This window comes from Culex pipiens, chromosome 2 (genome assembly GCF_016801865.2).
Source record: "Culex pipiens pallens isolate TS chromosome 2, TS_CPP_V2, whole genome shotgun sequence".
Lineage (NCBI taxonomy): Eukaryota > Metazoa > Arthropoda > Insecta > Diptera > Culicidae > Culex > Culex pipiens.
In genome coordinates this window covers 129,582,081-129,654,169 of record NC_068938.1, presented here as the reverse complement: position 1 = coordinate 129,654,169, position 72,089 = coordinate 129,582,081, and the positions used below count along the sequence as shown (strand labels likewise).

Below are 72,089 nucleotides of genomic sequence, written 5' to 3'. Positions count from 1 at the left end.
AACAAGTGAATCCGTGGTCACCAGGGTCAGTTAGCAGAAGGTATCAGGTACAGGTGCCTCCTGGCGATGGCCGTTAATCTGAGCTTAAAGTGCACGCGCGAATGCGGTGCATTCTGCCGAAAGGTAAACAAATTCAACAGCGGCATCCTGTCTTGTGCTATGGCCAGCCAAATTTTAATATGGTTCTTATCACCTGGGATTGAATGTTGTTATTCAATCGTATTACCCGTGGCAGGCAATTAATATTAATGGCGCCGGCATAACAATTTGATAATTTTAAATAAACATGAAACGAGATATGTACAGTCCAGCCTCGATTATCCGAGGTCCTCAGAAAAAAAATCACTGGTTGTTGTGGTGGTGATAAAATAATGAGAAAAGGCATTTGGCAATGTTACAGGCAAAAATAAAAAAAAATCAATTTAAATGACCCTCAGGTTTCTGCTCGAACCTACGAAGTCCAAAGGCTTGAATGGGTAGAGCACCCAAACCTTTTTTTACTCCAAGGAACCTTCCACTCCAGGGTTCGAACTGACGACCTCCGACTAGCAACTCCGTCGGAGCAGGCTTGGTTTGGTTTGATGTTCGTATTTATACAAGAGAGACGACTCCTACATTTGGAATGATTCAGCGGCCTAACAACAACTAAGGCCGGGACCAACGTATTACTTCCCCATCTGGAAGGCAGGAGCAGATTTGTATTAAACCTATGATTTTAGGATTTTTTTTGTCAGATCCAAACCTACCATGATAATTTTACATGGAATACTAAAATGTGACAAATAATCGATATTTTGAATATTTCGGTTACTTCTGAGGGAGTCAGATCCAGCGGGCAAAATAACATGGGAAAACATATAGTTGGACAATTTTCTTAATTCGTTAGGGTGGCCCCATACACTGTTCCCTTGAAAATAAAACATTTTCAAATGAAGATATGTCGAGTTTAAAGAAAAACACCTCTGAGATTTTTTCAGTGTTTGTAGTGCCAGATCTCCTCTTTTGAATGTGACCTAGCGCCTTTTTGAGATATTTGAGTTTGAAATTTGCATCTTTTTTATCTTAAAATGGCTCTAACTTTTAACCGTTAAGTCTAAATTGACTTGTCAAAAAATAAAAATGTGTAATTTTTAGAGCTCTAATAGTTTCCCGAACGTCACTTTTCTCTAAAAGTTAACCCTGAATTGCTACGTTCAACAAACTGATTTTTGAAGGTTTGCTTTGTCCGCTGCAAATATTTTTCAAAGTTTATTTCGGAACCCCAAAAAATAACGGGGTGAAAAAAATAAAAAAAAACTTCAAAATTTTAATGGAGATAAAAGTCTAATCAACTGAGAACAATCTAATACCGACAGTGGGGGTGACTATGGGTCAAAAAAACGATTCAAAAACAATTTGAATAACATCGAAAATCTTTCAACGTAGATTTGTTCTTAGATACTAACATTTTCCCAAAATATGGTGGATTTTGATGACCACTACCTTAAATCCACTTAAAAGATGATTTTCAATCACTCCTGAAACTTTCATGAAGATATTTATGATTAAAGTAAGTTACAGACGATTTAGGCAGAAAATGTTGCTATGCGCAAAGCGAACTGTCAAATTTTGCGAGCGTTTTGTTCTGAACATCGAGTTGATTTACGGGTGCCACGATATCTCGAGATGGGATAGACCAAATTGGCTGAAATTTTGGGTGAAGACTCGCAAGACATATCCCGTGTGCATGACGAAGCCCGATTTTGAAATTTTGCATTTTTTTTAAATACAAAAATCAAAAACTTTCGATTTTTTATATGAAAAACATAAAAATATTTTTATCTTTTTTTTAAATAAACTTTTTGAAAATCGGCCTTCGTCATGCACACAGGACCGGTTTAACGAGTCTTCACCAAAATTTTGAGCCGATTTGGTCAAGGCAGTGTTGAGATATCGTGGCACCCGTTTTTTGAAAACTTCATATACTGCCCATGTTCGTATAATTGTCCCATATGCAAAAACAGCTGAAAAAACGCATTTGAAGTTTGTCTCAAACATAAGACTACGTGTTAAGTTTTCACGAAAAAACTGGATTTCCACCTGATTTCTAGAACAAAGTACTGGATGTTATAGGCTCTTTTGAAAGAGCACACGATTTTGAACAAAACTGCATCAATAATTCAAAAGTGATGAAAATGCATATGGGACATTTATGCGATCATGGGCAGTATAGCTGTATCTCGACAATGATACAACCAAATGTCTTTAAATTTATTTTGTTAATAGTTGAAAATGTATATTTTAATGTCCTGAAAACAGATTTAGAAACAGTTTGAGTTTGTGCTCAAACCAACCTCTGACATTTTTGCCGATTTACATGTATGTAACCCCTTAAATGCCAATGGTTTGAAAATTGACCCAGTCTCACCCCTTAGAGGGGGTCACAATGAAACTAACATGATGCTCAAATCCAACGATATGTTAAAAATAAGTCATCCAACAGTGTTTCTTGTTCGAGGGAATCGTATTGACACGCTACAATGTTTGAAGTGGAGATTTTCAAACATTTGGGTAGTTTTCGAGCAATTCTAACAAAAAATATTAGAAAAATGATTTTTCGAGAGGTCATTTTTGGCCAAAAACGTACCCCAACTTTAGACAGCTGCCAAAATAACAGGATTTGTTCTAGGAACGAGATTTTTTCAGCGAAGTCATCTTAAGATGTCCCCTGCACAACCCTTTTAACAGAATTCAGTTTCATTGAGAAGAACCTGAGAAATGGTAAAATCCGTAAAAAATCAAATTGACCCAATCTCACCCCCAGACCCAATGTCACCCCCACTGACCTTTGTATGCCTTTTGATAATCATATTTAGTATGTTTGGACTCGTTTAAAAATATTTTGAATTTTTATGAAATTACAATGTACAGCACCGCAATTCTTTTTCTCCCAAAAATAAAATTTTCGTCAGTACTTAAAATTTTTGGAAATTAATTATTGAAAAACAACTGGACTGGTGTTTAATGCATTTTAAAACACTTTTTTTCTTTCAAATGTTGATACCGTGGCCTGTAATTTAATTTTTTTAACTTTTTATTTTTTTGCCCCCCCTCCCCCCTCGACTTTAGAGTCAAAGTCGTTGGACATAAACTTCAAAAAATATTTGCAACGGCCTTAGATGCTTTCTCTAAATTTGTTCGTAGATTGCGTGATAAAATTTTGGTGTCTTCGACAAAGTTGCTTGAATTGGCCCAACAAATTTCCAAAAAACAATAAAACAAAATCCAAAAATATTACTGAAAAGTTAGATTTTCAAAATCACCTTAATCCTGAACAACCCTAATATTCAATCAGCTACCTCATTCCATTTGCAACAACCAAAGCTTTCCACTTATTTTGGCGATCAGGACCACGGTGCATTGCTTTTAACTAAATTTCAGAATTTTTCAGAGTTCAGAATTTCATTAACAGTCATTAAAAATATTAATAGCTGATTTAAGGTTCTGTCTACTATTTCAAAAAAATTGCTTTTGAGGACCAAATCCTGCACTAATTTGATTGTAACAATTCTCTTACTTTGTCGTCGATTGTTCTCGGAGTTTTAATGCTATTAACATTTTTAAATTCAAATTTGCAAATTGCGAAACTGCGAAACTGCATCTGATTCTAGTTGATGTGCCTCGTAATATATAAAGTTTAAGATCATTGTTTTAAGGAAGCAACACAATGCATCCTTCCGCTTTGTTCGCGCCCACAGAAGTCAGCAGTTAAAGTCCAAAAAAGTGATTCGCTCTTTTAGCTGCTGCTGCTACCACGCTTCACTGACCTACTTAAGACCGACGCACATAAATAATATTAAACTGGGAGCCGATTTAAATTTTAATTCCTGTCCCCTCGCTCTCTCGGGGGACCAATCAGTATGCGTCGGTTTTTGTAGCCGCCAGTTTTGCTCCATGTGAGGTGCGTGTCGGCCACCAACTTGGGACCCCAAAAACTCAACTCTTGGATGACGACGACGGCTGACTGCTCATGAACCGGGTTTTGTGTGAAGTGGCCAAAACTGCATATATTTACATCTTGAACGTATACGAACGCGCTTCTGCGTACAACCCAGATGGTACGAGTACCTACTCACCGGGATGGATGAAGTTGCAGAGGCGAAACATGTCCCTCCTCGGACGCAGATGGGCTTGGCTGCCTGACGACTGTTGCCATGATGTCTCATCCGTGGCAATCGACGCCCCTACGTTTCATCTTATTTATTTACGGTGCTGTGTTTATTAATGTTCAAGAGATAATTGTTGAACAACATTTAGTTATGATAATTAGGACGTTTTTTTTGTAATTTCCATTGATAAACAATTAAATTGTCTAAAATTATATAAGACTTTTCATCATTTTAAGGCCACTATACTGCCCCTGATCGCATAAATGTCCCATATGCATTTTCATCGATTTCGAGTTATTGATGCAATTTAGTTCAAAATTGTGTGCTCTTTCGAAAGAACATATAACATCCAGTACTTTGTTCTAGATATCAGGAGGAAATCCAGTTTTTTCGCGAAAATTTAACACGTAGCCTTATGTATGGGACAAACTTCAAATGCGTTTTTCTCAGCTTGCTGTTTTTGCATATGGGACATTTATGCGAACATGGGCAGTATAGTGATATTGAGTTTTAGCATAATCTCATCAAAATCGAATAAACTCGAAAAGAATTGGTGAGGAAGTGCAAATGATAATAAAGATTTTTTTTGTATTAATCAACATCATCAAACATGCTGCAATATTTCCCTTTTCTAGAAGTCAAATTTTGCCCATCACTTCAAACTTATGAGAATGCATAATCCAGAGCGATCACTTCTCCAGCATACTCCCAGCATAACGCAGAACGTCTACTATGCCGCACACTAAAATAGGTCAACGCATTAACAGAGCACTAAGTCAAGTGGCTTGGCTACTTTAGCTAGTGGCAATCTAGAATGCGTTCCAAAAATCTGCGGGACTTGTATACAAGCATCGCTCCAGAGATTCTCATTTCTCAGCTAGCAGCAGAGCCAACAGCAACACTTCAGAAGATAAAGAGCATCGCGCATTAAGATCGTTCGCCAGCCGAGCATTAGCAACGAAAACAAGAGCGCCGAAATTGAGATTAACTAGGGCTAGTAGTGCTGACTAGCAGCAACCCAGTGCTCTAATTATTGCGTGCGTGTGTGAGATCACATGGTGGCCATGCTCTAAGCTATGCTTATGGTTTTTGGTTATGCTTATGTTTGTGATGCTGTTTTGGTGAGTTTGCTTGGCCTTAGTCACAGCATCAGTGCGTCTAAAATGTTGGCCCTTTCCCACTGCTGCCGGTCGTCGCCGTCATCGTTGCTCTGTAACTTCCTTCCAAGATATTTGGGTCTACTATCTTTCCATTCAGAAATTTAACATAAGTTTAATTTTCAGACATACGCTTAATTTTAAATTGGAAAATGGGCTGATTGACGCAAAGCTTTTTAAAAAATTTATAAAGTTGCAGCAAAAATATCAATATCGTGAAAATTTTCGAAAATTTTGCATTAGAAAAATCGACAAAATGGTAAAATTCCACCAAATAACGGTATTTTCATGTTTTCAGATATGTGATTTTGATGCTTTAGTGTGCCTTAATTATCATAAATTATTTGATAATTTTTGTGTACATAATAGAAACAAATACGAAAATAAAAAAAAAAAACAAATTATTCGCTCTACGATTGCGAGATTCCTACTCGAAACAATGTGTCCGAAGGCTTGATTGTTCAGGCAATTGCAAACCTCTTTTTACACCTTAGTTTCCATCCACCCCGGGATTCGAACTGACGACCTTTGGATTGTTAGTCCAACTGCCTACCAGCGACTCCACCGAGGCAGGACCCAGGGAGACGACTCCTACACCTGGACTGAGCTAACGACCTAACCTTTTTTTTAGGTTAGTCCGGGGCCAACATTTACCCGTCCGACGGAAGTCGTGATCAGACAAATCTCGTCTCGAAAAATGCCACCGGGACCGTCTGGGATCGAACCAGGGCCAACTGGATGAGAGGCAATCACGCTTACCCCTACACCACGGTCCCGGCATAGAACAAATACGCTGAATTTAAAATCACTCCCTCCTTTTTTTTAAGTAAAACAATACTTTATGCTCTTTTGTAAGGAAAAGTAATCCGATTTTTCATTCAGATGAGAAAATATCGTTGAAAAAAATCTGTTGTTTGAAAGCAGATCACCAGTTTTTAAAATATCAAAGACTTTAAAAAAAAATTATCATAGTTTTCAAAAAGGTTCAATAAACAACGGCCGCAAAAAATACTGATCTCTTCAAAAAAAAAAAAAAAAATGTCGTTGTCTTGATACTCCAAGATTGTTAAACTTTTGGATTCAATCGTACAACGATGTGATTGTAAAAATACACCCAAAGGAAATATATACACCCAACCGGCGGTCGCATGATTGTGATACATGGCGGCATGAAAGTATATCAGAATCTGCATGAAAACTGTCCTCATGCATTTTTTGCGATATAGGGGTATGACATTTTTGCCAGTTACCGACAATTATCGACACTACCGACGGCAGATTGATTGTATTGCAGAAAAAAAAATGTTAACAGAACGAGGATTGAACCATCAACTTATAGGTTGCTGATCCGACACGCTACCACCGCGCCATGGACACTTGATGAATGATGAGGGACAGAGCGCAAACATAATGTTCTCTCTGGAGTGTTGCTCGGGGACGCGCCATCATTATATGTGTTGGTGAGAACTGCAGATCGCTGACGTGTTTACACGCGGGCAAAAATGATCTATGGGCTTGCTGCAAAAAATGTAATAAAATATAACATTTTCTGCAGCAAATCCACTGTTGCAGATTTTGAGATATATTTTTCCTTTGGGTGTAGCCATATGGAGCCAACTCCAATTCAAAACATGGTTCCGAAATTTGTTCGCATCAGTATCACCACCTAGCGTGGATGCCTGAAGTTACTACACTGTTAACTTTGAATATTAGACAAGATAATGTTGTATAACACACGCTACAGGTCACGCGCACTAATCTGATTTTGAATAAGTGGCATAATTTTTGAATTGACCGTTGCTACTGGTTTATTTTTTTTTTTTCAACTTATTCCCTAGCGTAAACGAGTTGCATACATTGGGTAAATATGTAAACAGTCTCCTTAAATAGGGTTGGCGGTAATTGATATGAAAAATTACGTATGTTTATAAATTAAAATGTCTAAAATTCTTTGGGAGGGATAATGCGTGTTACAAGTTTTTCTTATCTTTCCGTAAAATAAGTGTTTCGGTGTTACTCAACAGATGGCCAGTTGGCCTGGCTTTAGCCCCAGACAGACCCGGTGACTTTTTTCGAGTCAAGATTTGTCTTATCCGTCGGATGGGGAAGTAAATGTTGGCCCCGGTCTAACCTAGGCGTTAGGTCGTTAGCTTAGTCCAGGTGTAGGAGTCGTCCATGGGTCCTTCCTCGTTGGAGTCGCTCGTAGGCAGTTGGACTCACAATCCAAAGGTCGTCAGTTCGAATCCTATCGAGAGGAATGCATCAACCACCATACGGTAGATTAAGTAACGTTTTACCATTCGTTAACATGTTGAAGTAGTTATTGATATACGGGTAATTCTCCGCCAACTCACACAGCAGTTGCCCCGACCCCTCTTCGATTTGCGTGAAACTTCGTCCTAAGGGGTATCTTTTGTCCCTGATCACGAATCCGAGGTCCGTTTTTTGATACGTCGTGACGGAGGGGCGGTACGACCCCTTCAATTTTTGAACATGCGAAAAAAGAGGTGTTTTTCAATAATTTGCAGCCTGAAACGGTGATAAGATATAAATTTGGACAAAAGATTAGGACAAAGTTTCACGCAAATCGAAGAGGGGTCGGGGCAACTTTTCCCGATTTCGTGTGAGTTGGTAGAGAATTACCCATACTGATTAAACATATTGACAACAAATCTGATGACCTAAATTTGTACACCTTTGTTTGACAGTTGACAGGCGAAAAACAATCACTTTGGGGACAGGAAACTTTGCCGTCCTCAAGCAAACTTTTAAAATAATATCCGGCAATTTTGGGAAAGGTCGGTTTCTCTTGACAACGTTGGCAAGCCGGATTTTTTTTTTAATTTGGCCACTGTTTGACGGATTTCTTGGCTGTATTTTGCAAGAGGAATCGGTCCACCGGTGAACAGATTTCTTTTCAGGAGGAAATGGGAACTTGGGACAAGTTTGTTAACAATGTCCAGCAAGAGGAATCCGTCCAACGGTGGACGGATTCCTCCTGCAAAACAATGCACAGAAAGCCGTCCACTGGGGAACCAGTTCTCTTGCCAACTTACAGCTATTCTTGAACGCCCAACTGTTGTAAGCCAACATCACGTGCATGATGAAATTACATGCTATTCCCCTTTACATTAATAATTAAATTATGCTGCAAAAGTATTCAAGAAAAAACGAACCGACTTACGGTAGTTGTACTGTATACTGTTTACAAACATTATACGAGGCTTTTTTGACGTTATACCACTGTGGCGTACACGGTCAGCAGCGAACGGGCAAAACAGGCAACAAATGGGAAATCAAAGTGAGACCAGGAAAAAATATCGCTTTTGTTCGAGCTTGCCTCTATATGGTGTAGCTCAAAATCTGCAGCAGTGGATTTGCTACAGAAAATGTTACATTTTATAACAGTTTTTGCAGCAAGCTCATAGCTCAATTTTGCCCGCGTGTGAACATTTCAGCGATCTGCAGTTCTCACTAACAAATAGAATGCTGGTGCGTCCCCGCGCAACACTCCAGAGAGAACAATATGTTCGCGCTCTGTTCCTCACAATTCATCAAGCGTCCATGGCGCGGTGGTAGCGTGTCGGATCAGCAACCTAGAAGTTGATGGTTCAATCCTCATTCTTATAAGTTTTTTTTTCTGCAATACAATCAATCAGCCGTCGGTATTGTCGATAATTGTTGGTTACGGGCAAAAATGTCATGCCCCTATATCGCAAAAAATGCATGAGGACAGATTTCATGCAGAATCTGATATACTTTCATGCCGCCATGCATCACAATTATGCGACCGCTGGTTGGCTGTAGTCAAACTTTATTGTCAATAATCTTTTATGTCAGAAAAAATGCGTAATTTTACCCCTGAAAATGTGTAATTTTCCCTTTTTTTGTGTATTGTCACTGAAAAGTCGAACTCGAGGTAAAATGAACTCATAAGTAACTAATGTTCAATCTTTCAAAATAATACCTTCCAAATTTACACATTTTTTAACTGTGTACATATCAATCAAATTGCGTTGATTAGTGTTTAAAATTAGTGATAGAAAAAATTATCATTTAATGATTCTTGCATCAAAACATCGGAGGGTATAGCGACCGTCACTAGAATTGTGAATGATTGTGAATGTGGAAATGAGAGAGAAAAAGAAAATGTCACCCACTGAGAAGCCCGCGATTTCTGGCTAGATTTCAAGATAGTTGTAGTCGCTGAAGACTGAAAGTATGATATTTTTACAACCGTGGCTTTCAATCACGTATTCTACCAATATTTATTTGACCTCCAGTAGAAAAATTCCGATTAAAATATTATTTAAATTTTATTTTTATCTGAATGGTCCTCTTTAATACTCTTTAATACTTTATGAGACTCAGATTTCAAATTTTTTCATAGCATTTTGTATGGAAAACCTCAATATTGTTATAGAGAAACCAATCATTCCTCAGCATGGCTTAATTGGACATTAGTACGATATCCAAAGTTTCGAAGAAATAAAAAAAAAAACAATCAAAAATCGATATGCGAAAACATAAAAAGTAACTCACTAATGACTGAATTACTCGTGTTCGTTTTACCTAATTGTAAAATTAGACAGTTTTGTGTTGTTTTTTTAAACCTTTTTTTTCGTCCGGGAAATTGTGCAAAACAGAAAAAAATCACATAATTATATCAATTTTGTGATAAATTAAAAAAAATTATCATCATTTGAAAAAAAACTTAGATTTTGGGGGCTATTTTTTAAATTACAATTTTAATTTTTTTTAAATGAGTTTTGATCGAGAGTTAGCTGATATAACTGATTGTTTTTAGTTTCCTTGTTGTTTTTTTTTGACAAATTGGAATTTTACTGTTTTTATATTGAAAATAATTCCTAATAAAAAATAATGTCTTCAAAAATTCATTTATCTTGTTAAGGTTCCTATTTAAATATATATTACATTTCATATTGTGTCTTTTATATTTTGACTTTATTTCTGAACACCATCTGCAAATTCTTTGGTTCTATCCCATTCCACAGAATTCCATTCCCCAGAATGACCCATTCCCCAGAAAAGTTTTATTTTTATTATGAATGTACTTTATTTCAAAAAGTCCCGTCATCTGGGGCGAAACAGGACACATGGGGCGAATTGGGACAGCTGTTCTGCCATTTTACTGCACATCATTGGATATTTTTGAGTAGTTTTGGATAGAACAGACACAGAACAACAAAAATAGTACAACGCTTTCAAAATTGCAAGCTTTTAAGTGCTCCAAAAACTGCTGTCCCTATTCAGACTGTAGTCCTGATTCACCCCAGTTGACGGTGATCAGTTTCAAAGTGTGAAGTGTTAGGATTTCGCCTTTATTGTGAGAACTGCTGACAAAAGTTAATGTTTCCTTCATTAAAGAAAGGAAAACTCTCTTGACTTGTGATAATTGCTGTCAAAAGTAGAATTTTGCCTTCTTTAAAGAAGGGACAACTTCCTTGACTTGTGATAACTGCAGCATGCTGACACAAGTTATCCCTAGTAAAGAGTGTTTTCCCTTCTTAAAGAATGGAAAAAAATCAATTAGTGTCAGCAGTTATCACAAATCACGATGTCTTCTTTAAAGCTATTCTTATATTGAATTAATGTTGAAAATTTAATATCATTATGCCAATTGACCATTATGCGTCATTATGCCAAATTATGTCATGCCAACCGGCGTTATGCTAAATGGCATTGTAACAAATGGGAAACATAACATGTTTTTCAAGGTCCTAAATATTTCTGGGGAATGGATCATTCTGGGGAATGGGCCATTCTGGGGAATGGGATAGAACCAATTCTTTTCGTTTGCTTTTAAAAATATGATTTTGATTGCTAATTACATATTTTGTCCGTATTTTGATTCCTATTTTTTTATTTTATTTATCTTCATGTAGTAATTTACTAGATATAAATTGACTTTTTTAAGATATAGTTTAATTTTTAGAGTCAATCCAATTTCTCGTTGATCACGAAATCAGAAAAAATACTAGAATCTTAAATTCAAGAACTTTACGCGTGAAAAAGGCGGTGGCGTTCTGGTGTGCTGCTCGCCGCATCTCAGCATCAGGGCCAAAAGAAAACAAACACGCATCCGACGAAATAAAAATTAGGTCAAAACTATTTAAAACCCTAAGGAAGAAGACCACGATGCTGCGCTGCGCCAAAATAAAAACAACACCACTATTCGGTGAAGGGGGTTCACCACTATCACATATCAAGAGCGAGCAGCAGGCCCTTCAAATCATATGTGTATCATGCTCCAGCGCGCCCCCAGTTGTGTGGTTGATTAAGGTGAGGTTTTTGGGAAGGAGAGGGGATGGATCTCTGCTGAAGGCATTCAAGAAGATAAAGTTAAAAGTCTTATAAATTTTATTATGTTTATCGCATTTTTTTCTATTCCCTTTGGCCAATAGGCCCTCCTCGAAAGCGAAAGTGAGCCCTTTTCACGCACATATTAGTGTGAAACGCACACATGTTTTCATTTGGTTTTTGTGCGTGCGTGTGCGTACGACACTATTTTCTTCGGCAGATATATCACCACACCACTAACTCTGAGGCGCATCTGCACGCACTGCACGCACTTTTTTCGATTAGCTGGTTGTTTCTTAGTCTGCGTGTCGTCATACGAGTGGCAAGGCATCATAATGTGCGCGATCATAAGTCAAATGATGTTATGAGTGCGATTAGCTGGATTTTCTGTTTTCTTTGCTGGCTTTCGTCTATGCGTTTTTGAAGCTAATGGAACTAATAAAGAGTTGGCAGGAATGGGAAAATAGTAGTTTATGCAACAAGTTGCAAAAAGAGGATTTTTTCAGCACGAGTCGTACATTTATCCAACGAGGTTCACCGAGTTGGATAAATACGAAGAGTGCTGAAAAAATCAAGTTTTGCAACGAGTTCCATACAACATTTTTTGCAATTTCGAAAAACACCCATTGAGTGAAATTTTAAGTCTAATTTTCATATATTTTGTCAATAAATCGTTTAAATCAAAAAAATGTTGAAAAGTGTTACTTTTCGAAACAAGTGCTGAAAAGTTCAACTTTTCAGCACCCATTTCAGTGCTGAAAAGTAGAACTTTTCAGCATTTATTTTGAAAAGTGTAGCTATTCGATTTTGATATTTTTGGTACAGAAAAGTAGGCTATTTCGTCGTTCAAGAATGACAGGAAAAGTGAGTAGTTTCACGACGGAATTGCAAAAATAAAATTTATGCGTGTCTTGTCACTTTTGACTAGCCAAAAAGCATAGCATGGTTGATAGTTATTTATGCAAAAGTAAACGTGAAATTAAAAAAATACACCTTTGCAATTACGTTTTAAAATATTTAATTTTTCTTTCATTTTTGTACAATGCAATGGCATACTTTTCTATAACAAAAATATCAAAATCGAAAAATAAAAATTTCCGATACAAGGGCTGAAATGGGTGCTGAAAATCGATGTTTTCAGCACTTGTATCGAAAAATTTACTTTACAATATTGTTTTGATTTGAACAGTGAATTTCCTAAACACATTGACATTAAAATTACAATTCCATTCAAAGGTTTCTTTCCGGAATTACAAAAATATGTGTGCAACTCGCTGCAAAACTTGATTTTTTTTTAGCACTCGTCGTATTTATCCAACTTGGGGAATCTCGATGAATAAACGTTCGTGGAACTTGTTTTGTAAACTACTTTTTCATAAAGTTATGATTTGTAAAACCGAATTTTATACATACTGTTCATACTGTTATTCATACTTCATACTCGTGTACTGATACGTTTGATGTTGAATGTCCAAAAAGGTGTTATGATAAAATCGTTTATTCAGAGCAACAATGTTGTACTTACCTTTTGGGTCCATTACAACTCCGCAATAATTGGGATAGATCGGTTAAGTCCACAATTTGACATAGTGATTCATGCAAATTTGTACAGGAAAATTCTAGTTTAAAGTGTTAAATTTTAAGTGTTAACGCCCAATTTTTTTGGAATATTTTTATTTCAGTTCATTTCATTTTGTTCATTTTGAGCAACTTTTGTTTTACGAAAAACTTTATTGACATTGTTTTATATTTTTCTTGTTTCATTTTGAGCATTTCAATTACCATTTATCTTGTTTAGTTCATGTTTGTTTCTGATAGTATTTGCCTATTCTACCACCTCCTTTTGCCCTTATATTTTTTCATGTTCTACTATAAAACGTGACCATTATCATTCAAATTGTAATAAAATGCTAAGAGGCATAGTCATATAACATATAGCTAATGTTAGTAAGATATACAGCCAAACCCTAGAAAAATTAATATTTTTAAAGACATTGGAAAAGTCACATAAAGCAAGTCACACTTCAAACCTTAAAATATTCTTAAATTTTAAAAGTTCTTCTTTCCAATGCTTTTTAAAGATCAAAATTGGTTTAAAAATGGATTTTCGGCGAATAAGTGTTAAGTGTTAAGTATTTAGTGTTAAGTATTTAATGTTAAGTGTTAAGTGTTAAATGTTAAGTGTTAAGTGTTGAGTGTTAAGTGTTAAGTGTTAAGTGTTAAGTGTTAAGTGTTAAGTTTGTAGTTTTTAGTTTTTAGTTTTTAGTTTTTAGTTTTTAGTTTTTAGTTTTTAGTTTTTAGTTTTTAGTTTTTAGTTTTTAGTTTTTAGTTTTTAGTTTTTAGTTTTTAGTTTTTAGTTTTTAGTTTTTAGTTTTTAGTTTTTAGTTTTTAGTTTTTAGTTTTTAGTTTTTAGTTTTTAGTTTTTAGTTTTAGTTTTTAGTTTTTTAGTTTTTAGTTTTTAGTTTTTAGTTTTTAGTTTTTAGTTTTTAGTTTTTAGTTTTTAGTTTTTAGTTTTTTAGTTTTTAGTTTTTAGTTTTTAGTTTTTAGTTTTTAGTTTTTAGTTTTTAGTTTTTAGTTTTTAGTTTTTAGTTTTTAGTTTTTAGTTTTTAGTTTTTAGTTTTTAGTTTTTAGTTTTTAGTTTTTAGTTTTTAGTTTTTAGTTTTTAGTTTTTAGTTTTTAGTTTTTAGTTTTTAGTTTTTAGTTTTTAGTTTTTAGTTTTTAGTTTTTAGTTTTTAGTTTTTAGTTTTTAGTTTTTTAGTTTTTAGTTTTTAGTTTTTAGTTTTTAGTTTTTAGTTTTTAGTTTTTAGTTTTTAGTTTTTAGTTTTTAGTTTTTAGTTTTTAGTTTTTAGTTTTTTAGTTTTTAGTTTTTAGTTTTTAGTTTTTAGTTTTTAGTTTTTAGTTTTTAGTTTTTTAGTTTTTAGTTTTTAGTTTTTAGTTTTTAGTTTTTAGTTTTTAGTTTTTAGTTTTTAGTTTTTAGTTTTTAGTTTTTAGTTTTAGTTTTTAGTTTTTAGTTTTTAGTTTTTAGTTTTTAGTTTTTAGTTTTTAGTTTTTAGTTTTTAGTTTTTAGTTTTTAGTTTTTAGTTTTTAGTTTTTAGTTTTTAGTTTTTAGTTTTTAGTTTTTAGTTTTTAGTTTTTAGTTTTTAGTTTTTAGTTTTAGTTTTTAGTTTTTAGTTTTTAGTTTTTAGTTTTTAGTTTTTAGTTTTTAGTTTTTAGTTTTTAGTTTTTAGTTTTTAGTTTTTAGTTTTTTAGTTTTTAGTTTTTAGTTTTTAGTTTTTAGTTTTTAGTTTTTAGTTTTTAGTTTTTAGTTTTTAGTTTTTAGTTTTTAGTTTTTAGTTTTTAGTTTTTAGTTTTTAGTTTTTTAGTTTTAAGTTTTTAGTTTTTAGTTTTTAGTTTTTAGTTTTTAGTTTTTAGTTTTTAGTTTTTAGTTTTAGTTTTTAGTTTTTAGTTTTTAGTTTTTAGTTTTTAGTTTTTAGTTTTTAGTTTTTAGTTTTTAGTTTTTAGTTTTTAGTTTTAGTTTTTAGTTTTTAGTTTTTTAGTTTTTAGTTTTTAGTTTTAGTTTTTAGTTTTTAGTTTTTAGTTTTTAGTTTTTAGTTTTTAGTTTTTAGTTTTTAGTTTTTAGTTTTTAGTTTTTAGTTTTTAGTTTTTAGTTTTTAGTTTTTAGTTTTTAGTTTTTAGTTTTTAGTTTTTAGTTTTTAGTTTTTAGTTTTTTAGTTTTTAGTTTTTAGTTTTTAGTTTTTAGTTTTTAGTTTTTAGTTTTTAGTTTTTAGTTTTTAGTTTTTAGTTTTTAGTTTTTAGTTTTTAGTTTTTAGTTTTTAGTTTTTAGTTTTTAGTTTTTAGTTTTTAGTTTTTAGTTTTTAGTTTTTAGTTTTTAGTTTTTAGTTTTAGTTTTTAGTTTTTAGTTTTTAGTTTTTAGTTTTTAGTTTTTAGTTTTTAGTTTTTAGTTTTTAGTTTTTAGTTTTTAGTTTTTAGTTTTTAGTTTTTAGTTTTTAGTTTTTAGTTTTTAGTTTTTAGTTTTTAGTTTTTAGTTTTAGTTTTAGTTTTTAGTTTTTAGTTTTTAGTTTTTAGTTTTTAGTTTTTAGTTTTTAGTTTTTAGTTTTTAGTTTTTAGTTTTTAGTTTTTAGTTTTTAGTTTTTAGTTTTTAGTTTTTAGTTTTTAGTTTTTAGTTTTTAGTTTTTAGTTTTTAGTTTTTAGTTTTTAGTTTTTAGTTTTTAGTTTTTAGTTTTTAGTTTTTAGTTTTTAGTTTTTAGTTTTTAGTTTTTAGTTTTTAGTTTTTAGTTTTTAGTTTTTAGTTTTTAGTTTTTAGTTTTTAGTTTTTAGTTTTTAGTTTTTAGTTTTTAGTTTTTAGTTTTTAGTTTTTAGTTTTTAGTTTTTAGTTTTTTAGTTTTTAGTTTTTAGTTTTTAGTTTTTAGTTTTTAGTTTTTAGTTTTTAGTTTTTAGTTTTTAGTTTTTAGTTTTTAGTTTTTAGTTTTTAGTTTTTAGTTTTTAGTTTTTAGTTTTTAGTTTTTAGTTTTTAGTTTTAGTTTTTAGTTTTTAGTTTTTAGTTTTTAGTTTTTAGTTTTTAGTTTTTGTTTAGTTTTTAGTTTTTAGTTTTAGTTTTTAGTTTTTAGTTTTTAGTTTTTAGTTTTTAGTTTTTAGTTTTTAGTTTTTAGTTTTTAGTTTTTAGTTTTTAGTTTTTAGTTTTTAGTTTTTAGTTTTTAGTTTTTAGTTTTTTAGTTTTTAGTTTTTAGTTTTTAGTTTTTAGTTTTTAGTTTTTAGTTTTAGTTTTTAGTTTTTAGTTTTTAGTTTTTAGTTTTTAGTTTTTAGTTTTTAGTTTTTAGTTTTTAGTTTTTAGTTTTTAGTTTTTAGTTTTTAGTTTTCAGTTTTTAGTTTTTAGTTTTAGTTTTTTAGTTTTTAGTTTTTAGTTTTTAGTTTTTAGTTTTTAGTTTTTAGTTTTTAGTTTTTAGTTTTTAGTTTTTAGTTTTTAGTTTTTAGTTTTTAGTTTTTAGTTTTTAGTTTTTAGTTTTTAGTTTTTAGTTTTTTAGTTTTTAGTTTTTAGTTTTTAGTTTTTAGTTTTTAGTTTTTAGTTTTTAGTTTTTAGTTTTTAGTTTTTAGTTTTTAGTTTTTAGTTTTTAGTTTTTAGTTTTAGTTTTTAGTTTTTAGTTTTTAGTTTTTAGTTTTTAGTTTTTAGTTTTTAGTTTTTAGTTTTTAGTTTTTAGTTTTTAGTTTTTAGTTTTTAGTTTTTAGTTTTTAGTTTTTAGTTTTTAGTTTTTAGTTTTTAGTTTTTAGTTTTTAGTTTTTAGTTTTTAGTTTTTAGTTTTTAGTTTTCAGTTTTTAGTTTTTAGTTTTTAGTTTTTAGTTTTTAGTTTTTAGTTTTTAGTTTTTAGTTTTTAGTTTTTAGTTTTTAGTTTTTAGTTAGTTTTTAGTTTTTAGTTTTTAGTTTTTAGTTTTTAGTTTTTAGTTTTTAGTTTTTAGTTTTTAGTTTTTAGTTTTTAGTTTTTAGTTTTTAGTTTTTAGTTTTTAGTTTTTAGTTTTTAGTTTTTAGTTTTTAGTTTTTAGTTTTTAGTTTTTAGTTTTTAGTTTTTAGTTTTTAGTTTTTAGTTTTTAGTTTTTAGTTTTTAGTTTTAGTTTTTAGTTTTTAGTTTTTTAGTTTTTAGTTTTTAGTTTTTAGTTTTTAGTTTTTAGTTTTAGTTTTTAGTTTTTAGTTTTTAGTTTTTAGTTTTAGTTTTTAGTTTTTAGTTTTTAGTTTTTAGTTTTTAGTTTTTAGTTTTTAGTTTTTAGTTTTTAGTTTTTAGTTTTTAGTTTTTAGTTTTTAGTTTTTAGTTTTAGTTTTTAGTTTTTAGTTTTTAGTTTTTAGTTTTTAGTTTTTAGTTTTTAGTTTTTAGTTTTTAGTTTTTAGTTTTTAGTTTTTAGTTTTTAGTTTTTAGTTTTTAGTTTTTAGTTTTAGTTTTTAGTTTTTAGTTTTTAGTTTTTAGTTTTTAGTTTTTAGTTTTTAGTTTTTAGTTTTTAGTTTTTAGTTTTTAGTTTTTAGTTTTAGTTTTTAGTTTTTAGTTTTTAGTTTTTAGTTTTTAGTTTTTAGTTTTAGTTTTTAGTTTTTAGTTTTTAGTTTTAGTTTTAGTTTTTAGTTTTTAGTTTTAGTTTTTAGTTTTTAGTTTTTAGTTTTTAGTTTTTAGTTTTTAGTTTTTAGTTTTTAGTTTTTAGTTTTTAGTTTTTAGTTTTTAGTTTTTAGTTTTTAGTTTTTAGTTTTTAGTTTTTAGTTTTTAGTTTTTAGTTTTAGTTTTTAGTTTTTAGTTTTTAGTTTTTAGTTTTTAGTTTTTAGTTTTTAGTTTTTAGTTTTTAGTTTTTAGTTTTTAGTTTTTAGTTTTTAGTTTTTAGTTTTTAGTTTTTAGTTTTAGTTTTTAGTTTTTAGTTTTTAGTTTTTAGTTTTTAGTTTTTAGTTTTTAGTTTTTAGTTTTTAGTTTTTAGTTTTTAGTTTTTAGTTTTTAGTTTTTAGTTTTTAGTTTTTAGTTTTTAGTTTTTAGTTTTTAGTTTTTAGTTTTTAGTTTTAGTTTTTAGTTTTTAGTTTTTAGTTTTTAGTTTTTAGTTTTTAGTTTTTAGTTTTTAGTTTTTAGTTTTTAGTTTTTAGTTTTTAGTTTTTAGTTTTTAGTTTTTAGTTTTTAGTTTTTAGTTTTTAGTTTTTAGTTTTTAGTTTTAGTTTTTAGTTTTTAGTTTTTAGTTTTTAGTTTTTAGTTTTTAGTTTTTAGTTTTTAGTTTTTAGTTTTTAGTTTTTAGTTTTTAGTTTTTAGTTTTAGTTTTAGTTTTTAGTTTTTAGTTTTTAGTTTTTAGTTTTTAGTTTTTAGTTTTTAGTTTTTAGTTTTAGTTTTTAGTTTTTAGTTTTTAGTTTTTAGTTTTTAGTTTTTAGTTTTTAGTTTTAGTTTTTAGTTTTTAGTTTTTAGTTTTTAGTTTTAGTTTTTAGTTTTAGTTTTTAGTTTTTAGTTTTTAGTTTTTAGTTTTGTTTTAGTTTTTAGTTTTAGTTTTTAGTTTTTAGTTTTTAGTTTTTAGTTTTTAGTTTTTAGTTTTAGTTTTAGTTTTTAGTTTTTAGTTTTTAGTTTTTAGTTTTTAGTTTTTAGTTTTTAGTTTTTAGTTTTTAGTTTTTAGTTTTTAGTTTTTAGTTTTTAGTTTTTAGTTTTTAGTTTTTAGTTTTTAGTTTTTAGTTTTTAGTTTTTAGTTTTTAGTTTTTAGTTTTTAGTTTTTAGTTTTTAGTTTTTAGTTTTTAGTTTTTAGTTTTTAGTTTTTAGTTTTTAGTTTTAGTTTTAGTTTTTAGTTTTTAGTTTTTAGTTTTTAGTTTTTAGTTTTTAGTTTTTAGTTTTTAGTTTTTAGTTTTAGTTTTTAGTTTTTAGTTTTTAGTTTTTAGTTTTTAGTTTTAGTTTTAGTTTTTAGTTTTTAGTTTTTAGTTTTTAGTTTTTAGTTTTTAGTTTTTAGTTTTTAGTTTTTAGTTTTTAGTTTTTAGTTTTTAGTTTTTAGTTTTTAGTTTTTAGTTTTTAGTTTTTATTTTTTAGTTTTTAGTTTTTAGTTTTTAGTTTTTAGTTTTTAGTTTTAGTTTTTAGTTTTTAGTTTTTAGTTTTTAGTTTTTAGTTTTTAGTTTTTAGTTTTTAGTTTTTAGTTTTTAGTTTTTAGTTTTTAGTTTTTAGTTTTTAGTTTTTAGTTTTTAGTTTTTAGTTTTTAGTTTTTAGTTTTAGTTTTTAGTTTTTAGTTTTTAGTTTTTAGTTTTTAGTTTTTAGTTTTTAGTTTTTAGTTTTTAGTTTTTAGTTTTTAGTTTTTAGTTTTTAGTTTTAGTTTTTAGTTTTTAGTTTTTAGTTTTTAGTTTTTAGTTTTTAGTTTTTAGTTTTTAGTTTTTAGTTTTTAGTTTTTAGTTTTTAGTTTTTAGTTTTTTAGTTTTAGTTTTTAGTTTTTAGTTTTTAGTTTTTAGTTTTTAGTTTTAGTTTTAGTTTTTAGTTTTTAGTTTTTAGTTTTTAGTTTTTAGTTTTTAGTTTTTAGTTTTTAGTTTTTAGTTTTTAGTTTTTAGTTTTTAGTTTTTAGTTTTTAGTTTTTAGTTTTTAGTTTTTAGTTTTTAGTTTTTAGTTTTTAGTTTTTAGTTTTTAGTTTTTAGTTTTTAGTTTTTAGTTTTTAGTTTTTAGTTTTTAGTTTTTAGTTTTAGTTTTTAGTTTTTAGTTTTTAGTTTTTAGTTTTTAGTTTTTAGTTTTTAGTTTTTAGTTTTTAGTTTTTAGTTTTTAGTTTTTAGTTTTTAGTTTTTAGTTTTTAGTTTTTAGTTTTTAGTTTTTTAGTTTTTAGTTTTTAGTTTTTAGTTTTTAGTTTTTAGTTTTTAGTTTTTAGTTTTTAGTTTTTAGTTTTTAGTTTTTAGTTTTTAGTTTTTAGTTTTTAGTTTTTAGTTTTTAGTTTTTAGTTTTTAGTTTTTAGTTTTTAGTTTTTAGTTTTTAGTTTTTAGTTTTTAGTTTTTAGTTTTTAGTTTTTAGTTTTTAGTTTTAGTTTTTAGTTTTTAGTTTTTAGTTTTTAGTTTTTAGTTTTTAGTTTTTAGTTTTTAGTTTTTAGTTTTTAGTTTTTAGTTTTTAGTTTTTAGTTTTTAGTTTTTAGTTTTTAGTTTTTAGTTTTTAGTTTTTAGTTTTTAGTTTTTAGTTTTTAGTTTTTAGTTTTTAGTTTTTAGTTTTAGTTTTTAGTTTTTAGTTTTTAGTTTTAGTTTTTAGTTTTTAGTTTTTAGTTTTTAGTTTTTAGTTTTTAGTTTTTAGTTTTTAGTTTTTAGTTTTTAGTTTTTAGTTTTAGTTTTTAGTTTTTAGTTTTTAGTTTTAGTTTTTAGTTTTTAGTTTTTAGTTTTTAGTTTTTAGTTTTTAGTTTTTAGTTTTTAGTTTTTAGTTTTTAGTTTTTAGTTTTTAGTTTTTAGTTTTTAGTTTTTAGTTTTTAGTTTTTAGTTTTTAGTTTTTAGTTTTTAGTTTTTAGTTTTTAGTTTTTAGTTTTTAGTTTTTAGTTTTTAGTTTTTAGTTTTTAGTTTTTAGTTTTTAGTTTTTAGTTTTTAGTTTTTAGTTTTTAGTTTTTAGTTTTTAGTTTTTAGTTTTTAGTTTTTAGTTTTAGTTTTTAGTTTTAGTTTTTAGTTTTTAGTTTTAGTTTTTAGTTTTTAGTTTTTTAGTTTTTAGTTTTTAGTTTTTAGTTTTTAGTTTTTAGTTTTTAGTTTTTAGTTTTTAGTTTTTAGTTTTTAGTTTTTAGTTTTTAGTTTTTAGTTTTTAGTTTTTAGTTTTTAGTTTTTAGTTTTTAGTTTTTAGTTTTAGTTTTTAGTTTTTAGTTTTTAGTTTTTAGTTTTTAGTTTTTAGTTTTTAGTTTTTAGTTTTTAGTTTTTAGTTTTTAGTTTTTAGTTTTAGTTTTTAGTTTTTAGTTTTTAGTTTTTAGTTTTTAGTTTTTAGTTTTAGTTTTTAGTTTTTAGTTTTTAGTTTTTAGTTTTTAGTTTTTAGTTTTAGTTTTTAGTTTTTAGTTTTTAGTTTTTAGTTTTTAGTTTTTAGTTTTAGTTTTTAGTTTTTAGTTTTTAGTTTTTAGTTTTTAGTTTTTAGTTTTTAGTTTTTAGTTTTTAGTTTTTAGTTTTTAGTTTTTAGTTTTAGTTTTTAGTTTTTAGTTTTTAGTTTTTTTTAGTTTTTAGTTTTTAGTTTTTAGTTTTTAGTTTTTAGTTTTTAGTTTTTAGTTTTTAGTTTTTAGTTTTTAGTTTTTAGTTTTTAGTTTTTAGTTTTTAGTTTTTAGTTTTTAGTTTTTAGTTTTTAGTTTTAGTTTTTAGTTTTTAGTTTTTAGTTTTTAGTTTTTAGTTTTTAGTTTTTAGTTTTTAGTTTTTAGTTTTTAGTTTTTAGTTTTTAGTTTTTAGTTTTTAGTTTTTAGTTTTTAGTTTTTAGTTTTTAGTTTTTAGTTTTTAGTTTTTAGTTTTTAGTTTTTAGTTTTTAGTTTTTAGTTTTTAGTTTTAGTTTTTAGTTTTTAGTTTTTAGTTTTTAGTTTTTAGTTTTTAGTTTTTAGTTTTTAGTTTTTAGTTTTTAGTTTTTAGTTTTTAGTTTTTAGTTTTTAGTTTTTAGTTTTTAGTTTTTAGTTTTTAGTTTTTAGTTTTTAGTTTTTAGTTTTCAATTTTCAATTTCAATTCAATTTAAAAACATTTTTAATTTTGTTTTTTTTAACAATTTTGAACGGTTAGAACTTCGTAACGCTTAACGGACATGCGTGGCGATAAAATTTCATCTGAAGCACCATGGCAGAATCAAAATATGCATGGTTGCCATAGGATTGACACAGTGAACCATTTTATAGAGTGTTTTTTTTATTTTTCATTTTATTTTTTATCAATATTCATAATCAATATATTACAAAACATTGGCAACGAACAAAAAAGAAAAAAATATTTCTCAAAACATAAAAGTACTTTAGGAAAGTCTCACTGTAACGCACTGCACTCGTTCATATTAAGGTACGATTCATCTCGAGGGATAGCATACGACGACGGCGACGTACGACGCTGTCAGCATCAGCATCTGAGCATCGCGGAGAAATAAAAATGTACGCGAAGAAAGCAAAACATAAATAGTATTTATATTTAGAATTTAGGTCCCTTTCCGTGATGCATCCGGCTGTCCGGCCGTTTTCTTCCCAGAGAGAGTGCGCGGGTCGTCCGGATCGGCAGTAGGTCAGTGGTACTACCAACTGAGCCAGAACGAATCTCGAACGATGGATGGCCTGTGGTCAACTGCACAGGAAGATGCCCGAAAATGTGCGTGAGAATCTGGGGAAGAAAAGAAAGAAAGAAGAAAAAAAAGAAAAGAAAAAGAAAAGAGAAAAAAAGAAAGAAAAAGAAAAAAAGAAAAGAAAAAAAAAGATAAAGAAAAAAAAAGAAAAGAAGAAGAAAAAAAAGAAAGAAGAAAAAAAGAAAAAAGAGAAAGAAGAAAAAAAAGAAAAAGAAAGAAAAAAGAAGAAAGAAAAAAAAAGAAAGAAAGAAAAAGAAGAAAAAGAAAGAAAAAAAAGAAAGAAAAGAGAAAAGAAAAAAAAAAAGAAAAGAAAAGAAAAGAAAAGATCAAAAAGAAAAAGAAAAAAGAGAAAAAAGAGAAAAAGAGAAAAAAGAGAAAAAAAGAAAAATGAGAAAAAAGAGAAAAAAAAGAAAAAGAAACAAAAATAAGAAAAAAAGAAAAGAAAAGAAAAAAAAAAGAAAGAAAAAAAAAAGAAAAAAGAAAAAATAAAAAAAAACAAAAATAAAAATAAGAAATAAAGAAAAATATGAAAAGAAAAAAAAAAAAGAAAAAAAGAAAAGAAAAAAAAAGATAAAGAAAAAAGAAAAGAGAAAAAAGAAAAAGAAAAAGAAAAAAGAAGAAAAAAGAGAAAGAGAAAAGAAAGAAAAAAGAAGAAAAAAAGGAGAAAAAAAATAAAGAAAAAAAAGAAAAGATAAAAAAGAAAAGAAAAAAAGAGAAAAAAGAGAAAAAAGAGAAAAAAAGAGAAAAAAAGAGAAAAAAGGAGAAAAAAGAGAAAAAAAGAGAAAAAAAGAGAAAAAAAAGAAAAAAGAGAAAAAAAGAGAAAAAAACGAAAAAAAGAGAAAAAAGAGAAAAAGAGAGAAACCAGAAAAAGAGAAAAAATAAAAAGAAAAAAGAAAAAAACGAAAAGAAGAAAGAAGAAAAAAAAGAGAAAGGAAGAAAGAAAAAAGAGAAGAAGAGAAAAGAAGAGAAAGAAAAGAAGAAAATAAAGAAAAAAGAAGAAGAAAGAAAGAAAAAGAAGAATGGAAAAGAAAAAGAAGAAGAAAGAAAAAGAAGAGAAGAAAGAAAAAGAAAGAAAGAAGAAGAGAAGAAAGAAAAGAAAGAAGAAAGAAAGAGAAAAGAGAAAAAAAAGGAAAAGAAAAGAAGAAAGAGGAAGAAAAAAGAGAAGAGAAAAAGAAGAGAAAAGAAGGAGAAAGAAAAAGAGAAAAAAGAAGAGAAAGAAGAAAAGAAGAAAAAGAAAAGAAGAAGAAAAAAGAAAGAAGAAAGAAAAGAAGAAAGAAAAGGAAAGAAAAAAGAAGAAGAAGGAAAGAAAAAAGAGAAGAAAAGAAAAGAAGAAGAAAGAAGAAAAAGAAGAAAGAAGAAGAGAGAAAGAAAGAAAAAAGAAGAAGAAAGAGAGAAAAGAAGGAGAAGAAGAAAGAAAGAGAAGAAGAGAAGAAACAAAATCCGGCTGAACCATTTGGAATTTGCTGCTGTGAAGGGCTAGAGAAGGTCATTTTTTAAGTTTGGTGAAAAACACATGTGCAAGCCCTGACATGACTGTTGGCATCAATAGTGATCATTCAAACCATAGTCCAGTCGACTAAACTTTTCCGTATTAACTAATGGTGACAATGATGTTGATTGTTGAAACGTAAATACACAGACGGGGCACTTTCTGGCGGTTTAAAAGTGAAAGTTTTCGGCTGTTTCCGTCGTCACGTGGTGGAAGAGACTCCAACGCGCCGCAGTTCGCGCCTCTATTCAAATTAGCTCTTCTCTAGTGATGATGGCCTCAGCCCATAGGCACAGGCAGTGTCAACCGGTTCAACGATGCGGCGGTGCGTAGGGCCCGTAGGAACGCATTACCTCTGGACGAGGAGGAGGGCTTTTGTCTGTGAAGTACTGCAATAAAAAAGGTTAAACATCTAGCAGCGACATTTTGATGAACGTTTGTTTTTACAACGCGTATGACTTATACGTCTGACTGTCGTCGAGGTCCGTCAAAACACGTTTTTTGTAAGGATGACCCGTGTCTTCAGTCGTTTTAATTCGAAAGCTGGTATTTAAAAAAAAATAGTGAAAGAGACTAAATAATACTATTTTTAAAATTTATATTTAACATAAAACAATTTTTTTCACTAAGTTAGACCTAATTTTCAGCCTAGATCACCTGTTGACATGATAGCTTTCGGAAACGTTCAGTGCGTATATGTTCAGCGCAATCCAAATGGAATATCTCGTAAAACTAAGCTTTGATCATTGTTTTTGATAGGCAAGCTGCCCCCGCTGGTGGTCTTCCCATTTTTTTTTATTTCAAACGAAAGTTGACATTTGCATGATTGTTGGATGCGTAGATCTGAATAGTTTGTGTGGTTTTGGTCAGCATTTTTGAAAATCAAAAAATACTCAACATAACTTAATTCACCCAGGAGCATAATACATTTAAAAAAAATCACGGTTTTTTTTAATCAACATGTTTCAAATTATCTTACACTTTAAATTTATCATGACACTAGTACGAACAGTTCAATTAGCTTCAGTACTGCTTGATTAAATCTCTTTATAAAAAAAGAGAATAAAAAAATGCAAACTGACAAACAAAAGAGAGGTGTGTGACTATGAATTAAATTTTGGGTGGTGTCCAATTTCATTTTGTTGATGAACGCTACAAAAATGCAACTTGTACTGCGATCATCAAGTTGTCGTGATCGTGCTATCTTCTCGCACGTCGACTTGGGGATAAATTGAGTTAAGACCACAATTTTGACAATTTTGTGCAGCTTCCAATACTAAATTCGATTTCATTATTGAGAAATACAACAAAAACCATGAAAACACTGCTGTTCAATGTTGAAACTATATTGCAATGTATTAGTTCCGATCAGATCGTGCTATCTTGACGCCTTTCCTTACAAGTGCGATGTGTTGTCAAGGGTAATTTTAGTCTAAAGCCGTTTTGTCATTCTTACATGCATGACTTCTGTTTCGACATACGACAAGATAGCACACGATCACGACGAAGTGCTGGACAAATTGTACTTTTGGTCATCATTTTGCAGAGACTACCCTATTTATCATTTTGGTGACATGCAAAATTCGTTTAGACTATGTGCGGTTTTGCCAAAATTTATTTGTGCTTGCTGCTTGTATAATAAGCACCTGAGAATCCCCAAACAAATAAATTTCAAACTTTACCAAAAGTTTTGAATGACTTTCATGCAGTAATATTTAAAGTTATTGAAAAACTCATTAGGTAATTTTAATGTTTTAAATATCGAAAATATGTTATTCCAGTACTCTTTTTGAAAAGGTCTAAATTGTATAGAAAACCCAATTTAAATAAGTCTTATTGAATTCAAATTTGAAAAAAAAAAACCACTGAAACACAAGCAGTAATCTTCAAACAAGAAAATCGTCTTCACATATTTGGCACCGAACAGACACATTCAGACGCCTATCATTAGCTACGTTCTACGCCATTTAATGTGATACTGGTCTGTGGCACGCGCTGGGTGTTTTTCTTTTGTGATAGTTGCATTTTTTGAAAATTTGTTGTTTTTAAGAGGTAAACGGAAAATTTTTTATGGCTTGATAATAGAATACAGGATAATAAGTTATAACATAGAATTTTAATAATAATAATAATAAGAAATTTAAAAATTCCATAAATTAAAATTATTAAAATTTTGATACATTTTCTTTGCTAAACAAAACAAAAATAAAAAATGCATTTAGGTGCTTTTCTGTTCAAATGAATCCAATAAATTGCCTTTTTAAACAAAATTAAACTATTTTTTTAAATTTTATAACGACTCTTATAAAAACTCGATAAAAAAAACTATACGTACGTACGCTATCCCCCTGCCTCAAATCCTTAGGTTTACTACCAGAACCTGTGAAAATTTTAAGCCAAATCGGTTAAAGGGTCCCGAATAGGGTGCCCAGAAAAAATGACCCCCTGCTCCACAAGCGGAAAACGGTTTATTGGGTTATTTTAAGCATCTGTGTAAATTTTCAGCGACATTGGTTGAGATTAACCCATTGATACCCGAGCCTGAAGTTGGCGAAACAAATAATTTGCATACAAAAATTACTTTTTTAAATCGCTAATAACATTTCAGGATCAATGTTTACAGCTTTGGTTTGTTCTACAAAGTTGTAGAGCATTAAATTTTCAATGAGAATCTCACTTTTGGGAATATTTGGATGGAAGTAGCGCGCCGTGTAGACTAAACCGTAAGAAAGTTGGGTTTTCCATACATTTTTTTCATTTTATCCCTTACAAACATCACCTTCGAGTATCAATGGGTAAATGTTGACCGATTTTGCCCATATTTGGCCCAGAGTCCTAAAATAGCTCAAGGAACAATATTCAGCTTGTGGAGCGAGGTTTTGAGAAAAAGTCCCATAATCTGGGCACCCTAGTCCCGATAGATCGTTAAAATTTGTACGATTTTTACGATTTCGTAAATTCACATTTTTTTTTATTTGGATGAATCTTTGTCCATGCATTCCCTATGTCAAAAGAAGTCAAAAGAAGAAATTGAGTGTATGTTTTAGGGTACCGTAAACTGGGGTGACTGGCAAATTAATATCTAAACATTTTTGAGAATTTAAGCGATTCTCAACGGGGGTACCGGGCCTACTTGATTTACATGGCAGGGGGTACCAGCCTAGAAGAAGGTTGAGAATCGCTGCATTAAGGGATAGCTTATTATCGAACATATATGCAAAAAATAGACTGTTACATTGGATGTATCAAAATTAGTGGCCAAATCAAATTTCTATCAATGTCACCCTGGGCTATCAAAGTCACCCCAGTTTACGGTACTAAAAATACATGTTTTAAACTGTAGTGCGTGAAGGTGCATTATCTGTTTTAAAAGATGTGATTATTATTGTTTTTTTTTATGAATGTAACGTTTTCAATTTATAGCTACTTTTAGGAAGATATTTTCGTTTTTTCTGCTTTTTGAGTTAAAAAAAAGTCAATAAGTTTCTGAAATACAGCCTCACATACAATTCAAATCTATGTAAATGAATGTCTCTAAGTGTCACCTAATCAGCCAGTAATTTTCAATATCTCGGAAACTTTTGTTCCGATTTTCAATGTTGAAAAAAAGAAATTTTGCGAAATTTTCCTATCTTTGCGGAGTTGAAAATTTATACCTATGTACTTATCAAAAGTAGCTATAACTTTTATTTCATTTATTTAAATATTTTATCAAAAAAAGTGCTTTATAAACCTACTTTTTGATTGCAAATTATTTTTTTAACAATGATTTTTTCGATATGTTTTGTCTAGATTTTCGATTATTCGATTATATATGACCAAAGGAGCCATTTTGTGTAATTGGTTCACCCATACCAGGCTCCATACTTGTTTAACAGCTGTGTATACAAAAATGGTACTTAAAAAATCAAAAATCTGTATCTTTTGATGGAATTTTCTGATCGATTTGGTATCTTCGGCAAACTTGTAGGTATTGATGAGGACTATTCAGAAAATACGTACACGGAAAAATGGCCGATTTTTTAAATTAACTCTTTCACAGAAAATCAATTTTTCAAAATCCAAATTCTATTTTTTTTAAATCTTTTTATATATTTAAGGGGACAAATACCACACATTTTTAGCCATATAGAAAAAAATTGGCAAAAATAATTTGATTTGATTTAAAAAAAAAAGTTTTGTTATGGTTTTGTTTTTCGAAAGTATCATCATAGTTTTAAATATAATAAATTTCTTTTTCGATTGCAAATTTGAATTATACTACTTTACAGATTTTATGATAAATTGCACCATTTTCAAGATATAGCCACTTAAAGTGCTTTGCTGCACAAAATCGAAGTAAATCCAGTTTTTTTTTGCGAAAACATAACAAGTAGCTTTTGTAGGCTTAAACGATTTTTTTGCGTTTTGAACCAATTTTGAGTATCTTCTGACAGAAGCAGGATAACACCATATTTTTTTCGGGAAAGTTATTTTTTTTTCATGTAGGATTTTGTTTGAGAAAATTTAGTTTTTCAGTTGTTGGAACAACTTAGCCCCATTTGCGATCCATGTCAACATTATAGGCATGTATGCCTTACTCTGACATTGAGTTTGGTTTTTTATGAAAATGATGTTTTGAGGTTTCTGGAACTGTGACGGAATATGTAACAAAAAAAACTTATTCCATTAGATGAATACATTAAAATTGGATTGCGAAATCCCAAAAGAACCTACCACTCTTCACCACCAAGCAAGAAGCCGAGAGAAAGCAGCATTTTGAACTTGAGAATTAAAAATACCTACCGTAGAAAACCCGTAGAACCAGAACCGACAACGTCTTAGTGCATCCAACAATAGTGACCACAGTACCAAGAGTGACTAGTGCCAACAAAGCAATGACGTCGCACATAATTGGGGTGGAATAATGTGCATCCTATAGAGATTTAGGTGAGGGAAGGTGGAGGGGAACAAATTAAAAAGCTGGCGTCGTTTTATTCACTTTTTAGATACATTCTTTATTTTTCACTTCTTATATTCAAAACAGACTTTTCAAGCTGAGAAAAATACAGTACTTGTGTGTTGGTTTCTTCTTTCAGTGTGTGTGTTTTTAATAATAGAAAAAATGTCCGAGTCTTCCTTGAAAGAAACTAGTTGTAACGCGAATCCCCGACTTGCCTAGTATACGACGACGATACTCTCACCTTCTCTCTCTCTCTGTATCGCTCAAAAGGTACAATAAAATAGTATAATAAAACATCCAAAAAACGATTACTTTGCCGTGGTTGCATTACTTGCTTCGGAGGAAACTTACACGCTACTAGTACGAGTTACTGTTAAACTACTACAAAATGGTAACAAATCCGTTCACTTTTTTCAGGTCAATTTACGTTGGTTTGCTGAATTTAAATAAAGTTCAATTTTACCTCATAAGACAAAATATATAGTTTTCTTCACTACGATTTAAATCAGTTCAGCTGACCGGATGTCGAGTCATGTGTGTTTGTTTGTCGGAGTAGGCGTTGCGTTTTCACTTTCGGTTTTTAAGTTTATTATTTTCTGTTTAGTATTCTTTGCTAATAGCGATTTACACTTTTACCCTTTCTTAAACTGTGTTGCTACATTTCTAGATCACTTTCTCTATATGCAAAAATTAGTCTAGTTTCATTTTTTCTTCAGCTCTCGTTACGGAAACAGAACCAGTGCTTTGGGTTTATGTCACAAGTTGCACTCTCCACAACACAAACTTGGCTGTTGTTCCAGTTTTTTTTTGTTAAAATTACTATTGCATCGATATCCGCGTGCTGCTTGAATATTATATTTCTTCGTTTTAATTTATACAGTGCCTGGTTTACATTTCTCACCTGTAAACTCAATGTCTTTTTGATTTCTCTACGATATACTGGTAAAGAGAATGAGATTTTTTTACACAATTTAGTAGGTACTTACACGCAAAAGTGGTACAGTAAAACCCGGGTGGTTTGACAATGATTGTTTCGACAAATTTGTCAAACCATCGGAGTTTCACCGTACCACAAGTAATCTTAATCGGACTGAGATTGGGGTAACTTCGTTTCAGGCAATCACGTATGGAACCGAACAAAAATAAATCAGGTGAGCAACTCTTAACTGCAAAACAAATCGAAAATGTCGATGAGAGAAGCGACTTTGAGGCAAGTTACGACTGACCTTGGGTTAACTATTCTGGTTGATTGAATACAAAAGAAAAAAAAAGCAGCAGAAAAACAAAAGAAAAAAAAAACTAGAAGAAAATATTTCTTTTTCGTCGATCAAACATAACACGTTCGCTTAGCTTTAAGCCGTTTTTCTTTAAACATTTATTCAACATTCACAAAACGAATAAAATATATTATATAAAAAATGTTGGTGGTGGTATATCGAAAATAATAAAAACAAGTCTTATCGAAGCTGTCCTAATTGTGTTTTTCTCTTCGGTGTGTGCGTGCGCGCTTTTTCTGTGTGTTTTAAGTATATTTACAAGAAGTTCAGTTTCGAATCACGATTCGATCGCAGTAACCTGGATTGGAGCCTCCTGAATCTGTCAAAATTCTGCTAAGTGACGTATTTCTAAACACTCAAACAAAACCATTTAAAATTCATAAAAAAACAACCTCAAAATTGCACCTTATGAAAATAAAAAAAAAGTTGGTTCTCTCAAAGTAGGCTGAAATTTGCCCCATTTTCAATAAACTTTCGAGAACTATTAACTCACATCTAAATTAAGTCTGGTTAGCAGTATTGACAAAAATATCGTCACCGAAACCTCATTAAAAAAGATTTTTTGACATAGGACTATGTCTCTACTTACTATATTGGGGGGCCAGTTCAGAAATTCGATCCAAAGCGTCACATTTAAGCGTTAAAAAAGGGGACATTTTGAACGCTTATATCTTTTTTCCCTGTGAATCAATCCAGACGGTTGGACCACCAATCGAAAGAGGAAGACTTCAGCTATTGTTTAACTACATAGATAGTCTGACTAAACATAGTTAAAGCACTTAAAACATGCAATCAAAATGAGTAATTTTTCAGTACAAATCGGACAGATGACCAATCAGAGCGAGCGTATGCATTCGAGGCCGCGCCCCTTTTGTACCGTTCTCCGGCTGTGCCGCTATTTAAGCAGAAAATTTCGCAAAAGCAAGTCACTTTGGAACGAGCACTCGAACTGTGCACGTCGGGCCGGCGCGGAGCAGCAGCAGCAGCGGCCAATAGAAGAAGAGGACCAGCAACCAGAAGGAAGAACCACCGGCAGCAGAAGGAGGAAATTCGAGCGAAGCGAACGGCGTGGAAGTCGCTATGATGCGGCGGTTCTCATGAAAAATGGCCAATTCGACAGTGGTGGCCAAAACCAGGAGTGGCCGATGCCCTCCAAGAAGGTTCCCCCGGGGCCTGGGGGGACATTTACAGAAACATACGAGTTGTGGCAATATGGGTATCAAAATTCATGGTTTTTGATACTGAACATAATAATGGCCATTTCGACAGTAGTGGCCACAACCTGGAGTGGCCGGTGCCCTCAAAGAAGGTTCCCCCGGGGCCTGGGGGGACATTTACAGAAACATACGAGTTGTGGCAATATGGGTATCAAAATTCATGGTTTTTGATACTGAACATAATAATGGCCATTTCGACAGTAGTGGCCACTACCTGGAGTGGCCGGTGCCCTCAAAGAAGGTTCCCTCGGGGCGTGGGGGGACATTTACAGAAACATACGAGTTGTGGCAATATGAGTATCAAAATTCGTGGTTTTTGATACTGAACATAATAATGGCCATTTCGACAGTAGTGGCCACAACCTGGAGTGGCCGGTGCCCTCAAAGAAGGTTCCCCCGGGGCCTGGGGGGACATTTACAGAAACATACGAGTTGTGGCAATATGGGTATCAAAATTCATGGTTTTTGATACTGAACATAATAATGGCCATTTCGACAATAGTGGCCACAACCTGAAGTGGCCGGTGCCCTCAAAGAAGGTTCCCTCGGGGCGTGGGGGGACATTTACAGAAACATACGAGTTGTGGCAATATGGGTATCAAAATTCATGGTTTTTGATACTGAACATAATAATGGCCATTTCGACAGTAGTGGCCACAACCTGAAGTGGCCGGTGCTCTCAAAGAAGGTTCCCCCGGGGCCTGGGGGGACATTTACAGAAACATACGAGTTGTGGCAATATGGGTATCAAAATTCATGGTTTTTGATACTGAACATAATAATGGCCATTTCGACAGTAGTGGCCACTACCTGGAGTGGCCGGTGCCCTCAAAGAAAGTTCCCTCGGGGAGTGGGGGGACATTTACAGAAACAAACGAGTTGTGGCAATATGAGTATCAAAATTCATGGTTTTTGATACTGAACATAATAATGGCCATTTCGACAGTAGTGGCCACAACCTGGAGTGGCCGGTGCCCTCAAAGAAGGTTCCCCCGGGGCCTGGGGGGACATTTACAGAAACATACGAGTTGTGGCAATATGAGTATCAAAATTCATGGTTTTTGATACTGAACATAATAATGGCCATTTCGACAGTAGTGGCCACGACCTGGAGTGGCCGGTGCCCTCAAAGAAGGTTCCCCCGGGGCCTGGGGGGACATTTACAGAAACATACGAGTTGTGGCAATATGGGTATCAAAATTCATGGTTTTTGATACTGAACATAATAATGGCCATTTCGACAGTAGTGGCCACAACCTGGAGTGGCCGGTGCCTTCAAAGAAGGTTCCCCCGGGGCCTGGGGGGACATTTACAGAAACATACGAGTTGTGGCAGTATGGGTATCAAAATTCATGGTTTTTGATACTGAACATAATAATGGCCATTTCGACAGTAGTCGCCACTACCTGGAGTGGCCGGTGCCCTCAAAGAAGGTTCCCTCGGGGCGTGGGGGGACATTTACAGAAACATACGAGTTGTGGCCATATGAGTATCAAAATTCATGGTTTTTGATACTGAACATAATAATGGCCATTTCGACAGTAGTGGCCACAACCTGGAGTGGCCGGTGCCCTCAAAGAAGGTTACCCCGGGGCCTGGGGGGACAATTACAGAAACATACGAGTTGTGGCAGTATGGGTATCAAAATTCATGGTTTTTGATACTGAACATAATAATGGCCATTTCGACAGTAGTGGCCACTACCTGGAGTGGCCGGTGCCCTCAAAGAAGGTTCCCTCGGGGCGTGGGGGGACATTTACAGAAACATACGAGTTGTGGCAATATGGGTATCAAAATTCATGGTTTTTGATACTGAACATAATAATGGCCATTTCGACAGTAGTGGCCACAACCTGGAGTGGCCGGTGCCCTCAAAGAAGGTTCCCCCGGGGCCTGGGGGGACATTTACAGAAACATACGAGTTGTGGCAATATGAGTATCAAAATTCATGGTTTTTGATACTGAACATAATAATGGCCATTTCGACAGTAGTGGCCACAACCTGGAGTGGCCGGTGCCCTCAAAGAAGGTTCCCCCGGGGCCTGGGGGGACATTTACAGAAACATACGAGTTGTGGCAATATGGGTATCAAAATTCATGGTTTTTGATACTGAACATAATAATGGCCATTTCGACAGTAGTGGCCACAACCTGGAGTGGCCGGTGCCCTCAAAGAAGGTTCCCCCGGGGCCTGGGGGGACATTTACAGAAACATACGAGTTGTGGCAATATGGGTATCAAAATTCATGGTTTTTGATACTGAACATAATAATGGCCATTTCGACAGTAGTGGCCACAACCTGGAGTGGCCGGTGCCCTCAAAGAAGGTTCCCCCGGGGCCTGGGGGGACATTTACAGAAACATACGAGTTGTGGCAATATGGGTATCAAAATTCATGGTTTTTGATACTGAACATAATAATGGCCATTTCGACAGTAGTGGCCACAACCTGGAGTGGCCGGTGCCCTCAAAGAAGGTTCCCCCGGGGCCTGGGGGGACATTTACAGAAACATACGAGTTGTGGCAATATGGGTATCAAAATTCATGGTTTTTGATACTGAACATAATAATGGCCATTTCGACAGTAGTGGCCACAACCTGGAGTGGCCGGTGCCCTCAAAGAAGGTTCCCCCGGGGCCTGGGGGGACATTTACAGAAACATACGAGTTGTGGCAATATGGGTATCAAAATTCATGGTTTTTGATACTGAACATAATAATGGCCATTTCGACAGTAGTGGCCACAACCTGGAGTGGCCGGTGCCCTCAAAGAAGGTTCCCCCGGGGCCTGGGGGGACATTTACAGAAACATACGAGTTTTGGCAATATGGGTATCAAAATTCATGGTTTTTGATACTGAACATAATAATGGCCATTTCGACAGTAGTGGCCACAACCTGGAGTGGCCGGTGCCCTCAAAGAAGGTTCCCTCGGGGCCCGGAGGTTTTTTTACAGAACCATACGAGTTGTGGCAATATTGGTATCAAAATTCATGGTTTTTGATACTGTACATGAAAATTGACATTCCGACAGTAGTGGCCACAACCTTGAGTGACCGGTGATCTCAAAGCAGGTTTCCCCGGGGCCCGGAGGGTCTTTAACAGAACCATACGAGTTGTGGCAATATGGGTATCAAAATTCATGGTTTTGATACTGAACATGAAAATTGACATTTCGACCGTAGTGGCCACAACCTGGAGTTGCCGGTGCCCTCATGGAAGGTTCACCTTGGGAGAACATTTATTACAATTTTGCCGACAAATCTATGAAACAAAATAAAATAATCTTATTTCAGATTTCACTAGCAATCCAAAAACACATTCAAATTGTTTGGTCCTATGTCTTTCGGTTATGTCTCTGACATACCATCTTGAACTTTTTTTGCAAAAGAACAAATCTCTCTTCTCTCTTTCGTGAGATATTTGAGAAATCAAAATGATCAATGAATGACTCTCGAGATTTCCTGATGAAAAATGGACCTCACTAATACATTAACAAATGACTAATATTTGTAAACAAAGTGTTTACACCAGAGATGTAATAATCATTTTTTTTTTGCAAGTGAATTTCTCTCACTCACAAAAGTGATAGAAAATGAGACAAAGCTAAGAAAATCTTTCCAGAATCTTCAAAAACATCAACCAGCTAACAATTTTTACAATATTTTACAAACATTGTTCATCACCAGAAAGAAACAAGTCTTTTCTCGACGTGTGACGTTTCACCTGCAAATGCTGTGAAGTTATTTTTTACAGATATTTCGTGCATGAGATGGGAGATTCTCTCTCATAATTCTCTCTTAGCGAGTTTCAAGAGGAATTCTTTCGAAAACAGAAAGAAAAGTCTCTTTGCAGAAAAAACAAGTTCTGGAAACTTAAAAGCCATATTGCGCAGAACCTTTGGCTCAAAATTGGCAGAGATTTGTCATATTTTGCTGTTGAGAAAACTATTTTTTATGATTTAGACAGAATTCTTGGGAAAACAAATCAGTGGGATGATTCCATTGCTTCTGCAGAGAAATTCTAAACTTGTGAAGAGTTTTTAAAACTCGTTAGTTTGGGCTTTCTGTGCAAATAAAAATAAATGCATCAATTCAGAGTGGATTCGCTGATTCCAACGTATTTTAATTCAAAAGCACTCAAACGTCTTTAATAGACGTCAAACTGATGTCAACGTTTCATCCCAAGGTTCATTCAAGGTTTTGACAACAGTCAGTCTTTCGAGCAAATTCGGGTTTGCTTCTTCGAATGCAATTCCAGTCGAATGAGCGAATCCGCTCTGTAATGCATTATAATTTGTGTGAAAATTACTCATTTTCATGCAAATGAAAGCTACAAAAAATTTAAACTTTTTACTAAAAAATAGTTTGAAAATATGAAAGCTTCAATGAATGAGCAATTATCTTTCCTAAGCACAGTGTAAAAACTATAATTTCACTCGAAAATTAACAAATCCACATCAGAGTGTGTGTGAAAACAATGAGCTGTCACTTTCCCTGCGAAATATGTTGGCTTGATATCGAGCGATCAGACTTAAAAACCAGCTACAAATCGCATGATAAACATCTTTTTTGAAAGTAGTAAGCAGAAAGCGTTGCTATTTTTTTCAGCCTATTCTAATAGTCACTTACGTCACTTTGCACAACTCCGACAGACCAACGAGGCTCATCACGCAGCACTAAACGTGCACGCACACACACATGTTAACACATACTGTCTTTGGTTCATCGTTCATCAAACAAACAAAAAAAACGAAACGAAAATCATAGATTCGCAAATCCTTTTCCTAGGGTTGCTCCGTTTTCTAAGGTTAGGCTCCAAACATTGGTCACTTTATTTACAATGGTTAGGGTTCGTGTGTGTGTTTGTTTTTTTTCCGACGCGTTCGCGTATTTTTGTTTTGTCTAAATAATGCGTTTCTTGCGTTTAATTTACTACGAGCTAGACAGACCAATTCTTAGAAGAAGGGGGAAAAGTGGGGAAGAGAGGAGGGTTTTGGTTGGATGTTCCCTAAGCCTACATATGATCACCCATGTTTGACAGGTTGAGCGCGCTGCGGCAGATCTGGTTGATCTCCGGGTTGCTATGGTTCATCAGATGCATGTAGAGCTGCTTGTAGAGCTGGATTTCGTTGTTTTTCTCCTCGATCTTCCGTACCAGGTTGTCCTTTTCCTTGATCAGGGCTTTAACCTTTTCCTCGACCTCGCGCGATCGCACTTTGGCCTTTTCCCGGGACTTGCGGACGGCGATGTTGTTGCGCTCGCGCCTCCTCCGGTACTCGTCGGTGCCCTTGTCGACGGACTTGGACTGGGACTTTCGGGACACGTGGTTCAGCATTTTGCCGTGTTTGGTGAGGTTGGCCAGGTGGGCTGCCCCGGCGAGGTGGGGCAGAGCCTGGTGGTGTAGCACCGTCGCCGGGGTCAGGTTCGAGAAGGTGTTCCCGTTGCCGTTTGTGACGTAGTTGGCGGCTCCGACGGGTGCGCCACCACCGCCTCCGCCACCTCCGGTTAGTTGGTAGGCGGTGGTGCCCATGAACTGGGCTCCGTTGTTGTTGGGCAACTGGCGACGGAAGTCGTTGGGCTCGACGGGTTCTTCCTTGATGTTGGCGGAATCGGACGAGCCGACGCTACTGTTCTCGTCGCTCGAGTTGTTCGCGTAGGTTGCTCCGGTGTGCACCGGCTGTGGCATGTACGCCAGAGATCGTTGGTAGTTGTTGCCGTTGGTGTGCTGCGACAGTCGGGCCTGCTGTAGCTGGAGAGCTTTAGCAGCCGCTGTCTGAACCAGTGGGTTCGTGACGCTACCGTTGGTGCTGCCCACGGTAACCATCTCGGTGAAGATCCCGAGGGCCTCCGGATCGCGGAACTGATCATCGATCAGATGCTGGAGGTCCAGCGAGATTTCCTGCGACGTCAACTCGTCCAGCTCGCTCTGCGAGTACTGAATTTGCTGCAGCATCTGCTTCGACAGGAGGTTCCCGTTGGTCAGGATGTTCCCGTTCGTCCCGGCGAGCTGGTTCAGCTGGACCTGCTGCTGCTGCTGTTGCTGCTTCAGGGCCAACGTGTTTTGGTTGACCGCCGTCGGCGAATTGTTGTTGTTATTTGGTGTTGCTGCATTGTTGTTGTTCACGTTGATATTGTTTGCTGCCATCGTAAGTTTCTTAATATCACTGCGCACTTGAATTTGATTCGTATCGTACATCTGCGGCGATTCCATATTTTTCCTTCACTTTCCGCTGCCAACTATTGCGCCTTTAAAATCCGTAAAACTTTTATGATTGCACACAAACTTTCAGGAATTGTTAAATTGCACTATGTTCTTGTTCTATTGCACCACTCGTTTGCTTCAGTCCTTTTTGCTCAGTCCTTCAATTTTGCTCCAAACTACAACCAAAGTCCATCTCATGCACTACCTTCCATTGCACTAAGCTCTTCAGAAATTCCACATTTTCACGTTTTCTTGTTGTAAATCCAAAAGTAGAAATAATCCATCGTAATCCTTCGGAATGTGGTGCGTCCTGGTAACGATCCCCGGAATCCCGGAAAAATCCTTGACCCGCTCACGGATTACCCGAAACACAAAAAAAGAACGTCACAACTATTCGCGCGTAGAATCCTCCGGTGGTTGTCTCAACGGTCGCGATGGGTCCACTTTTTGCGAAAGATGTTTATTGGCGGTTCACTTTCTTAAGACTGAAGTCTTAAGACTATGATGCAACTTGTTATATATTAACAACTTCTTCTTTGCAGCCGCCAAACGTCAGATTCGGTCGCTCTCGCTCTCGCACCCGCCGACTGCCCACTTTCTCGAGCCGTCGTGTCCCCCCAGATGCGTTCTGTTTCACTCACTCCCACCACCACCACACTCCTTCTTCGCCACGGTCTCCCCCACCCTCTCCACCGCACGAGAATGCGCGAAACGTCCGAATCAGACGGCTCCGAAAAGTTGGCGCGAAGACGCACGACTACTAGGAAGAACCTCGAACCAGAGGGGCTTTCCCAAACCTTCGCGGTCGCGCGGGTACTATTTTCGCTGTTGACAGTTGGATGGCCTAAGCTTAAGTGAGCCAAAACAGTATTAAGCAACCGGGTATCAATCGAAGAAGGCAGCGAAAAACTCGTTCGCGATGACGAGAGAGAGAGAGAGCGCGCGAGAGAGTGAGAAAATTCTCTCTTGCGCGCGCGCCAGCAAGAACGGTAAACCACCACCACAATCGTGCTGGTGAAGACGTCAGAGATTTGGTTCGCGGGGTTGACGAGGGCGGCTCCCCGTGTCGGCGGGTGACAGTACGACTTTGAGAGTGAGAGTTTCCTCATTCCAGAGCGTGGTGGCGATGCCGGAGGGCACGCGCGAGCCGAATGCAGAAACTTAAGCGCATGAAGTAGTGATCGCGCGCGCGCCAAATTTGAAAATTGCGCTCTCGCGATTCGCTCTCTCTCTGTTGATCGAGTAGTCGATGAAGTAGTAAATTAACGATCGTATGCACGTGGTTGCTGGGGTTGGGGTCCGCCTGAGCGCGGTTATTCTTGAGAGTGACGTTGATGCCAGTTGGTACAGTAGGCTGTGAGACTGCATATTGTTGGTGGTCACATTGAGAGTGCTGTTGTTAGACATGCAAAAAAATAAGTTGTTCGGATAAATGACGATCCCTTGGATGTAAACAAACTGTCTATCCCACTTGCTCTAGGGTGAGTTCGAGATGAGTAGGAGTGGGAGGTTTCGCCCCAATGAAAATTTACTACGGAAATGTATACGCAGATTTTAATTTAATCAAACGACTTGATTTTCTTCCTTAACATAACGCCAGCCTACTATCCCGCATCATCTCCTCCTCTGCTGAGATGCTGACTTTTTCTTTGTTGATGCCTCAATTATTGGTCCAAGATAAATTATGAATCTTTTTTTAACGGCTCAATAAACGATTTTTTTTTTTTTGCTTTTTGGGTGTTTTTGAAACCGCCTTAAGGGTATTCAAAAACACCCAAAAGAAAAAATTGAGTTTTGTTAACTGGAGATTATAAAAAACTCTAAAGTTATCCTGGAGGCACCGCCACGATTATTAGCGGTCTCAAGACCAACAAAATTTGCGCACATTACGAGTACAATATTCAGTTCAGTTTCTAAATTCTGAGTCGATACGGTTACGTGAAGGTTTGATTAGGATTGGGATGTCTGATTAGAAAGTTATTTTTTTTAAGAAAAGGTCCTATTAGCTGTTATGTTTAAAGGAACTTTTCAAAAACAACTATAGATTTTTCGACTGATTTCATAGCCTTTCTTTAGCGAACCAAAACAGTGTTCTATAGAAATGGCCAACGTCATTCTCAATTATGATCTTATTTGATTGAATTAAATTGAATTATGTTTTAATCAACTTTAAATTTTGTTCATCAATTTTTCAACAACGTGACACTAGGTAACGATTTTGTTCTACATTTATTTGTTTTTTTCTCAGATTGTTTCAAACATGACAATATCAACTGAACAAAACTAATGCTTAAAAAATCTCAGACTCAAATGTAAAATAATGCCGCAAGCAATTTGTTTTGTACTGTTTGTATTGAATAATAAAGCTTGAAAGTTTTCTCTGATTCGCTTTTCTATCAGCTTATAAAAATTTAAAATCAAAACAAGATTGAACAGTCTTATCCTCCCAGAATGAATGGTATGACTTGGTTTGTCTCCAACATTTTGAAGGATTTTAAAAGCTTTACAAAATATTCTTAGAATTAGTTTTCATTCTAAAATCAAGAAGCATAAATAAAATCTTTAACAAAATCTTCAAAATACTATTCATGAAGCTCAAACACAGATCAAGTGCAAAAATAAATAAAGGAAATTACAAATTAGGACCATTGCAGATGTTATTTTAAGTTTTTATCTTTCCTCAAGAAATGAGGAGGTTTAAAATAATTGTTGACGAAAAAATACTTGTAAAATCTGTTTATTTTAAATAAACATTTTCAAGGTTATTGCCAATTTTTGACCAAACATCGGTACAAAACATAAAAGTTTAAAATTATTTGCAAAAATTCGTAAGTTTTTGCTAATTTTTAACAGTTGCATAACTTTAATGATATTGAGAGCATGAGCATGAGCATGAGCATGAGAGATCACCCATGGTTGCCCCTCCGTTGCTGAACAGAACCGTAATATCCTTTCAGCACTACTGATTATAGGCTTCGACGATCTAGTGGTGTTTCTCTTATCAACAGCATGTATGAATGCGCTGAAAAGATAAAACACCATGATTGCTAAAGCTAGATCAGTTGCGAATAGGTAACAGTCATTGGCCACCAACGGCGCCCGCCATGTCAGTTTGTAGACCTCGATTTTAAGGGACGGGAATGTTAGTTAGCGCAGGTTGCTACTAGGGCAGCTGATTTACTCTGTGCTTACACCCCACGAGCGCCAGGAACCTGAAAACTTGTTAGTAGGATAGGGTGTTTGGTCAGGATTCATCATAGAAGATGATGATGCGACCCAAAATCATAGTGTTTGTTGAAAGTTTTTATATATTATTCTCAAGGCAAACAATCGGATGCTGCGGATGAGACATTTCCCGTTTAACTGTTGTTAAATTTTAAATGAAATGGTTTCATCTTAGACAGCCGGCTGTGGAAAGATAAAGCCAAACAAAGTTTATTTATAGAATGAGGTGTTAAACGCAATGCTGCAATGGTAGCGTAGTCTGATTTTTAATCATATAACCATTTAATTCATAAATTTGTTACGGAAACGACGCTACGAACTCAACCATCAAGTGCCTTCCGATCTTCTTTCTGTTAGCTAGATGAGGTATTGATTATCGTTGCCTCTCGAGCTACGATGCTATGGAGAGGGCTTAACACACAAACAACCGACGTCGAGCCCTCCGAGCTACGGAGCTATGGGAAGGTCTTTTCAACACAAAAAAAAGACTCGCACACCACACAACGTTCTTGATGAATCAAAATATTATTTTACGCGATAAAACTAACGAACTCAACCGTCAAATTGCCTTCCAACCAGCGATGATGAAGAAAGGGCACTTTGCACACAAACACAACCACCCGCTTGCACTGACGGAACATTACACACAAACAGCCACACAAAAGAGACGAAAATTATCGCGAAAAAACAGGACTGCGCGTCCCCAGAAGCACTGAACTTATGACGGCATTATTCAATTATACTGACCAATCACCCCATGCACACAAACAGCCACACAAAAGAGACGAAAATTATCGCGAAAAAACAGGACTGCGCGTCCCCAGAAGCACTGAACTTATGACGGCATTATTCAATTATACTGACCAATCACCCCATGCACATTTCAGTTAGTTTCCCTTCAGTTAGTTTTCCTTCTGTTAGTATAACTCGCCTTCGCACAAAGCCGTCGTTTCTGGTTGCACCGGAAGCAAAGCAAGAACGCCCCAGCAGCTGGACACCGAGTTGCGGCTGAGGACAAAACGCAAAGGCCAGCAGAGCCAACCAAGACCCCTACACAATCCCCCTTCCCTTCCCACGCCTTGTCTTTAACATCAATCCCTTCCCTACTAACCCCGAGTAGGCCGCGGGTAATCGGCTTCCCTCCCACTAACATTTACACACAAGATCCTCTGTAATTATTAAGTCAAATGTAATTACAAAAGCCGACTCGGTCCTAACCAGGTCCCAGTACCGAAAAGGACCTAATAAAAATAACTTTATGAAAAAAAAAAAAAAAACACCCCATGCACACAAACAGCCACACAAAAGAGACGAAAATTATCGCGAAAAAACAGGACTGCGCGTCCCCAGAAGCACTGAACTTATGACGGCATTATTCAATTATACTGACCAATCACCCCATGCACACAAACAGCCACACAAAAGAGCAGTTGCATAACTTTAATGATATTGAATAGATTTTGTGAAACATTTTGTTCCAAAATTGTAATCATCAGGCTTGAAATTGTTTTTTTTTATTTAATAATGTAGTTTCGAGTTAACTTTACAAATTTTTGATAAAAAAAAACTTCAACATTAGAAAATAAACATAGAGATTTGTTGGGACGGTGTGTAGTTTATGGACACGTCCTTATTGTGTACATTCTGAAGAACAATACTAATGTGAACCTTTGTGACGAATAAAGATCTGACGATCACTCTCTTCTTCATCCAGCCACCGTCCTAGACGGTTGGTCTGAAGTGTAGTGCAAGCTATTGTTTTATTTCTGCTGCTATCCGTTGGTCATCTGGGAACCTGCAATCAATCAACACAACGTACTATGGGTCCTACTGCTTTGCGCGATCAAGATTTAATATGTGTATAAAACTAAACAAACAAAAAGCAAAATTCTTGGAAATTGAAATCTTTTTTGGTGAAAGAATAACTGTTATATTCCTACTCTTCGGATTTTGTGATAACTTGACGATTCCGTTAGTATTTTTGTTTGGGATTCGAATAATTATTATTTTGTACAGGTTTATATTTAAATGCTTGTTTTCCTTTTTGTTTGTTATTATATCTTCAAGTGTAAAAATGATTTGTATCACGATTTTAAATTGTCATCATTCATCATCATCATTTTCATATAAAGTCTTTGCATCGTATAAATTCACTAACTCTACTTATTATTCGACATTAGGACTTTGATTTTTCAAAATTTCGTGAGTGCTGCATAATCCGCGAAATTTACCTTAGGTCGTGATATTTAGTAAACTCCGTGAAATGCAGCGAAATTTGAAATAATTTTATTTTAAACTGGTATTTTGGAAAATTGCCCGGGACCGTGGTGAAGGGGTAAGCGTGGTTGCCTCTCACCCAGTCGGCCTGGGTTTGATCCCAAGACGGTCCCGGTGGCATTTTTCGAGACGAGATTTGTCTGATCACGCCTTCCGCCGGACAGGGAAGTAAATGTTGGCCCCGGTCTAACCTAGAGGTTAGGTCGTTTGCTCAGTCCAGGTGTAGGAGTCGTCTCCCTGGGTCCTGCCTCGGTGGAGTCGCTGGTAGGCAGTTAGACTAACAATCCAAAGGTCGTCAGTTCGAATCTCGGGATGGATGGAAGCTTAGGTGTAAAAAGAGGTTTGCAATTGCCTCAACAATCAAGCCTTCAAACACCTAGTTTCGAGTAGGAATCTCGCAATCGAGAACGCCAAGGCAATGCTGTAGAGCGAATAATTTGATTTTGATTTTTGAGTTTGGAAGATGTTTAAAAAAAATTATGGCATGCATTATAATGTTTTTTAAATTGCAGATAATTGATTTTACACATTTAGCCAGTGATGGCCACAACCTGGAGTTGTGTTCATGGAAACTTCCCCTTGAAGGAATATTTATGACAATTTTGCCGACAAATCTATCAAACAAATAAATAATCTGATTGTCGATTGTCCACGCTCCAAAAAAAAAAAAAATGTAAAAAAGTGTCTACGTGGTTTATGGATGGTCCCTATTCAGAAATAAAGAGAAGCATATCGGGCCACCCCTACTGACGGTACCCCAAGATACATCAGAATAAGCTACTGGGTACTGGCAGAATACGAAGCATGCCCCCGCGAAACAACATCAACAGTTATCCAGCAAAATTAGCCTAACCATCAATTACACGGCAGCAGCGCTCAAAGCCGCGTGAACTGAATGAAAGTGAAACCAGCAGCAGCAGCAAAAAGTACTGAACTGAACTATGCTTGAAGCAAACCAGCATGATGATCGCGATGCCGAACACAGCCCAGCACGGGGCCGCTGCCGACAGATTATATCATAGAGAAGAGACGACAGTCAGTCAGCCGAGTCCGAGTCCGAGTCAGTGGAGCAGCAGATCATGGGGCCACGCGGAGTCAGTCGGCGATGCAACTCTCGCGGTTGGGGAGGCCGCGAGAGTAACGGTTCTTCATTTCCCTTTTAAGTGTGACGTAGGCTGCGCGAGAGAGGGAGCCTCGTGGCGCTACGTCGACGAAGCATGGTACGATGTTGGAGTAAAACTCAACAGAGAGTGAGAGTGCGGTTTGAGCGGCGGGCGTGACTCATGTCATGAGGTGTTTGCAGAGATGACTTGTCACACTCTGCGTTCGTTGGTTGTTACCTGACCACCTCATAATGTTTGGATATCTCAGTTAGCATCTCTAGGCCTAGATCTGCGCAAAAGTAGGTTAGATCAATAATTAAGTTCCAATTGTCCTTTGCAGCGCGCTGTGACCAATTAAGTGAAAAAAAGTTGATTAGAGCTTTTTATATGTTTGTGGGGGGACATCAAATGCTAACTTTTCAGAAATTTTCAGAATGTGCAAAAAATCTTTGACCGAGTTATGAATTTTTGAATCAATACTGATTTAAAAAAAATCAAAGTATTGGTCTCAAAAATTATTCAACTTTATTTTTCGATCTAAAATCGAATTTGCAGTCATAAAGTACTTTTTTTGATAAAGTGCACCGTTTTCAAATTATAGCCATTTTAGGTAATTGTTTTGAAAATAGTCGCAGTTATTCATGTTTTAAAATCAATGCCTACACTGAAATAAAAAAAAGTTTATTTCAGTGTATGTTTGCCCACATTTCAATATTTTGTTTTGAAAATTCTCTATATTTTGCTTTTTGAACTTTGATGATACGTCCTTTAGTTGCTGAGATATTGCCATGCAATGATTTTAAAACAGGAAAATTGATGTTTTCTAAGTCTCACCCGAACAACCCACTATTTAAAAATGTCGATATCTTAGCAACTAATGGTCCGATTTTCCACTTTAAAATATGAAACATTTGTGAAATTTTCCAATCCTTCCGAAAACAATATTTTCATTTTTTTAATTATGAATAACATTACAAAAGGGCCACATTCAATATTACACCCTTTTGAAATGTTAGTCTTGAACAGAAAACATCAATTAACCTGTTTTTAAATCATTGCATGACAATATCTCAGCAGCTAAGGGTCGTATCAACAAAGTTCAAAAAAGCAAAAAATAAAGATTTTTTCAGCTTTTCAAAAATATTTTTTTTTAAGTTGGCATACATAAGCACTAATTTTATAAAATGAATAACTGCGACTATTTTCAAAAAAGTTACCTAAAAATTACTATAATTTGGTCTCAAAATTTCTCTAAAGTACTTTTTGATTTTTGTCTTTGGGCTCTGGTTAAGGTCAAGGCGGTAGGGAGGCTAAACTTTCAAAATTTGTGATCAAAAAGTATCATACAATGCTTTACATATTTTAAAATTTAATGTGCAAAATATCACTGATTTATGAATATCTTTTTACTAAAATTTTATTACTTTTTTATCTTCAGTCCCAAATTTCAAACTTTGCAAACAGTCTTAAAGTGCCCTATTTGATAAAAAAAAGAAAAAAAATGCACGTTATACAATGTATTTTGAATAGTTAACAATGAATTGTAAAAGTTTTTGCAAAGAAAATATTACTATAGTTTTCAACAATTTTTTTGCCCACTAATATCAATGGTTGACTCTCGTACCGTCATTGAATTTCCCAGATTAATTTTACTACTCGACCAACAAATCTGCACCATCATCAATATTTTTTACGCACAGCGGAAACAGGTACTTAGCGTAAGATTATCACGCTGCACCTGACGTTCCATTGGGGGCGCTCTGATAAGCTTCTGCTATCAAAAACAATGATTAGAAGTGACTCACTGTTGCCCTAGCAAAATTTTACGCCAAAACGGTGACGTGCAAATTCTGAATCATTTTTTTTGTACGAAAAAACAATGCGCTCAATGCCAGCAATCGAGTCACAGTTCTACGAATTTGACGTATGGGATGGACGGACTCACGTTTTTACAGGTGTGGTCAGCAGCTTAGTACGGGTACCTCGTGTACTAAGGAGTGCTCTAGCATGGTGTACGGTCGTTATCAGTTTGTTTTTGCCTTTCTTGATTATGCTTGGGACTGTGGCGAATGCGACTTTTTATCACCTTAAGGTGGACCCGGGATAGAGCTACATATGCTTAGTGGGTTGATAAGAGCAGCTTTTTTCTTCTTTTTCTAGAAAGTAAACAAAAACTCACCGTGAAATGTGACGTTGGAACCTAGAGAGGTGCGAAAGGGTAAAAAATGTGTCAGCCTTGTTTGAACCAGTTGGCTTGTGATAAGAAATTGCCGCATTTTTATGTGAGAAAGAATCGATTTGGGCAAATATTAGTGCCAAGTTTCTTGCGCACTTTAATCGGACACTTGGTTGGCATACATTTTGACTAATGCGACATGTGAGCGAGCGCGAAAAGTAAAGTACTGCAGGTTGATTGATGGTTTGATGTTTAAATATTTTTTCAATGACAAGTGAATTCCTATACGGATGATGAGGAATTTGCTCTACATGAGCGGCTATGTAAACGAAGGATGGCTTGTGCAAAGCTTTGCATGATAAATACGATAACTTTCATGGAATTTCAGGAACATCGTGAAAGTATTTGCATCCTTTTTGAAAATAAATATTTTTTTGGGGATTTTTTTTCGAGTTTGTCTAACAAACAAATTCAAAATAATATGGCCTAAATTAGTTTTTCCTGAAATATTGTAAGACAGAAGCCATCATTATTTTAGATATTACTTTCAACTTTGTAAGGAAAACTCATTTACAACGATCCTTAAGGTTCTTTTTTCTTCAAATGATGGAGTTATAATTGACCCACGAGTCCAAACAAATCTCACTCACGTGTGTCCCTCCATCAATGCAAGTGTGTCTAAAATTGGCTATTTTAGACGATAAAGGAAAGCGTGAGAGACATTAACCTGATTTGTTTAACAGGCTACTGATGGCCAATAAAAGATCTTACGAAACGTGTATAACCATTAAACGTGTTTTTTCTCACCAACTTCAGGTAACTAGAAAGGATTCCAAATGCACAAACAAAAAAAAGAAGTAAAAGACAGAAACATTAAATAAGAGCCGAAAGCGTGTCAACGGCGTAACAACTTGCGACAAATCGACACTTAAATAGCCAACACACTCCAGAACTTGGCCCGGCTGCCATCTGAAGCTGATTGAGGGCTCATTAAAATGCAATTTGACCACTTATCGCGAACAGCGCCACAGGTGCGTAAAGAAGGCTCAAGAGGGAATTCATCGAACACCGATTCTCTGAACGGAGGAGGAACAGCTGTCCTTCTCTGTGAGGGGGAAGAAAATTGTCATCGAACTGTGCTCGGAAGGTGCTCAAAAGGGCGTAGGTGAGATCGATTCAACCTCGGTGCAATTATGGTAAATTGAGGCGAGGGAGCTAATTTGTCTAATGTACTCGGGAGGAACTTGGGTCTTGATTATCGAGTGGGATTGATTGATATTTTTTCCGGTGGGAAAATGTGTTTATGAACAACAACTTTACGTTTGTGATATTGCGGATAATGGGAAACTTTTTATTCAACTTTTTTTTAATCGTTGAAATCAAGCGTCAAAAGAGGAGTTCATAAATCTTGAAAAGTTTAGGTTGGTTAAAAGTTGGTTTTACAAGCTTTCATATATGAAATAAATAAAAATTTGAAAGTTACCCTCTCCGATCCTGCTTAAATTTGGCAGGGCTGTTGATACTATCAAAACATGCAAGAATACCGAATTTGAAAAAATAAATAGGGCTGTTTTGAGATACGACCATTTAATGTTTTCCATTGCGCAATACAGGTAGAAAAAAAAAAACATCGACGTCCAATTCCTTCCAAGTTAAGCTTAAGACCGACCTTCTAAGATTTATGGTTCCTGAGCTATCACTGTTTGAAAATAGGGGAACACCACATTTTGGTATTATTTTGGTATTACAGTATTTTATCAAAATTCCTTTGAAACTATGGGAAAAAATTTGACCAATTTTGCCAAAATAATTAATTTTGCGCTAAAATGATGTCTCAAAGCGAATGCCTTCATTGAAAACCGGAAATTTCAAACTTGATTTTAAACATTTTTGATATACCCCCCAAAGAAATGACTTGAAATTGTGGAAAATTTTCTTTGGTATTACAGTCGACTCTCTGGCTGTCGATCTTCTCGATATCAATAATGCTCCATGTACCGATGAATTCTTCAGTCCCTTCAAACTGCATACTTCGATTGTCTTTATTCCTCGATATTTTCTCTTGCTTGAAGGATCTCTTCCTCGACGGTCCCTTGGATTCTGTTTGCTTTAAATATCTATTCTGGTTGTCAATAATTTTACTTTCTCATGGCTTGCATAGACATTTTTCTTTGAGAAATGAAGCTTTGAAGGGTGTTTGACATTTATTTGTTTTTGTTTGCTGGACGTTGCCATGATTCTCTCCTATAGCTGGTCAGCAAGAAAAAACAAATTTCAATCGAGTCTTCATTTTGCATCGTTCTGTAAACTGATGCTTCTCTTCCTCGACGGTCCCTTGGATATTGACAACCAGAGAGTCGACTGTATTTTGGTATTGAAAGGTTTCATCAAATTCGTCTGAAACTATGGAATATTTTTTTATAAATTTTGACGATATAATTAATTTCGCGTGACTTGAAACCCAAAAATGTTAAAGCTTATTTTATTTTTTTATACCCACTGAGGTTTTTATTGAAAACGTTGAAATTTCTCTAAGTCGGGATAACCAAATACTTTGAAAAACAAGTTAATCGACAGATTATTGAATTTTGGTGAATTTCAATCCAGTTTCATTTTAATAACACTTATTTTTCAATCTTGTTATTTTTCAGAAGCTTCAAGAACTTCAAGCACAGGCCGTTCATTAATGACAAATGCACTCGATGTGGTGAAGAATATCACTAATAACAACATGGAATCAGCAGCTGAGTAGATTTGGCTGTTACATATGGGTCATTTCCGTTTTTTCACTAACTGCAACTGCTGCACTAAAAATGGTATGAAAATACAAAAATTTTGGTATTACTTGGGCAAATATCAGCGACCAAAATGTGCCCTTGGTTGCCCAGTAATAGATGGTAAAATACCATGAAATCATACCAAAATCATGTATGTGGAAGACCACAGGAATACCAAAATCTGATTTTCCAAGGGCGCGGGAATACCTAAAAATTAAACCATGGCAAAACCAAGTTTTGGTATTAAAGCAATGTTAAAAAATCCAGAAGACCTCAACTTGGTATTGAAATGCTTTTATTTTGAGGTATTATTTTACCCTTGGAATAACATGGTTTGGTATTGTTGTGCCCTTCCACATACAAGACTTTGGTATGATTTCATGGTATTTTACCATCTATTACTGGGCAACCAAGGGCACATGTTGGTCCCAGTTATTTGCCCAAGTAATACCAAAATTTGGTATTCCCGTGTTATTTACCCCTGCTCGGGTTGGTAGCACCATGCTAAGAAGGTTTGGTACTCTGGGACCCTCTGAGATGGGACATTGTATTTCCACAAATGCCCTGGACACTTTTTGCCGTGGTTATAGCGCCACAACTCGCTTACGATGAATAATTTGCATTTAATGTAAAGAAAAGTAATAAAAAGAAATTGAACATGATAGATTATGTTTATTTTCATTCAATTGGTTCAAAATGCAATACATGTTGAAATCAAATTTACTAAGCCTTTTGGTATTACATTGCAAATTTCTGCAATAATCAATAAATGACAAAAACTGCTTTTAATTATGTTAAACTAAATTAAAATACTCAAATTTCCCTATTCCTGAATTTTGGAAAACAAAAAAAATTCATTACACTTTTTTAGTGATACTACTTTTGATGAATATCACGTTCACGTTCATTACGCATCCAACTTTTGAAGATATTTAGCAATTTAAATTTTTAAATTTTCAATAAAATTAAAATAGCTTAATCATAAGTTCATCATACCGAAATTTTTCGTAATTTTTTCAAAATTAATCCAGTTCAACTTTTTGTTAGATAAATAATTTGTTTTAGAGGGTTATATTTTGTATCTTGAAATACTGCTTGCATTGTTAAACACTATTCTGTACATAATTATGCTAAAATATTACATTTTTACTTTACTCTCAGCAGTTTTAGAGTGCCGTGAAATTGCCGAAAATATACGTCTAGAGTAGCTAGTTTTTTTTTTTGCGGTAATTATGAAAAATTAACATTCAGTGTCAAACTAAGTCTCATTTAAGCCTACATTTTTCAACTTAATATGTCTCGGAAACTATTGGCTCGAATCTATTAGAAAAACTTTGATTGGCCAAAATGTTTATACCGTCGGCATATAGTCCATGAAATTCCCTACCTTTGACCTTAAGGAGTAAGGTTAAGGCTCTAAACATATAATTTTTTAAGAAGAATTTGCAAAAACACGGTCTATTTTTTCGTAAAAAAAAAGTCTGATACCTGACACAATGAAAGATGGAATCTTTCCTGACATTTAGCGGGGTCTTTCGAATGAACTAGTGGGGAGGTTTAGAGCAACCGTTTTTTGATCTTTTTTCTCGATTTTGGAGGACATTTCTTCAGAATCTATCCATATCCATCAAATTTCAAGACATATGATTTGAGTGACTCTAAATTACATATTTGACCTCAAATAAAATTTGAACCAAACTATCCAGATTTTTAGCTTTCTTTAAAATAATACCTAATTCCAAGTTGGAAACCATAATACGACCGAATTAAAATAATTTCATTGTATAATTTGTACTTTGTACAAAAGCAACAGATTGCCCGGATACAAATTTGGGAATAATACATTGCTAAACTTAGAGTTTTTCATTTGGGGGCTGGGGTTCTTGAGTTTGTAACAGTCCATGTTAACGGTATAGAAAATCCCGAAAATATCTGGACGTAATATTTGAACTCCCCCTAAGGGTCACCACTATGCGTGATACAAATAAGGACCACTCTCCCTCTATATTGTTAATGAAATAATTTGGACAGATAATTTATTCTTTCGAATAAGTTTTTCATTTAATAATCCCCCATTTCAAGGATATTGTTTACAGAGCATTGAAACACGCAAGGTTAAGTCCTGTTGATTTGTATCTTTAAAGGGAATTTTCGAATTAATAAGGTACACGTACCGTCAGTGGGGGTGACATTGGGTCTGGGGGGTGAGATTGGGTCAAAGTGATTTTTTACGGATTTTACCATTTCTCCGGTTCTTCTCAATGAAACTGAATTCTGTTAAAAGGGGTTTGTAGGAGACATCTTAAGATGACTTCGCTGAAAAAATCTCGTTCCTAGAACAAATCCTGTTATTTTGGCAGCTGTCTTAAGTTGGGGTACGTTTTTGGCCACAAATGACCTCTCGAAAAACATTTTTCTAATATTTTTGTTAAAATTGCTCGAAACCTACCCAAATGTTTGAAAATCTCCACTTCAAACATTGTAGCGTGTCAATACGATTCCCTCGAACAAGAAACACTGTTGGTTACTTGTTTTTACCATATCGTTGTATTTGAGCATCATTTTAGTTTCATTTGACCCAATGTCACTCCCTCTAAGGGGTAAGATTGGGTCAATTTTCAAACAATTGGCATTTAAGGTAGTGTTCATCAAAATCCACCATAATTTGGGAAAATGTTAGTAAACTATCTAAGAACAAATCTACGTTGATAGATTTTCGATGTTATTTAAATTGTTTTTGTTATTAAGAAATTACGAGAGGTGTATCGTTTTTCGACCCATAGTCACCCCCACCGACGGTACCACAAGGTTGATGTTATAATTCGTTAAAATTAATCAGAGTTGACGAATCTTTTATCACTAGTTCACAAAATTGTTCTCTTTTTTATGAACTTTGAACTTTCGCCTGGACCGTGGTGTAGGGGCAAGCGTGGTTGCCTCTCACCCTGTCGATCTGGGTTCGATCCCAGAAGGTTCCGGTGGCAAATTTTGAGACGAGATTTGTCTGATCATGCCTTCCGTCGGACAGGGAAGTAAATGTTGGTCCCGGTCTAACCTATAGGTTAGGTCGTTAGCTCAGTCCAAGTGTAGGAGTCGTCTCCCTGGGTCCTGCCTCGGTGGAGTCGCTGGTAGGCAGTTGGATTAACAATCCAACGATCATCAGTTCGAATCCCGAGGTGGATGGAAGCTTAGGTGTAAAAAGAGGTTTGCAATTGCCTCAACAATCAAGCCTTCGAACACCTAGTTTCGAGTAGGAATCTCGCAATCGAGAACGCCAAGGCAATGCTGTAGAGCGAATAATTTGATTTGATTTTTTTTAACTTTCGAGGTTATTGAATAATCACAAAATCATAATGGTTCTCAGGCATGAATCGAATTAAGGACTTAATCCCATTTAAATTGGTTCGTTGCAAGATTTTGCAGCCAATTGTGCTTAACTATGGGATTAGTTCACTGTCTAGTGCCAAGATTATGTTCTGTAATTGAAGGAAAGTTGTGCTACTTCATACACCATTGTAAGTATACAAAAAGTTTGAGTGTACCTCCTAAATCTTAATCTAGACAAATTTCTCTCCTCTAAACAGTAGTGATTTGTAATCGATCACGTCCAGTAGAAAGTGACCGCTCCTCGCATCGCTCGTGTGAACTTATCAACGAACTTTGATCGTACCATCAGTTAGGAAAGGAAAAGTTGACATCGTTCCCCGATCAGCAGTCAAAGTCGGGGAAGATTTACGATCGATCAGGTCATCGCTCAAGTTCCAGCTTTTATTGACCTAACATTTGACGACGGCTGAACCCTTCCTTTAATGACGACTTTTCCCACAAATCACCGCCTCAACAGACTGGTTCGCGCGCAAGGTGAAACTGTGGGAACAATACCCGTACCGGAATTATCCACTTTGACTCTTTTTTGACGTGGCGGATTTTGCCTTATCTCACATTGTACAAACTGTGTGTGTGATAAGAACCTTGAAAACAAAAGTGAAAACATTCAAACCAAACAATTCGAGTGACGAGTCGAAGGTTGGAGGAGATGACGAAAGCTCACGTAATCGAAAGTTTCTGCCCCAATCAGGGACTTTTTATTTAATTTTTTTTTCACTCATTTAGGCAGAAAGAGATAAGTCGTGCCCACCCTGCTGCTGCGTAACGATTTGCGCGGTGACTCAAAGCTTCGGCGAGAAATCGCGCCAAATCACATGAGATTTGATGATCTTTGGACGGCCCGGCGATGCAGCGATAAAACATTCAAATGAAAAACGGAATTGGTCTCACGAATTAGTGGCGACACCCTTAGTAAAACAGTCTGGAGATTGTGGAGAGTCCAAACGAAACTGGATTTGGCTTTTATCAACCTCAAGAATGCCTCACTGCCAGTAATCCTTGATAAGGTGGGACTCCCAATCAAGAATGTTGTAAAATTAAACCTTTTCGTACGATATTCGTTCATAGGTCAGCCGGCTTATCACAGCCAACAACGTAATTTGGTGATGCATTGGACCGGAAAGTGTAGAATTTATTTTTGATTTTAATCTTATCAGTATACGTTTTGGTAGTATATTTATACGATGAATGCACATTGATATTTCACAATACTGCAAAACGTCAGCAAATGGTGCTATTCGGTTGCAATTCTTTGTAATCAGGTTATCTTCTCTGAATCATCATAATTTTTGTATAATTCCAAGTGGATAGTGAAACATTATTAAGGCTTGTTAGAGATATTAATAATGAGAAGATTTATTGTTTAACATACGTATACAAAGTATGTGAAATGTTATCTCAATAGAGTTTCACATCACATTCTTAAGGATCTCCAATGCTCGACAACATCCTTCTTACAACGCAAATGAATAATCGCATCGCATCCCTGCATTTCACAACCTGTCCCAACCTGACCCTTAAAAGCGATTATTGATGATAAACATCACGACTGTTTCCATCTCGCCAAACTCTCACTCGATACTCGATACCTTGGGCAAAAGCCTTTCTTCTTCTCCAGCGCAAAAGTCTGCAACATGGCAAAACTATTTATGACCATGTGCGTGAAGAGCCACACGTACCTCCCTCAAGACCCATACACAGTTCGTCCCGATGCTCAGTTGTAGGGACCGGTTCCGCGACCCAGACCGCCGACCGTCCAAGAGAGATGATGCCCATCCCCGATGACGATGGATGGTGGCGTCGTCGTCGATGGCCTGTTGGCGTCGGTAGGGTGGTCAGAAAGGACACAAAAAATACTTGTTTCATTCAAACTTATCGATAATTTCTCGTTATAAATTTTAATTTTCTCTGAACAAATAACAAATAACAAATAACAAATAACAAATAACAAATAACAAATAACAAATAACAAATAACAAATAACAAATAACAAATAACAAATAACAAATAACAAATAACAAATAACAAATAACAAATAACAAATAACAAATAACAAATAACAAATAACAAATAACAAATAACAAATAACAAATAACAAATAACAAATAACAAATAACAAATAACAAATAACAAATAACAAATAACAAATAACAAATAACAAATAACAAATAACAAATAACAAATAACAAATAACAAATAACAAATAACAAATAACAAATAACAAATAACAAATAACAAATAACAAATAACAAATAACAAATAACAAATAACAAATAACAAATAACAAATAACAAATAACAAATAACAAATAACAAATAACAAATAACAAATAACAAATAACAAATAACAAATAACAAATAACAAATAACAAATAACAAATAACAAATAACAAATAACAAATAACAAATAACAAATAACAAATAACAAATAACAAATAACAAATAACAAATAACAAATAACAAATAACAAATAACAAATAACAAATAACAAATAACAAATAACAAATAACAAATAACAAATAACAAATAACAAATAACAAATAACAAATAACAAATAACAAATAACAAATAACAAATAACAAATAACAAATAACAAATAACAAATAACAAATAACAAATAACAAATAACAAATAACAAATAACAAATAACAAATAACAAATAACAAATAACAAATAACAAATAACAAATAACAAATAACAAATAACAAATAACAAATAACAAATAACAAATAACAAATAACAAATAACAAATAACAAATAACAAATAACAAATAACAAATAACAAATAACAAATAACAAATAACAAATAACAAATAACAAATAACAAATAACAAATAACAAATAACAAATAACAAATAACAAATAACAAATAACAAATAACAAATAACAAATAACAAATAACAAATAACAAATAACAAATAACAAATAACAAATAACAAATAACAAATAACAAATAACAAATAACAAATAACAAATAACAAATAACAAATAACAAATAACAAATAACAAATAACAAATAACAAATAACAAATAACAAATAACAAATAACAAATAACAAATAACAAATAACAAATAACAAATAACAAATAACAAATAACAAATAACAAATAACAAATAACAAATAACAAATAACAAATAACAAATAACAAATAACAAATAACAAATAACAAATAACAAATAACAAATAACAAATAACAAATAACAAATAACAAATAACAAATAACAAATAACAAATAACAAATAACAAATAACAAATAACAAATAACAAATAACAAATAACAAATAACAAATAACAAATAACAAATAACAAATAACAAATAACAAATAACAAATAACAAATAACAAATAACAAATAACAAATAACAAATAACAAATAACAAATAACAAATAACAAATAACAAATAACAAATAACAAATAACAAATAACAAATAACAAATAACAAATAACAAATAACAAATAACAAATCTAGATTAAATTTTCAAAAGGTCCTATCTGCATAGGAAACCCATGAGGGATAGGTTGTTTTGAAAATTTAATCTAGAAATAACAAATAACAAATAACAAATAACAAATAACAAATAACAAATAACAAATAACAAATAACAAATAACAAATAACAAATAACAAATAACAAATAACAAATAACAAATAACAAATAACAAATAACAAATAACAAATAACAAATAACAAATAACAAATAACAAATAACAAATAACAAATAACAAATAACAAATAACAAATAACAAATAACAAATAACAAATAACAAATAACAAATAACAAATAACAAATAACAAATAACAAATAACAAATAACAAATAACAAATAACAAATAACAAATAACAAATAACAAATAACAAATAACAAATAACAAATAACAAATAACAAATAACAAATGACAAATAACAAATTACAAATGACAAATGACAATCAAATTTAGAAGAATTTGTTTTTTTCCTCCTGATTTTCGCGTCAATTTTGAAGGGTTTTGAAAAATATTTGCAGCGAATATAATATAAATTAGAAAAAAAAATGATATCAAATTTCGGACTTATACGTTTTATGTAGGGCTAGTGATTTTCCACGACAATACAAAACAATACAAATAATGAGCTCATTTTTTTTTTAATTTTCTCTACAAATTTTACAATTCAGTTATCCTACTGTTACTGACATTTAAAAAAAAAATGTTCCTAGAAATTTTCTAATTAACATATTTTTAAAACAAAATATGTCTGTAAATATCTTCAAAACACGTCCTAAAGGATCGTGCTTAAATAACGTGGCCTTTTTGTAAAGTGCAAAATTTTTAAAAAAATCACATTTTCTAATCTTTTCGATAAAAATGATTATGTAAATTTTTTTTGACTACGATTTAAATTTTACTACTATTTTTTAAGATTTAATGTAAACCATGTTTTTTAAAAATCTTTTTTTTGTATAAGCAGCAAGTTGCCAACTTTTTTTTAAATCTATGATCCAAAAATAAGATTTTTTAAAAATGTTTATTTTGCGCATTTATTTTTTTGTGCTAAAAGTCTCATTAAAAATGGGTGAGTTTTTTAAGATAATAACTTTGCCTAAGACTTTGCTCATTGAATCCGTTCTCAAGATACAGATTTTTCAATATTTCAATTGCCTTTTTGTAAGGACAGCTGCCAAAATTGTGTGAAAACTTGTATGGATGATCTACTGATGCAAAATGACATTTTTGGTCCTTAAAAAAAGTACACACAAAGTTTCACCCAAATAAAAAATAGCGAACATATTTGTTGTCCGAAGATTTAGAGAATTGCTCTGTTGGATTTTTTTTATTCTTGTTTTTTGTTTTCTCCATTAAGCCGGTGCAAATATTTTTTTTTTGGTTTATGAAAGTACAAGCCATTAAATGCTTTTTACACCAGTCCAGTTTATATGTTATCATAGGTTTTTAAAATATTAAGGCATTGAAGATTTTTTTATTGCGGAGAAAAACTTTTTGCTGTACATCGGAAAATTATTAAAATTTAAAATATTTTATAACAGGTGCAAAATATGATTATGAACACAAGAAATGCATTTCCAATTGTTTTCAGTTGATTGAAGTCCAATGACTAAGTTTCATCAAAATTTTGAAGTTTATTGTTAAAAAATGCTTATCCCTGACTTTCCAGGCCGATTTCAAAGAAAAATGCGACATAAACTTTGACAAAATATTTGCAACGGCCTAATATTAAACTTAAAAATACTAACATTAGACGTATTAGCTATTAAGATACCAGATTCACTAGACCACCCTACCCAAACACGGCTGGCGTGTTTGGCAGTGGCCATGGAAGCTATCGCGATCCGGCCGGTCCGGGGCCCGTTTAAACAGGACATGGATCACGTAATCCGACCAACGCGCTGGCTGACTAAGTCTACGGCGTGCGAGGTGACTCGGCAGTTAGTGGCAGCCACTATCTACCAAGGGGTGAGGTGGAGGTGACGAAGAAAAACCAGCGCATCTCGGACTTGAATCAACAGGTTATAAACATTATATAAAAGATCGACCCAGATCCGCCGTGAAAATATGCCAAGCACTGCCGCGATGTTAATTTCTTCTCTGGGTTTTTTTTTTGTTGTTGCTTTTTTCAGAGAGGGGTTTGTTACCTGGTCAGTGTCGCGTCCACCGTTCAAGTCGCCAAGTCGCACCATGCGTTTTTCAATGCTTTTGTGTGTGTGCAGAGTCGCGAATTGGGTATAAATGACGCATTTGCGACCTGCGGCGAGAGTGAAATTATTCAGTGGGGTTGATGAAGTAGCGGGAGGAGGAAGAAATAAAAACTTATTTGGCTAACCTTGAAGAAAGTGGAGGAGACACCAAACCAAAAAAAAAAGTAGCAGAAAAATGCTTTGATCGTGACACGTACGTCCCACTGCCGCGGCTGAATATGTTTGGGGTTGGATTCCTGAGAAGCGGATGGACGCGCGGACGACGCAGACGTGATAGTTGATGATGGAATGAAATGTGTAATTGGCGAAATGTTGGAATGCGTAATTACGAGCGGAAATGATCAGGATATTTCCTCTAAATCTGCAGGGTGAGATGTTTGATTATAAATTTTTTTTCATAAAAATGTTTTCATTTCCATACTTGTCTATTGTTTAGCTTGAAAATTGTATGTTCTTTTCGATTATTTATAGTACTGTTGCATACCTACTATATGTCACCATTTTATATTCCCGCGTCTAGTTTAACAAGTTCCGTCATCTGGGGTGAATCGGGACTACAGTCTGAATAGGGACAGCAGTGTTTAGAGCACTCAATGGTTTTAAATTTGGAAATGGATGTACACATTTTGTTGGTCTGAGTCTATTATATCCGAAACCAACCAGAAAAATCAAAGTATTGTGCTCTAATATGGTTAAACTGCTGTTCCAATTCGCCCCATGTGTTCCAATTCGCCCCAGTTGACGGTATTACAAATTTTGACCACGTTTTTGTGTCAAAATTGATATTTGCGACATATTCAAAACAGTTTTTTTCTAATTTAAAAGAAATGTGGTAAACTGGCTCATGTTCTCAAAGATGATAAATCTGTTTGAGATTTGATGAAAAATTGCAGAGATGTATCCGATTTAATGAAGTTGGATAGGGCTGACTGTAACTTACAAGCCAATTTTGTATGGGTAAATAATTATTCTGGAAAGCCGTTGAAACTTTACAGTATCGATAAAATAGTCATTTTGGAATGGTGCAAAATGTCAACAAGAACATGAAATTTTCGAAAAGAAAAAAAAATGTTATGTGACAGGATAACAAACATTACTTAATAAAGTAAATATCACTATTTGAAAAGAATGTGTGGATCCCGATTCGCAGTTAAATATTTACAAATCTCATACTTTCGGCTCAGAGACACGAAATTTATGTATTTTGGTTGGACTGTGTAATTTGGTTGATTTTTGCAAATCCGTTTTGAATATAGACTAAATCCGCTTTGTAAATGCGGCCCCCATACTCTTAATGAGTCATTAGAGTGGAATCTGAATGTATGGTAAAATTCAAAAAGAAAGATCAAATCAGCAACACATATTTTGGTGCTATTTAGGGTCCTAAACAACCTCCCTAAATTTGGGAGTGCTTTGTTACTATGGTAAAACAAACATTTTTTCATTTTTGACTGTACAAAATTCATATTTATTATTTCATGATAGGGGAGAGTGGGGAGACTTGATCCCCTTTTTTTGTATCGCACATAACTCTGTCAATTTCTCACAAAACTATGATCTTTTTGCATGAATTGAAAGCTTAAACATTCAACTATGTTTGGCTGATAAGGGTATTTCATCGGATAAACTCTTCGAATCATGCCAAGCGTTTTAAAAAATATTTTAAACCGGCATTTTCAAAATGTTGGGGGTAATTTGATCCCCCTTTCAACATTTTGAAGAAATCTTAAGCAAAATGTTTCTTATTCATCCAAACATTTAATTTTCTACAAGTTACAGCAATTTCACATTAAATTTGTACGTTTGTGTTCAAAATATAACATGTTTAGCATGCAAAATATTTAAAAACTTAAAATTGTCTTTTTTAGGCCAAAATTGAGCATGTTTACAAAAGCTGGTAATTTTTGTTTACAAAACTTTTGACAAATGGTTCAAACTGCAGTAAGTTATGTACAACTATACTAAAGGAAACTATGTACGAAAACCCAGCCCAATTATTTAATCTTGAGGCTGATTCGAGTAACTGTAAAAATGCAGGGATCAAGTCTCCCCAAATGCACTTTTTTAAACAATGGATTGTAAAAATAGGATGACGATAAATTTAACGTCAAATGCGAAAGGGTTTTAGAGTTGATATGGTTATCAAACAATTCATGTATAAAAAATATTTTTTTGAATAATTTTTGAGTATTTTCTATGCATATCAAAAAAAAAAAGATCTCTTGGAAGTATTTTGCAGCTTGTTTTAAAAAAATGTGTGTAACTTAATCCAAATATTTTTTTTCTTTGTTTTCTACAATGAGTTTTAGTTAATTTTGCACAACTTTCTAGAACAAAGTTAATTGTTTTACCCACATGCTGACGAGATACAGGCTTGGGATCAAGTGTCCCCGGGGATCAAGTCTCCCCACTCTCCCCTACCAACACCACTAATGTCCAAAAAATTCAATCGCTTTGTGCCAATTGTAGACTTAATCAATCGCTCCGCTTATTTTCAAGTTATCGCAGTTGTATTGAAAAAAGTCGTTTTTTGCCGTTTTGTCATTTTCCCAATTTTGCGCGTGGCGCGTCGAAAAACCCAGTTGTTATTTTTTTAAAATCGTATCTCAGAAAATTAAGAACATAACTTCACCATGTTTTGATATGCTCTTTGGTTCCGAGGCCTTCAAAACAGCATTTTAAGTTTTCATACGAAATTTTAAAATGTTAAGCTGGATTTTTGAAACTTTTTACTATTTCGACGAAAATGGCCATTTTTCGGACCACCCTAACACGGCGTAGGTCACCTTAATGGCCAAACAAAAAAATACGGGTCTAATTATTTTGGCCAAGGAACCCCCAGAAAATTTTTGTTATAAACCTTTAATAAAAAAACATAAATAATGTTTAATGTATTTAATTTACGTCTCTATAATTCATTAAAATGTTGTTAAATTTTTTGCTATTTGTCTTATTGAAAAAAAATTTCAGTGAAACTTTCTTTAATAAAAAAAAATCATATTTTTTACCTGTTTTAACGATAAAGGTAACATCGACTTTTTGTTAGGAAATCAAAAAGAATTAAGTAATATTTTCCAAAAAGTATTAATGATCATTAATTGATTAATTTCATGAATCAATCATTTATCAAGTTTTCTTCAAAGATTGCACCTTTTGACCTAAATACGCTTTTTTTAAATGTCGTTTTCTGAATTTGATCAAATGCCTCAAATTTTAAACCAAATAAATTTAAAACTCAAAAATGTACATTTCCGGGATTTTTAATCACTTTGACACTGTAAATGCATGAAAAAGTAAACAAAAAAGTTGATTTTAATATTTTAAAACATTATTTTATGTTTAATTATTCGGAAAAGAGGTGATATTAAACCAAACAAATTTTCAAACCTTTCATACTATTTTTTACTGTGTGACCATCTTCTTTATGTTTTTTATGGTTCAATACTGAAATATCTCGAAAATGCGCAAGCCAAAATTTAAGCGCCAGGTTGCATTTGTAAGTACAGATCTAGCATTGCAAATGCTGAAGAATGTCAGGGGTATTTTTTCAAACTCGAGATATCTTCATTAAAAAATGTCTAATTTTCAAGGACAAAGTATATTGGGCCACCCTAGAGCAATTCCAACTCAAATCAGGAATTTTTCTGGTACTTTTGTACCCGACCCTCTCCGATTTCAATGAAACATTTTAGACATGTTATCCTAGGCCTATATAGGCCATTTTTGTGTATATGGAGTCAGTTGCACTCGATAATGACATTTGAGACGGGTGTTAAATATTTTTGTATTTTGTGATTAAAAAATTACTGTATCTCGAGGCCGTTACATCGTATCAAAAAGTGGTCAAAAACAAACTAGTAAGAAGTTAAACGGGCTTTCTGTTAAAAATACACTGAAAGAAAAATACACGCAACTTCTATGAGAATTTTCAATTGTTATGATTAAAAGTTAAATTTAAAGGTGATGTCACGATTTTTTTTCGTTCAAAATTTTTGAGGAAATAGCCTAAGATGTTACATAAAGACTCACGAAAAATGCAGATTGGTATGTTCCTCCTAAAAAATACAAATTTTTAAAAACCGATAGTGGGAATCGATTTCTCAGACATTTTTACATTAAAGTCTCCATATTGACCATTGTCCTATGTCCAATCCTTGTGAAGATACAGCGGTTTTATAAATAAAAATGTTGAAAAAATAGTTTTTTTTTTGTGGTTTTTGACAATTTCTATATGACAGACTTGATTTTGCAGTCTCTTAAATATTTTTAACGGAAAGCTCGTCCAATTTCCTATAAGTTTGCCTTTGACAGCATTTGAATTGGATGTATGGGCTTACAGATATAAGCAGGGTTGCCAGGTTGCCAGATAAATCTGGAAATGCCAGATTTTTCAAGTGCCTGCCAGAATAAAGATTCACCCTTTCCTGTCCACTTTATGCCCATTTTGTACAACTTTTTGATAAAAATCAACGAATTTAATTGAAACTTAAAAAAATAGATCGTGTATTATTAAAGAAAATGTAAATTCAACATTTTTGAGGCCATAAAATCAGTCAAACCATCTGAATTCTACAAACTTTTGAATTAATTTATTTCCTCCCTCTCCTTCACCATTCAGAACTGTAAAATTTTTGTCTTCCAGATTTTTCCACATTTTTAATCAATGCCTTGCCAGATTTTTCAAATTTAGACCTGTTAATCCTGGATATAACCTTAATTACTTTTCTCATAACTGAAAAAAGTATATTTGTTTCAGTGTGGTAGAAACCGGGATAGTAAATAAGCTTACGTAAATATTAAAACGAGTCAAATTGAAAAGCTGTCAAAGGCAAACTTATGGGAAATTGGACGAGCTTTCCGTTAAAAATATTTAAGAGACTGAAAAATCATGTCTGTCATATAGAAATTGCCACGTGGCGCGGTGGTTAGCGGCCTCGGCTACCGATCCCTAAGTTGCTATGGGGCGCGGGTTCGATTCCTGCCTTATCCTCCTGGCCTTCTATCGGATGGGGAAGTAAAACGTCGGTCCATTTGCGTAAAAGAGGTTTTGGGTGACTCACCACACATAACCTTCAGACGCCTAGAAATTAGTACAAACTTGGAACAGACACCGCAAAAGACCCGGTGGTCGTTAAAGTGGATTGCTTTGCTTTTTTTTATTCCTCGCCAAAAATTAATGTAATATCAATATTTCACACAGTAATAAAAACCCAGCCTCACGCATCGTTAAAAATCCCACAACTGCCATATGGCGTGCCAAAATCATCAAAATAATTGTCATCCATGAACGATACATTTGCATTACGATTTGCCCTTTTGCTTGACCCTTCTTGCCTTCTTCGATGTCCACGTGAGAGAGATCTCTCTCAGTGAGTACGACAACCGGAATGAAGGCATCACTTTCGCATAAGCACAAAATGCATTTGACCGCACTCGGGACACGATACTTAATAATTTTAATGGTGATTTTTGGTTGGGGTAAAATATGGGTTCTTAATTAATATATTTTTAAGAATAAAGTAATATTTTAAAATTGACAATATGGCGTAATGGCAAAAATAACAATAATTTTTTATTTGAAATCGTTTTTTGTAAAAATATATTTTCAAAATTTCAAAAATTATCTTTTTGTTTAATAAATTACAAATTACCCCACGCATTTATGCGTAAAGAAAGTGAAATTAAATTATTGACACGGACCCCCGGAAAATAATCACGTGATTTGAATCTAACACTGCCAAAAAATGAAAGAGAGAACATTTTCCGCTTTGTTTTGTTTTGTCCAACCAAAGCTCGCTGCTAAAGTCATTTTTCCATGTGATTGTCACAAAGAGCGTGGTACGTTACGCGATCAAACACACGACAATTTCCATTTAGGCTAGCAAAATAACGTGTGTGCAAACGACAAACGCACAGTCGAAAATCAAACATCAGACCATGGGATTGACGATTGGGCAGGTTGGGTTAGGGGAGAGAGGGAAGGAATGTTACGATCGAAAGCGCGACTAAGCTAATCGCGTTTTGTCGCGTTTTTTTCTACTTTGTTTGATGTCTAACGGATTAAGCTTCGTCGGGTACATTACCAAATAACTGCCGAATTTCATTGTTTTGACGGTGTGGTCCGGGCTGACATGGAAAGTCAAAGTCTAATAGTGTTGTTCCTCAGTGTATAGCATCAGCAGTAGTGTTAATTGTTATTTAAATATCACGCGCATTGTGCGCGAATACTTTTTCGGTGGTGGAGCTGGAAAGTTGTTGTACAAAGAGTTGACAATTGTTGTCAAGTGCATTTGTTTGATGTTGGTTTTACATGCACATAAACTTATAATTTATGAAGCTCATTAAAAAAATGGCATTTAGTTTCATTTAAAGTTCGTCATTATTATTGTTTCATAATATTTTTTTTTTAAATACATAAGTCTTTTGGAATTGTGCTTTTGATTTGCATTATCTTAGATTTTGGTTCGAAATATCTCTCTTTTCTTTTTTTAATCGGTTTTCAGAAACAAATGAATAAAAATCTATCTATGCCATAACATTTTTGAACAATGCTTCGGAAATTTCATCAATCAATTTACTTTTCCTCGATGATCCCTTTGATATTCACAATCAGAGATTCGACTGTATTTAGTTGAATATATTAAGTAGCAAGTAGTGATGACAATAAACTAGGAAGATAGGTTTTGTTATCCGGATGATAAATCCATAAAATACGTCACGCTAAAATTAACCAACATTTACCCCGAAGCAATCCACTTGAACGACCTTTGTCTTTGTGGCAAGTTTCTGCTCATTGAAAAACTTTGTTAAAAAGAATCAAAAATAACATGTAAAAAATCTGCAAAATGTTACTGACGAAACTCAGAAGAACGCTAAACTGATATAAATGAGTTTTGCAATGAAAATTTTCTATTAATTGAAAATTTCCAATAATATTAAATAATTTAATGAAAATCAGATAAATATCCCCGAGCAGACGGAAATAACTTGGGAAGGTTAGTTTTTGATATTGTGAGAAGATCGAAATATGCTATTGGGATGATCGGATTAGTTGTTAAAATAACAAAAATCAATAACAAAGATTTGTTCGAAGAATAACTTAAACTGTTATTATGTTGTTATTGCAATAACAAACCAATAACACAGCAGGAATCATGAAGGAATAACAAGATTTGTTATTTTGTGCGGAGAGGTGGAGCAGCATAATAACAAAAAATGTTATTGAACTGGTATGTCTCCATAACATAAAAAGTTATTGTTTTGGTTTATTTGTAATTTGCAAATAAACCTGCAGTTGCCATAACTCCTCTTTACTAGTCAGGGCTGCAGAGTCGGGTACCTCCAAGTGACTTTGAATCCATACTTTGAAGACAACTCCGACTCTGGATGCAGGATATGACGTCAACGACGACTTCAGCTCTCCAAAAATACTCGACTTCACAGATTCCGACTCCAAGTAAAAGTTGCTGAAAATAAGATGAATCCGATACAGTCTCCGAGGTCTCACTCCAGCTCGAACTTCAACGTCAGCTCCGACTTCCTGGCTCTGTGAAAATAATAACAGTTTTTGTTATTCACACTTCAAAAATTCTCAATAAATAAATCAATTCCGTTAGGGAATATAACAAAATTAAAAAAAAGAACTCTCAAAAGTTAATTTTATCGGATTAATTTTAGCTTGAAACCCCATTTCATGGTGAAATAAATGACCCCGATGAAATTGGTCAAAATTATTTCATAGTTCTAGCCAATTTTAGCAAAGTCCCTTAGGGGGTATATCAAATAATTAAAAAAATCAACTTTCAAAATTTCAACTTTTTAGAATAATTTTAGCTTAAGGACCCCATTTCATGGCCAAAATAATGATCCCGACGAAATTGGTCAAAATTATCCCATAGTTCTAGCCAATTTTAGCAAAGTCCCTTAGGGGGTATATCAAATAATTAAAAAAATCAACTTTCAAAATTTAAACTTTTTAGAATAATTTTAGCTTAAGGACCCCATTTCATGGCCAAAATAATGACCCAGACGAAATTGGTCAAAATTATCCCATAGTTCTAGCCATTTTAAACAAAGTCCTTTAGGAGGTATATCAAATAATTAAAAAAATCAACTTTCAAAATTTCAACTTTTAAGAATAATTTTAGCTTAAGGACCCCATTTCATGGCCAAAATAATGACCCCGACGAAATTAGACAAAATTATCCCAAAGATCTAAACATATTTAACAAAAGAAAAAATAATAACAGATTGTGTTATGGACACTTAGAAACTTTTCCATTTGTGCGATTTATGGTAATTTTATTTCTAAGTCAGTATACCGAAAGAATAACAAATTTTGTTATTAGGAGAGTTTTTGAAATGTATAACATTTCCTCTTATTAGCGTGTTATTAAACATTTTCAATATAATATCACTTCAATACCAAATTTTGTTATTTTATCAGAAACTGTTATTATTTTTTCTTCTTGAAGTTGAACTTCAGGATAAAATAATAACACTTTTTGTTATTTTAACAGGATTTGTTATTGAAATATTATTAATTTTGTTATTACCGTCTGCCCGGGTCACGCTCCGTGAAATCGTGGAAATTTACCAAGAATTGTTATCAAGCAGATCTTATAAAGAGTCAGACAATAACAATTAAAGTGACGGCACATTAAAATCGCATTATTCGTCTGTATTCCAAATAAAAAAATTGCAATCATAATCAAATTAGTTATTTATTTTATGAATTTCACTAGAACTATGGGAAAATTTTGAACAGTTTTCCATAACCAAATTTGTTTTTTTTTATTTGTTATATATGGCTAGAACTATGGAAAAATTTGACGAATTTTGTCCAGGACATTGCAATGTGGTCTTAATACAAAAACTTTTACAAAAAATTTAAAATGTAAATGCTGAGTTTCAAGAAATTGATATACCCTCTAAGGGTACCAAACTTTTTTTGAAATTTGTTTAAGTGTCTTGTATTTGATTATATTTTTTTATATTTGCTTAGATAATTGCTCACAAGAAAAATATGACTGATTTCTGTTAAATTATACATTTTTCAAATGCTGAACAATGCTAGTAGTAAGCCGTTGTTTACTGTTTTTTCAGCAATGGAAAATATGTAATACCGCCAATGGGGGTGACTACCCGGGCAGACGGTAATAACGAAATTCATGCCATTTTAATAACAAATACTGTTAAAATAACTAAACTGCCCCTGATCACATAAATGTTCATATGCATTTTCATCACTTTTGAGTTAATGATGCAGTTTCGTTCAAAATCGTGTGCTCTTTCCGAAAAGCCTATAACATCCAGTACTTTGTTCTAGAAATCAGGAGGAAATCCAGTTTTTCCGTGAAAACTTAACACGTAGCCTTATGTGTGGGACAAACTTCAAATGCGTTTTTCTCATCTTGCTGTTTTTGCATATGGGACATTTATGCGAACATGGGCAGTAAAAGTGTTATGGAATATTCATGCAAAATCCATAATTGCATAATTTGTTATTGGTCTGATATTGGTTGAAAGCCAAAACAACTTGGGAATAACATGTTTTGTTATGGAAAAATAACTCCAACTCGACGTCGTCGTGCTATCTTGTCGCACCCGCCATTTCGACGTTCCGAGAAAAACGCGTTTTAATGTTTGACCTTGAATAAACAAAAACGAGAGCACGCATTGTAAACAATAACAAAGACGTTTTGTTTGGTTGTTCATTCTGTGCATTGCCCCGAAGTTTGGTTGTATTTGGTTGCCGGAGTCCCGAGTTATAATTACAAATGTTTACGGTAGTCTCACTTGTACGTGCGTCAAACGCATCCTGACTTGAATTCCCTTTGCCCTTTGTCGCACTTACATCAATTTTCAGGGAGTGACAAGATAGCACGACAAGATTGAAACTACTTTCATATGAAAAGTGACAAAAATTTTCGGAGCTTTTTTGGTTTTCATTGAATATCTCAGGATTGAAATCGAATTTTGGGGATCTGTGAAGGTCAAAAGGTGAGGCATTGTGAGCTGCACAAAATGGCGTTCTTAACTCAATTTGGTCCAAAATGCACGTACGACAAGTTAGCACGATGGCGACGAACTGTTATTGGGATGATCGTATTAGTTGTTAAAAAACCAAAAAATAATAACAAAGATTTGTTCGAAGAATAACCAAAAATGTTATGAGTCTGTTATTACAATAACAATCCAATAACAAAAAAATCATAACGATGAATAACAAATCTTGTTATAAGTAACATAAAATGTTATTGGACTTGTATTTTCAAACATCAAAAAATGTTATTCCCAAGTTATTTCCGTCTGCTCGGGTATGGGTCAAAAAACGATACACCTCTCGTAATTTCTTTATAACAAAATTTAAATAACATCGAAAATGTTTCAACGTAGATATGTTTTTAGATAGTTTACTAACATTTTCCCAAAATATGGTGGATTTTGATGAACACTACCTTAAATGCCAATAGTTTGAAAATCACTCCTTAGAGGGGGTGACATTGGGTCAAATGAAACTAAAATGTTGCTCAAATACAACGATATGGTAAAAACTTGTTCGAGGGAATCGTATTGACATGCTACAATGTTTGAAGTGGAGATTTTCAAACAGCAATTCCAACAAAAATATTAGAAACATGATGTTTCGAGAGGTCATTTTTGGGCAAAAACGTACATCAACTGCAGACAGCTGCCAAAATAACAGGATTTGTTCGTTCCCCTACACAACCCTTTTAACAGAATTCAGTTTCATTGAGAAGAACCGGAGAAATGGTAAAATCCGTAAAAAATCACTTTGACCCAATCTCACCCCCCAAACCCAATGTCACCCCCACTGACGGTATGTATTTGGAACAGGGCAAATGTACAAAAAATATATCAGGATCAGTTATTTACCGTTGCAAAAAAAAAAACAAAAAAAAACTCGCCTATACCAAAATGTGCTATCGGGACAGCTTATTGGGTTTTCCAATAACAAACCATGACGATAACAAAACTTGAATTTTCCAGTTATTTTCACCTGCTCGGGAAAAGAAAATGCAACAAAAAATTAGCTCCAATGTATTTTAACAGTAAATAGGTAGCAAGAATTTTACCTTGAATCTGAACTCTGTGTTTGTTGAATGACTGGTCATTTTTTTCTCGTTTTGTTTTCAATTCTTACCAACAATATTCAGAGCGCCTTCCAACTTATAAATGGCTATTTTGATTGTGAATCTGCAAAATGCATTTCGTCGCTTTTGTGTGCATGCTCAGAGCAATTTACGTTGTAACAGATGGTAAAAATCAAATGGATTACAGAAAAAAGACACAGGGTGGATTCGCTCATTCGAATCCAACTGCATTCAAACTATGGAATCCAATTTCGCTGGTTTGAACATCTTATTGCTAAATTGTGGCGTTTGCTTTTCAATTTCCAATTTTTAAAAAATTCTTTCGAATTTGAGTAATTTGTTGATGGTTCAAGCGAAAAGTCGCTGTAAAATAATAACAGCTTGACAATAATCAGTATTTAGTTGTTAATAAAGCATAACATCAGATATAGGGGAAAGTTTGTGCAAGTGTAACAAGCTAAGGAAAAGCTCGTTATAACCCATTAAAAACGTTAAAAAATCTGTCGGGTTTTTTATAATCATCTTCAGTTTAAAAAAAAATGTTTTTTAATGTGAAAAATTGATTTTAAAATTTTTGATTTTCCGTACGTTCTACTCAACTAGTGGGGCATGACGAACAACCCGTTGGGGCTAGAGGAACAGTGCATGATACAACATGTTAATTTGCTAACAATTGAACAGTTATCACCTAGATACATCAGATTAGAATGTATCAATGTATGAATGAATCGTTTCTTTAATTTTTAGATTAAATAATAATATTTTACTAACAATTTAATCCTTCTTACGAAAAAAAAGTACTTAGATGATAAATAGTAAATTTTGGTAGTATCACTATATTTTGCTTGGACAATTTTTTTTTTTACAATTGTTTATCAGTTTTTAAGAACTTTTATGCATTTATTTCCCAATATAATATGTTGTTGCAGCAATTCGTATTTTTTCCATACTTAAAATCCATAAGGTACACTTGCCCCACCTGAACAAGATTTTTTAAAAGCTCTCAACAAAAATAACCAAAAGTTAAATCATACTTTGTAATAGGTGCATGTCATTGGTAGGGACACTACTGATCTAGGAAAAATAGCATTTTGATAAAATGAGCCTTAAAACGAACCCTAAACCTTATTTTGTACTTTCCAAATATTTTAAGAAAACAAAGGTTTTGAAAAAAAACTTCATTAAATCTTATGCCCCATGGCGTTTACGTCGTTTTGGCGGTTATGTGGTAATTGTATCAACTAATTGCATTGCTAGCAACAATTCCTCATACTGGAAATAATAAAAAAATGTAAAAATTACGAGCGATTATTCCTCTTGCCCCATATGGTCGTCTTACCCCACCTTCCCACAAAATGAGCTTGTTACATTATTCATAAAAGGATAAAAGGAACAACATTTTTTTTGAAATTAAGCTAGAATTGTTCAAATGATTTCTATTTAAAATTACTTCTGCAAATAGAAATTAATATAAAATCATCAATTAATCAATTAAATTAACATTTTCATAAAGTCATAAATTAACTTTATTCTAAAGTCATAAATCAGTAATAACACGAAAAAAATGTATAGTCACCATTAGCCGTGTAGTAAACTTCTGCCATCTACAATTTAGAGCGTGAAATATCACGGAAATGGTGTGTGTGTCCCTGCTAAAACGTTACTTCCAAGACACACAATTTGTGTTGCGTTGCATGACGAAGTAGCGTTGCACCAGGTGTTTATGTATCAGGGTATTTAGCCCTAGTTTTGGTCAATTTTAAAATCAAAATGTAGATGTCATATACAGAGAAACCTCTTTTTACGCGGTGGCATTACGCATTTTGTTTCGTAGATTTCTCTTAAACCATACAATATTTTTGCAAGCTTCAAACAGCGTTTTGTAGATCTGAACAAAACCTACAAATTGCTTCTAAAAGATTGCAATAAGGTTGCGTCGTTCCAGAGAACACCGCGTAAAAAAAGGTTTCACTGTAATTATTTTCTTTTTAATTTTATTTGTCGTTTATTAATTTTATTCAAATATTTATTTATTTTGGTTCGAACAAATGAGTTAGGCTTATTTTTGTATCACGTTCTTCATGTCTGTCTTAGTGACAAAGACGGTTGTCGTGCAACATTTACAGTTTTTGATTTATGATACATAATTCTATTACGAAGGTTTAATCAGTGGGTATTTATGTGTTCAAATGTTTAAAAAATGAAAGCTGGATTGTTTTATGCATCAGTTATCAACGATTTTCAGTTTAGTTTTTGATTGAGGTTGGTGGCATTTTTTATACATAAAATGTAAGTGGAATATGTAACAAAGTTACAAACAAAAGGATTTGCATTTGACGCGAAATCTGTTAACATTCCCTGATGTAATATTGTCATGATTTTTTCTGTGTTTTAAAATGTTGATATCGAAAATGATCATTATGCATCTTGATATGACATGGTTTCATAAGTCGAAATTAATTTTCCCAAATCCTCCAACGTTAATTTCCACTGCCTTTGATGTCAAATTTAACAAGACAAAAGAAAATTTATAATTTTGGTAATTTCACAGCTAGAACAGGTTGGTCCATCTCAAATTAAGACAGCAGGGATCATGTCGGGATTTTCTCATTTGCCTAAAAGGGATGCAGTCCCGTGTTATCCTTTTGGCAATTTACCTTCATCTCTCTCTCTACTCATCCAATCATCATCATCAGCTTTCACCGGATGAATTGATTGCACCCGCCAAGGCAGCAGGGGGCAATTGTCGACAATTGAAATGAATGAACGAAAAAAAAAATGCGTTATTGTTTCAAAAAGGGCAAACGGCCGGTGGAAAAAAAGACCGGAATCGTTTGTCAGTAATCAAGTATGCTAATGATCTTCGCACA

General features: G+C 33.5%; 1 protein-coding gene across 1 annotated transcript; it reads right to left on the bottom strand.

Annotated features, from left to right (window-relative positions):
* Positions 1–35,765: 35,765 nt before the first annotated feature.
* Positions 35,766–38,321, bottom strand: LOC120425396 (CCAAT/enhancer-binding protein). Its single transcript, XM_039589912.2, has one exon. It carries the CDS (start codon positions 37,472–37,474, stop codon positions 36,278–36,280), a length of 1,197 nt encoding a protein of 398 aa, XP_039445846.1. The 5' UTR covers positions 37,475–38,321; the 3' UTR covers positions 35,766–36,277.
* Between the last annotated feature and the right edge of the window lie 33,768 nt (positions 38,322–72,089).

Bases quoted from the DNA above. Each gene is read 5' to 3' on its own strand.
- LOC120425396 (XM_039589912.2), bottom strand. From the start codon at position 37,474: ATGGAATCGCCGCAGATGTACGATACGAATCAAATTCAAGTGCGCAGT.